Below are 50569 nucleotides of genomic sequence, written 5' to 3'. Positions count from 1 at the left end.
ATATATATATATATATAGTGATATGAGCAAAAAAGCAAATTAATGAATAGAAAATTTGTGCAAACTAATTAGAAAAAGAAAGTTCTGCATCTTCTGCATGTCATGAGCTCAATTTATTTTCTTATCGCTTCACAACACTTACCACCCTAAACTAATACATTTGAAGAAACCATCAGAATAATGCAATATATTGTACATATCATATGTTTATTTATACAATGAAGTAGTTTACTATTTATTAAAAAAAATAAACACCATATAATAGGGGCAGCCAACCTGAGTTGCTCGTTAACCTGCTCGTTTTATTTTAATCAAACCAGTTTCTTTGTTTCGTTAACCCGCTCATTTAAGCACCTGATTAACTAACTCGTTTAAACAAAATGAAACACATTAAACCGCCAGCAGCAAGATGAATCTCACCCACACCCTCCGTCTTCCCACTTTCTTAACGAGCATGGTTCATGAACATAAACGAGCCGAACGACGTATAGTTCAAGCTCGTTCATTAAGGTATTAAGTACTCATCAAAAGTGTTCGAGCTCATTCGTTTAACTTATCAAATGAACATAAACGAGCTCTTATCAAGTTGAGCCCTGAGAGTGCAGCTTGTCGAACGCTCGGTTGATTTGCAGCCCTACCCTAAACTTAAATTTTCAAAATGAAATTTATGGCGGCTAGCATATTTAAAAATTTTGTGTTAAAAAATTGTATATTTGTGTTACAAAATTGTGTTGGATCATTATGTCGATCGGTTGAAACGAAACTATTATATTCTTATATACATTATGAGAAATTAATTGTACGTGTTCATAAGTTAGTTTGGTTCCCATGCATTCCAAAAATGCGAGCTGGCTGTAAACAACTTGTAATTAATAATTAATTGCTTTAGTTAATTTCTTTAGTCAAATTTGGTTTTGTAAAAAGAAAATTCCTTCAATTTCGGTGGTTGATTAGTAATATTATTCTATCAACATTAATTTCAATTTAAACAAATTCAATAATTTATTTAAAAAAGTTATACAACAAGAAATAGAAACCTGAACGGACGGCAAGTAGCAGCAGCAGTCAACGAGGTAATTAATTATGGCTACAAACGTACGTACAGCAAACTATAAAAATAAACAAGTAAATATTAGAGCTTTGGCAGCTTATTAATGCATTAATTATTATGAATAAGCAAGCTTGTGTTGACCATTAATTAATAAAATTAATTAAACAAACACGCTTATATTTACCAAAAGAAATAATGGTGCAATCATAATCATAATCATAATCATAATTAAACAAACCCAGCTAAAGCTAGCTTATAATAACATCATCATATTATATGATATCTCAAAAATGCTTGTAAGATGTAAATAAAGAGCATAACAGTCACATCAATATTTCTTAATTAAATATCAAATCATGAAATTAAATTCATTCAAATGTGAATTAATGCAACATCCTAAAACAAAAATTGGAAATAATTGCATCTTTTTAACATCTGTTAATTAGAGCTTATTAATTTCATTGCAATTATTTATACATTGATTCAAGCCCAAAAAAGTTACACTAGCATCATTGCATGCATAAATAGTCTTAATCTTCAAGCTACTTACTTGAAACTATGTAATGAGTGAATAACCCAACAAATAATTAAAATTTTATAACTGAAATCAATACAAGAACAAGCAAAACAATATGTTGTAAATTATATAAGAAAATATATGCATCAATATGTGTGTCTGATATCTATACTAATTGCTCAGTTTATAATACGTCAAATCACAGTCCTCTATGTCAGTAATGATGATCAGTATCAACAATAGTGATCGGTATTATCAGGAACAACAACAATATCAATAGTAAACAATATCAGCACAATGTAAGCATCAATATCAGCAATATTAGTAATGAGTGATCATTCATTAATCAATATTCTATAATAAATAATCAGTATTCTATCAAATATTCATATGAGGGTTTCTTAAGGTTATCTTGCTCCTACACTTATGACTCCCAATCAATCTTCAACTCCTTATGACTCTCAATCGTTGCTTTGGAATTGTTATAGCAATGTATCATTATAGGTTATCATTCCATATATATGATATCAAATAGTACCTTCTTTTTTATCTATATTAATACAATACATCCTTTCCTTTCTCAGTGAAATCATTTTAACACGCCGCACAATTCAGTACATCTTACCAATCACAATAAATCATTTTTCACTTTAATTTGAGTGCACATTTTCACACAAATTTCACAGAGAAATGCTTATGCACTAATTTAACTGGTGAAAATACAAGAAAATCATATCAAATCATTCATAATTATCAAATTTAAAACATATCAAAAGTTACATGGTGAAAACTTACAAAAAAAACACACATTTTTTATAAATTTAGGAGAGAAAAATTCTTAGAAAATAAAAACATTGAAATAGAAGTAAATTAATAGTTACTTACAATGAATAAAATAATATCCGTAATACGAACGACTGACAAAAAATGACGTGAAGGTCTAAATATCTCCTCTCTCCCTTCTCTTGTCCTTTCCTTTCCGACCAAGCATGCCAAGTGAGGGAGTGAGGCGACGGAGCATGGATATTTACAACAAAATACATTTAAAAAATTATATTAGTGGCCTAACGTCATTGCACTTAGACCCAATGCCTTAGTGCTACATGTTAATTCAGAGTTACTGTAGAACAGAGACTCCAACGCCACAGCGGTCATTTTTAGCGCTACTATGCTCTAGGCGCCAAAGCCTTGGCGCTCAAAGGACAACGCCGCTATGCTGCAATTCAAGAAAAAAATTATATTTTACCAACACATTTTTCTTTTTGGGTTCGCACATGTCATATATCATGTATTCATATTGATACCATATTAATTTGGCTACACATCAATCATATTTCTTTTATCATTCAATCAATTAATCAATATCATTGGTCACCAATCATTAGTAATCTGTCTAATCTGACATCTATTGTATCTGTCATTGCTCTTATCTACCATCTGTCACCAATCATATCTATCATATATCATAAGTCTTATATGTCATCTATTATTGGTAATATCTATCATATGTCATCTATTATTAGTAATATCTATCATATGTCATAAGTAATATATTATTATCTATCCAATCAACCCATTTTCTGTCATCTATTATCATCTATCCAATTAATCAATAAATTAATAAATCAATAAAGAGTCATCACTCTCTGTCTATCAGCATAATTTGCTCAATCATATACAAGTTAAAATCATTTTTTTTTTATTTTAAGAAAAGTACATCGATCCACCCTTCGGTACAAGATAACATTCACATACATTTCATATCATGTATATAATAATAATACATTTCATGTGCACATCATATGCAATTATCAATTCATATAGATCTATTTGGTATTCTTATCCATATGCTTATATTCTTCCCTAAAATGCATATCATGTCAAATGAAGAATAATCATATGCATGTCATGTATCTTATATTCAGATTCAATATATTAGCACATGATCATTTTACACTTAATATTTCTTTACACATTTCAATTAAAATATCATATAAGCTAAACCATCAAGTAAAAATTCAATATAAGCCAGTTAAAACATTCATAATGACATTATCTATCCCCTATCAAAGTTTACACGATGAAAGTTCACTAAAACAAGATATCTTATATTTTTTTATCAATTTTAGTAGAGGTCACTTAAAATTATCAAAATAATTTTCTTAACAGGAGCGATGGACAAAAAATCTCCAAAAACCTTCTCTCTCATTTCTCTCCTCTCCCCTCTCCCCTCTCTTTTTCTTCTCCTTTCTTTCTTCCCCGACAAAGCAAAGGAAATCAAGGGTGGGGGAGGAGGTAATGGTATTAAAATATATTTTTTAGAATCTAACACTACAGTGCTCAAGCCCCAACACTGATACGCTGCATGTTGATCCTAGAATTACTATAGAACAGAGACTTCAACATCGCGACTGTGTTGTCCCGACACCTTTGCACCCGCAAGCACTTCCTGGCTTTGTTGCACTCACAAGTATAGAGCTACATCACTGCATTTCAAATTTTTTATATTTTCCACATAAATTCATTTTCAGGAAATTTGGATTGTTACAATTATTAGGCATACCTTCCTACATATGAAGTACGTAGTCTCTACTTATAATAAAATTTATTGGAGAGGCATTTGGTTTTATACAATGACCCCACCTTGAGCTGTAAACCTACCACTGTTGTCTTCTCTAAGACATCTTCTTCCATGAACTATTGAGAGAGTCTTCTCATCCATCTCTATGTTATATTCTTCACATTTAATTTCAGGCATTTTTCTATGCCTTAGCATTTTTACAAGCACTTATATAACAAGTACACCATACATCTTAGTTTTCCAAATGTTAAAACTATTTAACCCATGAAATTCCTTTGTCTCAAACTTTATAGCCATCATACTTTTTATATCCTCGCTCTGACAACAATTCTTAGAAAAGATAATGCCCTCAATCTAAGGGCTAGTATGATAAATCACAAAGTAACTTAAAAAGTGATATTAAGAACTACTAATGAGAATACCAAAATTTGCATGATTCAACTTAAGTAAGCTTATGTCCATAGCTCCACAAAGATCATAAAATTCACCAAGTTTTAAAAGATATACATGAAGAATTATACTTCACACAAACTTAGAGATTTGAAGGATGATATCATTTAATCTTTCGGAGAGAAAATGTAGTAATCTAGCACAAGTCAAGTTTACATTGATGTTTTGTACTTGTCAAAGTTTTAAATTGTATTGCAAATTGTGCCTAACTTATATTATGAACTCTCATATTATTCATATATTTACATTAAACTAAATGTGAACTTTGAATTCTCTAATAGGACTTGGGACAGCTTACTAAGTAAGAAGTTTGTTCAATGACTAAATTTTATGTACTTTGAGGAAAAGGAAATGTTAGATTGAGTAGTTGATAAGGTCGAAGTTCAACCGAGGATTTGAGTAGATGTGTTTTTTTTTTTTGGTAATTCAGTTATTCTTTATGTATTTTGGTTGTTTTTTAAGTCAAATGGATTGTTTTATATCATTATTGGGATGAAATATAAAATATGACTATTATTAGTATAATTGATATATGCCCACACCATTATATTTTTTTGAGCCAATTGTGAATAATTTTCACATGTGTGTTTTAGAATCTCTACAATACATTATGATTATTTTAATATATTTTTAGTATTATATTGAGTCATTGATTATTCATATTATTTGTTTTATTTTAATTTTAAATTTGAGAAATATATTAAATATAAATATTATGGTCCCAAATCATTGCAGTTTCTCTTGTGTATAGATCACCTCATCTATAGTACTCATCTCTTCATCTAAGAGCCAAGCCATTCAATGAGCTTAAATTCCCCAAAATAAAATTTGGATAGACACACAATTAAAAAAAAAAAATCCTTCAAGATTTTATAAAATAACACCATGAATATTACATGTTTATCAATAAGATCACACCACAATACATGGCAGAGTTCATATATTTTTCAATGAATTACAATGAAGTTTAGAAGATAGTATTTGAGGTTTCAATGCATGCAAATGCCACGAAGTTATATAACTACAATGATGAATCCTTTCTATAAGTGTTTTTATAAGTGCTTCGATAGACTGCTTGAGTAGCTAGAGTTATGTGAAACAAATGACTAATACTCTCCCAATCTCCTTGGACATATAATAGGGCCACCACTTATGAGGTTCTAACACTCTTATAAGCTAAGTCGTTTTGTAAGTTATCAAAAAGTAATCATAAGTGAATATTTTATACATTAAATAATGAGTTTTTTACCTCTTATTCGAGCATATATGAACACTTACAAACTTTATATATAATCATTTCAGTAATCATATCAAATGATAGGGCAAATATAGGCTTAATTAAGATTTTGTTTAGGATGTCTTTTTTAATATTTTGTTAAGCAGCTTTCTAGCACAGAAATTTTTATTCTAGAAATTTGCTTTAAAAAATATTAAGAAAGCCACTTCGAACAAAACCTTAATGTTCAAAGGAGTTTCAACAATCTTATAAAATTTTTAAATAATGTTTTTAATCACCATATTCACACAATTCGACTAGTTTATCAATTTTAAGTATGTATCAATTAGTAATACGAATAAAAAAATAAAATATAAAAAATTAATTATACGAATCAACTTTCAGTATTGCTCAGAAATATAAAAGGAGAATATTTTGATACAAATAAAAAATCGGATCCTATATTTTTTGATCCCTGAACTTTTGGGGAGAGTGACAACCCAACGTCCTCACCGCGGCGTCCCACCAATAAGACCAAATCAGCAAACGATAATATCAATGGCGGATTGCCCCGTGGCAGGACATCACTTTCCCATTCTTGCGTAATGCGCCGGATAAAAAATAATAAAAAAAATTAATTAAAAGAGAAGAAAAGAACCCTTTCATGTCCTCCAGCTTTCTGTCTCTTCCGATTTTTCGGCCTGTAGTCTGCGATTACCCTATAAGATTTCTCCAAGGTTTCCTTTTTTCGCTAGACTAGATTTTCCTCAAATTGATCTCAGATCTTTCACTCCCTCTCTCCCTGTACTAAGCCGGAAGGGTACTGTCGCCGCAGTCGCCGTGCGTTGCCGATATTTCTCAATCGGCACCTTTGCAGACGAGATCGGCCTCCAGTACACCAAATTCGACACCTTTGGTTGGTTTTTCGGCGGATCGAAGGGTATTTGTTTATTTTCCGGCGGTCCTGAAGTGAGTTGGGGTTCTTGGTTTTCTGGTTTTTTCGCAATTTTATACTAGTTCGCCATGACGGGATCGGTGGAGCGCCACGCCAGACCTTTTGGTGAGTTGAATTTGACCTTTTAGTAAAAATATCGGAAATCTTGGGCTGTTTGGCTCCATGAGGATTTAGTCATTCTGTAAATCCAGATTAAGACCTTGATGAACTATTTAGCTGTTAAATCTTCCTAAATTTAGTGCATATTGAGAGGATTACAACAGGAAAAATGTTTGGCTGTTAAATATTGATAACATATTTGGATATTTGGTTTATGATTTAAGATTAACGGTGAGATTTAGTCAATAACGGAGCTGAAACGGGATTTATTAGATTTCCCAAAATTTTGGTAACTGTAATTAAGCTAAATATTGCTTAAATCCTGCCTAAAATAGATACTAAAGAGCTGTTTGTGTTATCTGCCCCCTTTTTAGTTTTCATTAAGAAAGTTTTTTTTTTCTATCAGAAAAAATTAAAATAAAAATTGATTAATTCAATTTTGTAGAAAATGGAACAGTTGATTGTTCTTGAAAAAAAAAGGCTTGCTGCCTGACACATTGCCCAAAAATAGGTTAGATATGTACTTGTCATGTTTCATCCATGGAAAGGGCTAGCTACCCACCGCTGCTTGTCCGGGTGGTGAAGAGCCAACTGGGCAAAGCCCAGGTCCCTGGTTCGAATCCCTTGGCAAGTAGTGAAAGCCTTAAGTGTTGGCACGTGTAAATTTGTGTGGGTTGCATGCTAGGTCGACCGAGGTTTTCACTAACCTAAGGACAGTACTTCCTCGTCACAAAAAAAAAGGGCTAGCTGTTTTTTAAGCACCATAGCGTTTCCTTAAAAAATGTCAGCAAAAAGCGATTGCAGAGAAAATTTTAGTCATTCTTGTGTTTGAGCTGATTTGTAATCTTGAAGATGCACCCCTATTTTTGTTCTAAAACTTTAAGGGTTAGGCTAAATTTGTGCAAAGTTTGTACTCCCAGTATGACTATGAACGGTTTGAATGATTTTGTTAAGAAGGACAGTATACATTTTCCTTAATAATTGGAAAAAGAAATTTTTTTCTTATTTAGATCTCTTTGTTCAATGCATTATGCATTTAGTTTTATGACACCATTGCATGACTTAAGTGCTTTATTGCTTTATGTTGTTATGTTCATATCAGTAACTTACTCGAGTTATATGAGTGCCTTTATCATGCTGCTATTGACTTTTTTTAATTGTAACAGTTTTTGATGCCATTTCTGGTCATGATGAACGAAAAGAAAGAAAATCTGATATTGAGAACTCGGAAGATGAAAGGTGGACAAGGATTGGGTCATTGAGGAAAAAAGCAATAAATGCATCAACTATATTCAAGCACACTTTGAGGAAAAGCAGGAGAAAGAGCAGTAGAGTTATTTCTGTTTCCATTGAGGATATAAGGGATATAGAGGAGCTTCAAGCTGTTGATGCTTTTCGCCAATCTTTGATATTTGATGAGTTGCTTCCTTCAAAGCATGATAATTACCATATGATGTTGAGGTTTTCCTCTTTTTTTCTTGTTGATTCATTTATGTTTACATACTTGCGCAGTTATGTGTTTATTAAGCTTTAACCTATTTCTCTTGTTCTCACTCTATCACCCATCATCATGTTCTTTATTTGTCAGTGTATGGTGTGCTTGTTCTCACAAAAAAGTTAAATCCACACCGTTGCCTTTAGGATCAGAGATACTTCTATTTAGATTTAATAATGTTTCCAATATTTTCTGCATTTCTTTATATGGGAATTTTAATTATTTGTCAAATTTGGATTTTCCATCAAATTACTATGTTTAATACACCGAAAATTATTTGATACTTTAGGTTTTTGAAGGCTCGTAAATTTGATATTGAGAAAACAAAGCAGATGTGGGCTGAAATGCTTCAGTGGAGGAAGGAATATGGTGCCGACACAATTATTGAGGTATTTCTGTCTCTAACCATGACTTTTATGTTGAAAGCCTTGAGCCTTTAATCAGGCATTGCTTAGAGTAGAAATTTAGTGTAAATGTGAGCGGAAATATAACTTCAATTCTCATAAGCTTCTACTTTTAGAAGCAAAATTTATGTAGTGACTTGCTATTAATGAAAGTTGACTCAAATATTGTTATAGATACATAACAATCCCGTGACAAAATATTGAAGTTACTGTGCGGATCTATGTTGTCAAAAGTGCTTGATTGCTTTTGTACTATAATCTTGCTTTTGTATTTTGATTGCCTGCTTCATGTTATCCTAAGAGGTTCTCGTATGAGAGTGTTAATATGAGGAGCCTTTCCGATTTACATAATGATTTCTTGCATTATATACTGTCCATTTGACTTTGTCCGATGCTATAAATGATATATTGATGTTATTATTATGCTTCCTTTTTATATTATTTGTGCTTAACTGTAACTTGGACTTTTCATTAGGATTTTGATTATGAAGAGTTACCTGAAGTTCTGAAGTACTATCCTCATGGGTATCATGGTGTAGACAAGGAGGGTAGGCCAGTTTATATTGAAAGATTGGGGAAAGTTGAGCCAAACAAACTTATGCATGTTACAACCATGGAAAGATATGTCAAATATCATGTTAAAGAGTTTGAAAGGAGCTTCCAACTTAAGTTTCCAGCGTGTTCTATTGCTGCAAAAAGGCATATTGATTCTAGCACAACTATTCTAGATGTCCAAGGCGTGGTATGTATTTTTTTACAAATAGTATGGTTTTGCTGTTGAAAACAGTATCTATTTTTCTTATTTTTTGACATTATTTTCTTGTAAAATAGGGGTTAAAAAATTTCAGCAAGACAGCAAGGGAGCTAATTCAGAGGTTGCAGAAAATTGACAGTGACAATTACCCTGAGGTATTCATTTTACTTATTCCTATTTATACATTGCTTAATTTGATATTGATTTCATATTTATGCTATAACATTAGAACTTCGCATTTAATGTAATTTATTCTTGCCTTGCAGACTTTATGTCGCATGTTTATCATCAATGCTGGCCCAGGTTTTAGGTTGCTATGGAACAGTGTAAAATCATTCCTCGATCCCAAAACTACTTCAAAGATACATGTAAGTTATGGACTTATGGCGTTTCCCTGGCTATTACTTCATGCCTTTTTAGTTGTTTTTGAAAAGCACTGCAGCTTGTTTGACCAAATTGTTTTTTAGGTTATTGGTGCCAAGTACCAGGGTAAGCTTTATGAAATAATTGATGCCAGGTATTCTTTCAAAACTGGATTTACTTCTTTGTGAAAAGGCTCTTCACTAGTAGATTTTTACATTTTTTTGTATATTGAATTTTCTCTAGTGAGTTGCCAGAATTTTTTGGTGGTACATGCACCTGTCCTGATGTAGGAGGGTGCTTGAAAGCAGAAAGGGGGCCTTGGAAGGATCCAACTATTGTGAAGGTAAATACTAGTGTGTGCGCGCGGGCGCTATTATATCTTATAGCTCATGATAATAATTTTGGTTTTGTATATGCAGATGGTTCTCAGTGGAGAAGCCCAATACACAAGGCAGATTGTAACTGTTTCAAAAGGAGAGGGAAATATCATTGCTTATGCTAAACCAAAATATCCATTGGTATGGCACTATGGCTTGTCGACTTAAATCTATTTGACAGTACACCTGATTAATCTGTTAAACTAAAGCTTGGTCACTTGCTGCTTGGTCAGGTGAAGGGTAGTGATACCTCCACTGCCGAATCTGGTTCAGAAGCAGAAGATATTACCTCTCCAAAAGCAGTTAAGAGCTATGTATCGTACCAGTGCTTAACCCCTGTGCGAGAAGAGGTAAGCTTGACTGTCCAGCACTTGCCATTTTCAACAACTCCCTATAACTATGAAAATTTGATGGCCGGGGTTTTGAATTGCTTTAATGCTCTTGGTTTCCTTGGATAACTAGTTTTGAAACATATACAAATTTAATACTTTAGGAAAAAAAATTGTAAGCCCTCTTTTTCAAACTCTGTTTGTTGATTCACCATGTTCCAAGAAATGCTCTTTTTTAATTGTTTGCTAGCCTTTTCTTAAAATAGTTGGGAGAAGGTTAATGATGATGATTCCGCAGTTTTTATACTTATCAAAATTTACATAAATCCAAGGCGTTATTATCTTAAAGCTTTCTTTTAAAAGAATTACAATGTTCAACTTCTTTTTTTTGTAATAAGTAATCTCATCCATTATCCAACTTTTATTTGAGAGTTGGAGGGCTCCATAATTTTCTGATGAGATACTCAAGTATTTGATAGGACTTGAGCACCAAAATCAACGAACAAATAGTAAAATTCAGCAAACCCACAGATTTTTTTGATAAGAAAAGAAACATAAACAAGCAAGTTACAATGGTATTCTTTCGAGAGCAGGAACTTCTCTCCCAAATCCTAAACATCGCTAGAATCCCTCACAAAAATGAAAAATTATTCTGTGCGGTCACCGAATGGCATTCGGAGGCAAATCAGAGCGTGCCCACATCACTTTTTTGTTGTATACTGGGTGACGTGACTCGCTCTGATTTATCTCCTAATGGCTTAGTGACCGCACAAAATAATTTATCCACAAAAACAGTGGACTGCAAAGCCTCACAAAATTCTGCATACAAAAAACATAAACTTGACCCTTGGGTAAATCGACTACTTAAAGCAAACAATAAACATCAAATACCAAAAGAGCTCTCAAATCAGCCCCCAAATCTACCCCCTTCAATTAGAAAACATTTTCTAATTAATCCCCTCCCAAATCAACCCCCAAATATGCTCTCTTCAATTATGAAACATTTTCTAATTAATCCCCTCTCAAATCAGCCCCAAAATCTACCCTCTTCGATTAAGAAACATCTTCAAATTAATCCCCCTCCTAACCACCCTCTCCTCCTTGCATAAACCCTGGGCCCCACCCTAATGGGGGCAGAATCCAGCTTCGCTGACCCCTATTTCCGCCTGGAGTAAACCAAGGCCGATCCCTTCTGGACCGGTTGGATTGGTTCCTCCTGTATCGGTCTAATAGTATTTCAACATTTTCACGAGCTACATAAATATTAATGTCTGTTCTCTTTTTCCTATTCAATGGTGTCTTGAAAATTGTATTAGGAAGTAAATGTTCCTTTGAGATTGGGTTCCAACTTGAATAGTGGTAAAAAAATTCACCTAAAATAGTACATTAGTTTATTTTCAAAGATTTGGTGAAATTTTAGAAAGATAATCATTTTTTTTTTTGTCAATTAAAATTTTATCCAACATTGTAGAGTAGATAAGGCATGTTTCTATTCTTAAATTATTTTGTAAAGAATTTGTTGAATAGTAACATATTAGTATGAAGTAAATATTCAGTTGTGATGGCTTTTCAAATATTCTAATTGTGCTACACAATCATGTTACCTTATGTTATCACTTCAGAAAGATAATCAATTTTTTTTTTTGCAACTATCTTCCACCAAAAACACAACACCTCCAGCACAATACATTCAAATACATTATTCCTTCACACTTCAAATCACCTATTCAACCATCTCACAAACAAGCACTCCACAACTCTTATGCAACCTATCCAGTCTCAATATTTTGCCATAGTCAACCGAAATTCTACAACCATTATCATTTCTCCCTTGTTTCTGTATAGCTGCAACCACTTTGCTAAGAAGCCACACATCCCGATTCTCTCTCCCAATATTAATTTTACCAACTCAAGCTGTCATCACTCTTACTCTATCCATCACTATGAACTATGAAGATCCACATAAGCAAACATAATCCACCCATCAATCTACCTCAAACTCATTGTCAGTCTACCTTAGGTATGTCATTGCCAAACCTTCTCTACAAAATATTGTTGTCTCTTTTAAGGGGGAAAAAAATCCTTACTTCCATTGAACTAAGTGGAAAGCATGACCCCAACCTCCTTTGCTCGAGTTAGCATCAAGTACAAAACACTTTGCCAACTTTAATTTTTCACCTGCTTTTGTTGTAGCCAGTCCTGCATCTCGTGTTTTCTCCCCAAGGAGATTTAACTGCGTCTCCTTCCTTGGAGGTTTTTGTTTGTTTGATTAGCATTATTGCCAGATCAATCACACTATCTGCCCACAATCTCTTCCTTATAGTCTTGGACACATCCATCACTAAAATCTACCTCAACAATCTCCTCTACTCTTTAATGATAATTGTGCTACTAACTTTTGCCTTCAACCCGAATACACTCTATCATTAGAGAAATTATTAAGTGCGGAGTGAATGGGAGAACCGTCCGCACAAGCACTGGGTACCCAGCAATACCAAGTGCGGGTACCGAGCTGGGTACCCACCAATGAGGTGACGTGTCGCATTTTTATTTGTCTCCGGACGCACTCCACACTCCGCACCTAATAATTTCTCCTATCATTAACCTCTGTTGACTCTCTCAAGTGATACTTTATTCAATGAGGGTACTCATGACTTCTCTTACATGAATCTCGTTGTCGACTATTTGCTTGTGATTGGCACTTTTATCTATGATGGATCAATCATACTTATCTTGAGATGCTAACAATCTTTGGGCAACAAGAGTAACAACAATAAAAACAAAACCTCTTACTAATTCATATATGGTCACTATTATTTTCAAACTCAAGTTATTATTTTCAAACTCAAGTTAGCATCTTCTATGCTACTTTGAGTTTTCTATTTCGTTATCAAATTGCTGAATATTTATTATAATAATTTGCAGTTTATTATTACAATATTTCCTTATTATTGAGGATGTTATCTTTTAATAATTTTTTATAATGTTCTCTTCTCTTGCATATATAAGATTACCTATATGCTTGTCCTAATATAACAATCGAGTAAAAACGTAGTTCATTATGCCTTCTAACATTTAATTTGAATTTTGTGATTTTTTTATGTAATTCCTTCATGTTAGGAAAAATATGCCCTACTTCCCCATTGCATTATCACGTTTGTTCCATAGAGTTGTTTATGTACAGAAAAGGCACCAAATAACTTTTTGAGCAGAAGTTGTCATATTATGCTGGTAAAAAAAAATCCTTTTCTAAGAGCTTCTTAAGCCTTGTAAACATATTCAATCAAACTTTAGTCATTCAAAACTAGTGTAATAAGTTTGAAAGTTTTTTTCATTATTATTTTTTAAATTTTTTATTTATATCATGTTATGGATTCCTGATCATGATGAAAAATGTCTTTTTTCAGTCAAAAGTTGTTGGGAAGTGCATACTTCCCGTGGAATCCTCGGAGCCTGAACGTATCTTGACAGTTGACAAGGCTGTCGATGCAGAATGGAAGAAAGAGAACACGAGCAGGAGGAAATCTGAGTCAAAAGGTTTGTAAAGTGAAATTGAAGCATTTTCAAGGCGTAGAAGTAAGCTTTGTATTGAACTATAAACATAAAAAAAGTGCCCCTAGTCCATGCTCCATGTTCTTTATTTGCTAATATAGTATGCTTCATAATTATACTTTTGAAGTAGCCGGGCAATTTTGCAGCAGGTAGTTTGCTATGGTGTTAATTTTAACCGAACCACCTTTCCAAATTGAAGCAAAGTTAGAATCCTTGCTAGAAACTTGTATGCGTAATATTTCAGCAAAATGGTGTCTTGTACAGCTACTTTCTTGCTATTGGTAATTTTTTAGGCTCTGATGTCCTTCTTGTCTTCAGTTGTGCTATGCGATATACCGTTTTGTGGCATTGCCCTGTTGAATAAAGCAGTTATTTGGTAAAATCATCTAAAATGCTTTTAAGAGCTGTGATTGTTTAGGGTTTAGGAAACTGTTGTGAAACTAATATAAGCTGATAGAATGATCGAAATGTGTGTAGTTTGAATTTTATAGAACTATAATATAATGTCCCAATCATAACTATTCCATTACTTAATTATCGATAAAGAAAAGCTAAAACTCAAGAGAGGAGAAACAGAAAACAAAATTCTATACAGAAAAGAACCTTAGTTGAAGAACTTTTGACCTCTTTTGATTTAGCTTCTTGATTGGAGCAACAATCGTAGCAATTTCAATTTCTTTGTCACGTTTAAGAGCCTGGACAATCCTTTGAATCTTTCTTACTTTTCAATAATCTACTGCACGTGATCTTTCTTTTTTCTTAATTAAACTTCTCTGTTCGAGGAGCTTAGTGAAATCTCTTTTCTTTTCTTTTATTTTTGTCCTGCTCTCGATGGGCTGGGGTTCATCCTGGGATTTGTTAGATGTCGTATTAATGCCTTTGATCAAGGCAATGTGACTACACAAAGGCAGTTACACTTTTTTTTTTGTCTATACACGCATGACTGCTAAAGCTGCACATATTGTATCGATATGGTAATATTTAATTAATTAGTGATGTGAAGATGATTGAAAAATCTGAGGCAACAAGTTGAAGCTGAAAGAATACCATAGAGTAATTAGGCTATTTAAGTATAATAGAGGCAAGAGGAACTATTGGCTTAATGAGTTGAATGAGTCTAGTGTTCCATGCTTCCCAGACTAATGTAACCATCCTCTTTTGTCTGAGGTCTGAGCTGAGATTTCCTTATTCTATCTAATAGTTTTCATCTATAGGCAAAGATTATTGTACAGTTTTCAATCCATATCTCCATATTCGTTAAGAAAATAATGAAAAACTTTTCCTTGGTGCAGGCTCATCAGCTATTTTGGTTGATGTGAAGAAGTATTCGGAAGGATTTAAAATGCAGATACTTGCATATGTAATGACCCTATATACATTGCTCTTTATGGTTATCAGCCGTGTGACAAAGCAGCCTCAGGAAGAAACTCCTGAATCAGATTGGCATGATGCAGCATTATTTCGGGATTCTACCTCCAAAGAGTTCCAGCCTCCATCGCCTGCTCCTGGACTCAAAGATGCTGACCTCCTGTCATCTGTTTTGAAGAGGCTTGGTGAACTGGAAGAGAAGATTGATATTCTTCAATCAAAACCATCAGAAATGCCTCATGAGAAGGAAGAACTACTCAATGCTGCCGTCCGCCGTGTTGATGCATTAGAAGCTGAACTTATTGCCACAAAACAGGTATAATGCAAGGTCTTAATATTTGATTATGGTGAATTAGTAGAGTAATTAGGCTTACAAAAGAGTTGAAACAAAGAGTTATCTAAATATGCCTCAATTTTCAATACTTGAAATTTAATGGAGCTCAAAGGATAGAATTTTTGTGGACCTTCAAGATTTTGAGTTATAATAATAAACTTTCATACAATAGCTATCAATTTTGAGTAGGAGTCTGAGTTTTGCCCGAAACTTTGTTGAAATTAGCAAAATCGAAAATATTAATTGGCTTCAGATTGGTTACAACTGAAGCCATCTAAACTGTAGAATCAAGTTTTTTCAATGGCAGTATAATTAGATTCATTGACGTGTCTGAATCTCAAAACGATGGAGATTTTTGAGTCTCCTTAAGCCGTATCTTACATTTTTTTTTGAACTTGAATAGGCTTTGCATCAAGCTCTTATGAGGCAAGATGAACTGTTGGCATACATTGATTTTCAGGAAGAGGCTAAATTCCGGGTTAGTAGAAGCTCCATTTATAATTTTGGCTTTGTTCTCTTCATTTGATTGTTGCCATGTCTCTTACTGTATACTTATTCATATGTTTTTTGCAGAAGAGGAAGTTTTGCTTTTGATCACTAATGATTTGTTAAGAGAAAATGGTTTCTGACAGGTGATAGAAGGGGCTTTTCTTTCTATCGCCAACTCAAAGAGAGAGGAGATTTAAGAGATGGAGTGAAGAACAAAATGATTCCTGTCTTTATCATATTTCACTCTCTTTTATTATACACAAAGATTTCTGTTTGTTCCTTATTAAACATTTATTTGTTTGAGACTGAGATATGTTTTTTTTTTTAATTATTATTATAATTTCCCATACTGTGATTTGTTTCCATCAGTGTAATGAGAGAATTTGATTGGAAGATTCTGATTGTTTTGAGTACTTAAGTGTCTAATTCATGATAAATTTCTTGCTGAAACTTTATTGTTAAATTTTTCCTTTCAATTTTTAGATATGAAAAAGCTGATTCAACCCATTTGATTGGGCTATGAGAACATATTTTTAATTGGGAGGTTTGATTTTATGTGCCTCATAATAGTAAAAATTGGAGATTTATGCATGAAAGTTTATTTCAGACCAAAACACTTTTGCTTTTAATACCCAAAGTACTTATTTACCATCTGTTACTATCAAATTTGGTCCGAATAAGCTCCTAACATGATTCGAACGAGGGTAGAACCATATAGCAGTAAAGTTTGGGTTCATGTTTGAACATGAATGGAGTCTTATTTGAATAAGGTTTGAAGCTTATTTGAACATGATTGAACAAAGTTAAGAGCAAGATTTGAATATTATGCCATTATTTTTCAATCATTGTATAAATATGGTTCTAACAAGATTTCAATAATGATTGAATAAGCTTCAAATATTATTCGTGTAAGGTTTCAATGAAATTTGAATGTGGAGAAAACAAAGTTCATGTATGGTACGAACATTGATCAAACAAGGTTCGAAGAATGATTGAATAAGCTTCAAATATTATTTAAGGTTTGAATGAAATTCCAACATGGATTATAACATATTATAACAATACTAACAACATAATAAATTATAAGAGATTTAACATAATAGTATAATAAATATAGCACATCTAAATCCCAATAATTATAAAATAGTAGATTATGATTATGAGAGATTGAACACAACATCACAACATTTATAATATAATACAATTACTATAAGATGAATACAATAACAATAGTTATAATGCAAGAGAAATTGTTTGGTATGTCAAATGTTAAATCCTGTTAAATTCTGAAAAACTGTTTGGTACATATTTCAAGATTTATGATAGTTAGGGATTTAAATGTGAAGAAAGTAATTTAAAAATAAATGTATAATTTAAAATAAAATTTAATGTGTTATGAATTTAATAACATATTATGTACAAAGTACTTATTAATTATTAATTAAGTTAATCAATAATAACATAAGGCGTCTAGGTTTGCCTTTCATCTTCTCTTTTCGTCCTTGCTGCTCGGCTTCGTTGCTTTGCAGGAGGTGTATAGATTGCACGCGTCGCTTCGTAGGCTCCTTCCTCCTGGCTATTCGACTTCGCTGCTTCTACGTCTGTCCCCCCTGTCCGATCGGAAATTACGACATTTTGATCGGAAGCAAGAACAGGAGCTCGCTAGCTGTGAAGGTAACTTTCTCCCTTTCGCGCGCTTATTAGGCTAAATCCCGTTAAATCCACAGAACCGAGGGATTTAGTAAATCCGGGATTTAAGCCTTAAATCCCTAAATTCGGGATTTATGAAATACCGGGATTTAACGCGCTCACAAAAACCGTTTGGCTGGATTTAGCGTAAATCCGACTTAAATCCCAACATAAATCCGATACCAAACAGCCCCTTAAGGGAAAACGGAGAAGGAATGGGATTTAATTTTCTGCAGGGTTTATATTTTTCATTTTGCTATTTGGCAGGATTTGAACTAAATAATGCCAAAATCCGACAATTATCCTTATTCAAAGGTTCTTCTTTTTTCTTCTGCTTAGAATTCTAAACACACAAAACTGACAAAATGTTGAAACATTTTTATTATTATTGAAACATCATTAAAAAAGTTTCTTACAATCACATTTCCTAAAGCAAATTTTTAGAGTGGAATTCGCTAATTTTTGTTTCCATTGCTATCCGCTGTTAAGCGATGATTTTGATTTATATGTTATTGTGGCATTTACAATCCTTTCAGGGTTTTTTTTTCGGGAAACTTCATCATTCTATATCCTGTTGGCCCTTTCTATTTCAACTTGTTTTGGTTCTATCCATCTAATTGAGCTTTTGGTGAATTTGTTACGGCGGCACTGTTCTTTTTATCATGCTTGTTTGATTGTATTTAGTATTTGGTTCAGATGTTGACGTTCAGGATATTCAGCTCAGTGATCATTCCTTTCAAGGTGGTTCAAAACACATATGTTCCCTTTAACATGCTTCTTTTTCCTAGCATGTGGCATCAGCTGCACTTTTACGATTTTTTCCTTCTCAGGATTTACTTAATTCACTGTCAAATAATTTAGTCTTCTGATTTTCAGTTCTCATGGTTAATTTATCTCTTTTTTTTTAATCTTTCAAGTTCAGGTTTTATCATTTTCATAAATAGTTGAGGCCCTTGGTTTTGTACAGGAGAGGCATTCTGTTGTAATTGGAACATTCAGAAGCATTTCAAGCTGTCAATATTGCCACAGTGCTGCTGTGATGGCTGATAAGATACTTGGAAACATACCTAATGGCATTGCAAAAAATGATCCTCCAAGGACTTTTGAAGTTGTTGTTGCTGCTACTAGGGAAATGGGCATAGGCAAAGATGGTAAGTTGCCATGGAAGCTTCCATCTGATCTCAAATTTTTCAAGGAGCTCACGATGAGTACATCAGATCCCACCAAAAAGAATGCAGTGATTATGGGTCGGAGGACATGGGAAAGTATTCCTATCGAGAAAAGACCTTTGCCAGGTCGTTTGAATGTTGTATTGACCCGTTCTGGAAGCCTTGATATTGCCACAGTGGAAAATGTTGTTATATGCAGCAACATGAGCTCTGCCTTAGATCTGTTAGCTTCCTCCCCTTATTGTTTCTCCACTGAGAAAGTGTTTGTGATTGGTGGTGGCCACATACTGAGGTGAGCTCTTTGTTGTTTCAAGATTTTAGTTGTAAGGGAATCAATATTCTTGACTTTGTTGCAGGGATGTGTTGAATGCACCCGGATGTGATGCCATCCATCTCACAGACATAGAAGCAAGTATTGAATGTGACACATTCATCCCAGCAGTTGATGTTTCAGTGTTTCAGCCTTGGTTCTCATCTTTTCCATTGGTAGAGAATAACATTAGATATTCTTTTGTGACATATGTACGTGTTAGGAGTCAGTCAAGTCAATCCCAGATTCAGTATGATGGTCAAGCAACTGATGGAGATTCATGCAAGGATAAATTTGAAATCCAACAATTCTCGTTTCTTCCTAAGATGATATTTGAGCAGCATGAGGAGTACACTTATCTTAGGCTTGTGGAAGATATCATATCACATGGTGCTACAAAGAGTGGTAGAATGGGGATAGAGACACTATCAAAGTTCAGTTGTCAGGTAGTTATATAACATCTTATGCTTGTTATTTAATCACTTTGATTTCTCATCACAAGATTTTGACCAAAAAAAAAAAAGGGTTCTGTTTTTTTCTCTCAAGATGCAATTCAATTCCTTTTTTTTCCCTCCAGATGCGATTCAATTTGAGAAGATCTTTTCCACTTCTTACTACCAAGGTACTACTTCGCTAACTTAAGAAATTTGCCATTACATTGTATAAGCAACTGAGAGATAAATAGGATTAGTTTCCTTGTTGCAACCAAGACAACCCCGTTGGATCTTGAATTTATTTGGGGTCTGGCATGTGAGGCCCTTTCATTGTGTTTTTCAAAATCATATTGGATTTAACCACAATGTAGTTAAAGTAGGTATCTGTGCAGATTTATGAGATGCAACATAAAGAAGTGATTATAACCATTGAAATTAGCAAAATCAATTAATAATTTAGTTTTATTGTATCATGAAAAATGAATTATCATTTTAGTTGACTGTCTTCATTTCAATGTTGTTGATGATTAGAATTTCCTAGTGAAAGAATAGTTTTTGTTTAACTAATTCATTCAAAGTCTTATGTTTTAAAAATTAAGATTATAGGTTTGATTTTAAGAATTATGATTTATGAGACATAACATGAAGAAGTGGTTATAATTATTGAAATTAACAAAATTAGTTAATGAATTAAGTTTTATACTTTTAGTGTATCAAGAAAAATGAAATATTATTTTAGTTGACCATCTTCCTTTCAAAGTTGTTGATGATTATAATTTTCAAGTGAAAAAAATACTTTTTGTATAACTAGTTCATTTAAAGTGTTCTTTTAAAAAATATGATTCTGGGTTTCATTTTATATTTAGTCTATTGAAAAGTAGATCTCTTTACCTAACCACCTCCCTGTTAGGTCCAACGATGGTAAAGTGTGTTGTGTCAACTCCTATGCCATGAAAAGGAAAAGGAAAAAGAATCATCTACTCAGTGGCTATATATAGCTTCATCTAATTGGCTACCTTTATTTTGTTTTAATCTGCATTCTTTCCATTTTGTGTTATATATTTTGCTTCATGATGCTTTACTGTGTGACGTAGCAATTGCGCATGATAAGATTTTGTTATTGTGAGCAATGTTGATTTGTTAGAAGTGGTTTCACAGAGAGTACTTTGGTCCGTTGTTGTTGAAGAATTACTGTGGTTCGTAAGTGGTTCAACAAATGCCAAGGTATCATTTTTCACTAATAGTTTTTTCTTCTTTCCATCATATTTAATAGTCATCTCAATTAAATCAGTTTTCCCATTACCATGCCTATGCATCATATGATTATGCATGCACACCTGTAAATGATGACTAGTGACACTCTTCCCTAATACTATGGTCCTTTTTCTTTAAACATGGAATGCAGACACTGATGTTTTCTTCTGATTGTTATATGTTAATAGTATCCAACTTTCATTTATAATCCTTGTGTAAGTCCATGCTGGTGCAGAAACCTCTAGCATTAGCTCTCTAAAATTGCTTATTGGTGTGGTTGAACTTATTTGTTATTTGTACTGAAACTTGACTACGATATCCATACAACTAGAAGTTTGAGGTAGGGTTCTTCAAAGAAGCTGGTCTTAGACTTTGCATCAATTTCTTTATAGCCCCTATTTTTTGCTAAAAATGGAAGATTTCAACAAATTGTTCCTTTTTAAAATCTACAAATGCTAGCTTTATAGTTGAATTTTTAATGTGCGTCTTTTTTATGGAAATATTCCAGATGATGCTGTTATGGGAATACGCCCCAATTGTTCTTTTGACCGCATAAATGTTGTTATGATTCTACTTCTGTGCATAGGTATATAAGTATATTTGTGGGTTTATCTCATGTATGCCTATTAACATCTGTGGTTATGCATGCATAGACTGAGATGTAATTGTAGATATATTTCTTCAAGCATATTTGTGCTTCAGAGCATTTTAATTCATGCAAGGATAGTTAAGTGGATGGATGTATCGATAGAATGTTTGCGTAGAAAGATGCCTGTGAGTATACACAAATTTTTTTCCCATGAGTTCTATTAAATATAAATATACATTCACCATTATAAAAGGTGTAAGTTAAAAGAAGTTGATGAACAGGCTCAAGTTAAAAAAAGTTGGAACTTCTTTCCAATGCAGTAAACTAAACATTTATTTAATTGATCAATAATTAAAGATTATTTACGTGCACTTTGTATGTGAACAGGTTCTTCAGTCAAGAGAACTATGCCTATGGGATGGGAATGCTTCAAGAGATTTTCTTGACAGGTGTTTTTTAATCTTATATCATGTCTGCTTTACTAATAGTGTCTTCTTTGAAAATTTGTTGTTTTTGCAATTTTTTTTTCAATTTTGTTTCTTTTCTAGTGTTGGTCTAGCTCGTAGAGAAAAAGGTGACTCAGGACCTATCTATGGCTTTCAGTGGAGACACTTAGGCGCTGAGTAAGCTGAAATATTTTAGATTTTCTACTTCTTTCTTCTTCAACTTGGAAGTTGTTGATGATGATAGTGTTTTAACAGATATATTGACATGCATACGGATTATACTGGGAAAGGGTTTGACCAACTGTTAGATGTCATTGATAAAATAAAGAAAAAGCCAAATGATCGACGGATTATTCTATCAGCCTGGAATCCTTTTGATCTCAAAGAAATGTCTCGTCGACCTTGTCAGATGTTTTCACAAGTTAGTTTTCTTCAGAAATTGATTTTTTATTGTTTTATATGTGTTCTCTGCTTCGTTTATCCACTTTTCTTTTTTCAGAAAGTGATCAAACAAAGGGTAGTTTAAGTGAACTTTGCTACTATTTTTACTTCAAACATTTGTTGTGTTTTAACATAATTATCTTTCGTTTGATAAATATAGTAGCTTTGCTGTGTGGTGCAAAAGTGTGGCGTGCACTGCAAGGTCCATTATTCTCAACTGCCATGTATGTTTTTGATGTAGAATTAAGCAATCTAAATCATCCCAAATACATTTCCTTTTATTGCCTCAAGTATGAGTCACCAAGTTAATAATAATTTATAGTTGTATATTTTTTCTTTGTGCTTGCATCATGCCATTCTATCATGAAAAATAACAAATTCCATACGTAAATTCCATTTTTTTTTTTAAATTTTAAAGTGAGGACAACAGAACCTTTTGATAATGAAATAATGGATGAGTTCATGGATCATGAATATGGAAGGAAGATGCAATTTAAGTGAAAAGTCTATAGTCTTAAATCCCAAGCCAAAATGATTAGAAGTTAGACAAAAGATTGATCCTACCTTGAACTCCTCAAATACATTCGTTACAAGAAAAAAATGAACGAAAAAGAATTCATATAACTGAATCGAATAAGACTGTTGTTGCTAATGAAGCTGATTTATTTTTCTTTGGAATTTTATTTTATTTTTTTCCAGTTCTATGTGGAGAATGGAGAACTTTCATGTCAAATCTACGAGAGCTCTGCTGATATGGGCCTTGCTGTGCCATTCAACATTGCTTCCTATTCTCTTCTGATATATATTATTGCGCAAGTTTGTGGTATATATATCCTAACCAACTCCTTAGATATAAGCATTTTTTTTTAGTTAACCATATGAAGAACGTGTTTAGTGTGGAAGTAATTAATGAGGGTTCGTTTCATTTTTTTTTATTGAATTTAATTTCTCTACCACTTTTTGCTGTTTTATTTGAATGGGCAGATCTCGTACCTGGGGATTTTACTTACACCATTGGAGATGCCCGTGTCTATAAGACCCATGTAAGGCCATTACGAGAGCAGCTTCAAAGGCAACCTAAACCATTTCCTGTAAGCATCTATATATTTATAGCAGCATGGAATTTTATTTGAAGTTTCATTATTAATATCTTCAATGGCTTTTCAAATGCAACGCAGATTCTAAAGATTAATCCTGAGAAGAAGGATATTGATTCTTTCATTGCAGCCGATTTCACTCTTGTTGGTTATGATCCTCATCCCGAGATGGAGATGAAAATGGCTGTGTAGAACCAACCCCTCTCAGTACCAAAAAAAAAAAGGTAATAGAAAAATCAATTACTCTCCATTGCTTTTCGTTAATGTTATTGGATTCTATTTATTATTTTTATGGTTATAATTTTAAAATATTCGATGCAGAATACAGATGGATGTTCAGTGAGTTATCCTATAGGGGAAGCAGCCATATTAATTAATAATTATGCTTCGCTGGGTGCTTCATCGGCATTTTCTATACTAGACTAGTAGACTAGATTATCATATAAACGCACTTTTTTTTTTGTATTTTAGGTCTTTCTTAGGATAGTTTTTTATTTTTTTTTATGTTATTTATTGAAGGGATGGGCGAGCCTTGGGTTTTTATTTGGCTGATTGCTATATAAACCTTGTTGAGGGATTTTGAAATTTTAAGAGAATTTTGCTTTACCAGTTGGATATTTTGTTGTGAAATGGAGTATACGAATTTTTTTTTTCTTTTTTAAATTGATCTTAGGACGTACATTTTTATAATGAAAACATGAATGCATTTTTTTTTTTTCTTATAAAGAGGGAAAATTATTAGGTGTGGATATCGGAGATACGTCCAGTCATCCACTTAAAAGTGGACACGTTGTATTTATTTTTTAATTTATATATTTAATGTGTCGATGAAATTTTAAGTCAAGTGCACCAAAAACATAGTCAAAGTACAGTAAAATTGCAATAAAAAAATGTAACAAAAGAGCAGGTAAAACTCAATAAAAGAACAATCAAAGTATAATTAAAGTGCAACTAAAGTGTAGGTAAAACACACAAAAAGGTGCAATTAAAATGCATTCAACATTGTCAAATTTTAAGTGGATATCTGGATATAGATGCATCTTTGCGTCCAATCTTCACACCTAATAATTTTCCTATAAAGAGAGCTTACATTTGTTCAAGATAATCCTTAAAATTATGAGTTTTTCTTTAGATGAGAGATTGTCATCAACTAATTAATAACTATTTTAATTACATGCAAGTCAGAATACCCTCAGTATATTTTCTTGTGATCATAGTTTCATGTGCTTCAACGATAGTTTAATGCATGCATTATTAACTCAGCAGGAATGTGAGCAAAGCCAGATCCACTTATAAGAACAATAAGTGATCCTCACAATAATATACTTTCGCGAAAAAAAACAAAAGACAATTCGATCAGAGCACGAATTGGAGCTAATTATTTGTATAAATTCAGCTCGCTCGAGTGATAAATTGTAAAATTTAACGGGCAACGAAGAGATGCATACTGCTGGATTATGTATTAGTCTCTCTTTATGGATATGGATTTGTACTCCTTCACTGTGTCTGTAATAGCATGTTCTACGGGCAACCTCTCCATGCTAGATGCACCATAAAATCCATGGACTCCCTTTGTGCTCTTCAGTATATATTCAGCTTCCCGAGGACCTGAAATAGGGCCTGTAACAAAACAAAATGTAATTAACCATTATAAAATTCACTATTTGTTCATCAGCTAAGAAATTTAGCTCCATGCATTAAATTACCAAACAAATTTTATATGAGTATAGACGAGTATTATAGAATTTTTAATTAGATTATTTTGCTATATCTATGGCAACAAATAATCACCAATGATCAATGAATGTTTTTTTTTTTCTTGTACCAAAGAAAGTGATTTTTATCTCCTTTATAAATAAAAACTATTAGAGAATCAAGTGTAGTTCAAATAAAAGATAAAAGATCTACTAAAAAAATAGAGAATAATTTATAACAAATAGTATTATATGGTGAAAAATAGAAAGAGTATTAGGTGACAAAGAGTCAAATCTCATATAGCACAATAAAACCGCAAATTATATATTTTTTATTTTAATAAATTCTTATTGGAACCTATGTATGCAAGAGCCTTTACTTGTGTTAAAACACAAGGTGGTTTGACCAAATATTTTTTTATTTCAGTAGGATTACATCAAATTACATCAAGGATCAGGCTTAAGCCCATATCATTTTGCTTTATTCATGGATGTTCTCACTAAACATAAGCAAGAGGTTGTACCATGGTGTATGTTTTTTACTGATGATATTCTTCTTGTTGATGAGATTAGAGATGAAGGTAAACTTGAATTATGGAGGTTAACCTTAAAGTTTAAAGGCTTTCATTTGAGTAGATCTAAAACTGAATACATGGAGTATAATTTTAATAATAATAGATCTAGTGAGAGGATTGTGAGTTTGGCCGATCAAGTCATTAATAAGAGTACACGTTTTAGATATCTTGGGTCTATTGTTGAGAGTGATGTTGAAATAGATGTGGACATTATTAGTATAATTTAAGTTGGATGGTTGAAGTAGGGAATGCATCGGGCTTGTTGTGTGATGGAAAAGTCCATCTCAAACTTAAGGAAAATTTCTATAAGATGGTGGTGAGACTTGCAATACTTTATGGTGCAGAATGTTGGCCATTAAAAGAGAAGCATAATATTAAGTTAAGTGTTGTAGAGATGAGGATGCTCAAATGGATGAGTGACTTTACTCTTAGAGACATTATATGAAATGAGCATATACGTGAAAGGGTTGAAGTAGCTCTAGTGGAAGATAGGATTAGAGAGAGAGAGAGAGAGAGAGAGAGAGATAAAGAGAGAGAGTCGCCTTAGATGGTTTTGTCATATAAAACGGCAACCTTCCGATGATCCGGCTAGGAAAGTAAATGCATTAGATTTGACTTATGTTAGAAAAAGTAGATGTAAAATTAAAAAAACTTGGTTAGAAAATATTAGAAATGACATTTCTTTATTAAATTTAGATTAAAATTTGACTTAACAGAACACAATGGATAAAAGGATTCATGTAGTCAATCCCACAGTGAGATAAAGGCTTTTTGTTGTTCTATTAAATTCTTAATGACTTTATTTTCGGACGCTCAAATACACTAGGGTTCTAATTTTAAAGATCTAGGTATCAGTTTCATAAATAAGGAAGCTTTTAAACGATATGATATGTGCATAAATCTCTGAATAGATTACATGACATTGTCTTATCATGGTCTAAATTTATTCATCAGCTATTAAAGATTCTTGCGTTCACCAAACACACTCCTATTACCTCTGTGATAAAAATTTCGCCTGCTAATTCTCTCTTATTTTATTACAATCCTATTAGATTGTGCAGAAATACATTATATATATATATAAGTATTTTGCACGCAATATTAAACAATGCAAAGAACGGCTAGGTGAATTTATAAGCGCATGGTTAGAAGTTTACCTCCATGGCAGAGAATAATAACATGAGGATTTATGGCAACAGCAGCATCTGCAATGGCTTGAACACGGTTGACACTTTCCTCCAATGTAAGAGCAGTTTTTGCACCAATTGATCCAGCAGTAGTAAGACCCATGTGCGCAACAATAATATTAGCACCAGCCTTAGCCATCCAAGTAGCTTCATCTTCGTTGAATGCATAAGGGGTTGTTAAGAGACCAATTCTATGAGCTTTGTTGATCATTTCGGTCTCCAATCTAGATAAGTTTTTTTTTTTTGATAGTCCAATAATTGAAATAATAATATATAACTTTGAAGGAAAAGATAATTCTGAAACCACTTACCCATAGCCCATTCCTGTCTCTTCCAGATTTTGGCGGAAGTTACCATCAAACAGTCCAACCGTTGGAAAATTCTGAACCCCAGAAAATCCAGTTGCTTCTAGCTGCTTCAGAAAATAGTCCATTCGACGAAATGGATCAGTGGCACACACTCCAGCAAGAACTGGTACTCTCTTGACCACCTGTTGAGGGGGTCGGGGATTTGGGGAGGAAGCGAAGTTAATTAGTTTCCTTTTTTAAAGGAAATATTTTGGATTATGATATTCTAACTAAATTTTGATTAGTATGAGTCTCAAAATTATTGAATATGCAAAAATAAATTTTGATATATATCATATTGATCTTAAAGTATATTCAATTATTTTGATTTATCCTGACCAAAAATTGTTGGTCAGGATATCCTGAGCCGGTGCTTTTCCTCTTTTAAAATAGAATTACACTGATCTGGAACAGTTTGGCAATGCTGAAAGTTTCTTCTTTTTCATCTTTCCTTTTTTATATAATTTTGCAAAATTAATATATTTCATACTTCCAAATTCTAAAACGGTCTATGAACTTACAGGCAACACTTCATTAGCCATGTCAAGTACAACTGCATTTGCATCAGCAAAAGGTAATAGCCCTGCCAAAGAACCTCTTCCGGCCATGCGGAATCGCCCAGAATTATATACAACTATCAGATCCACACCTCCAGCTTCTTCAAATTTTGCAGATATGCCAGTTCCAGCTCCTGCACCAATGATGGGTACACCTTGATTTATCTGCTGCTTCAGTTGTTCTAATATAGTTTGGGTCCTCCTTAAAGTTTCTGCATAATGATTAACAAACAAGGCAGAGAACTTCATAATTAGAATTGTATATGACCTCACCACCATAGAATGGAGAGAGGGAGGGTACATACTACAGAGTATAAGGCAGTACATTTTAACATCATGCTAGCTTATTCTCACCTACCAAGAACTTCAATAGACTGCCGTAAGAATGCCATCAACCAAATAATAAGAGGGTTAGGAAAGATGAGAATAGAGTCCATGAGTAACCGAACTTGTTTATTTATCAGTTCCTTTCAGTATTATTGACCTTCATTACAATTTGGATGAAGTGAAACTCAATATGATAGAGATTATGACCAATGAGAGTTTAAAGAGTACAACGAGAACTTTGCAGCCTGCCTAGAAGTACGGCAATAAAATTAAATCGGACAAAGTTTTAAGGGAAATGGACAGATATTAAGAGAAATATAAGGTCATAGGAGAGAAAAAAGACCCATGGAGAAAAAAGAAAGATACACACCAAATACTAGTTGTACATGTCAAAACCCTGAGATATTAATTATAAGGGAATTGAACTTAATCAGAATTTCAATAAAGTAAAATAGAATTAACTTTTAAGAAGATAAATAAGGGTAAATTAAAGAAACTATTGCCTTAGTTAAAGACAAAGACAAGAGATGAACATGATAATTTTAGCATTATTAAATGAGTCTTTCGAATGAAGTATTTGTTGGCAGAATTGACAAAATAATAAGGTACACAATGGATTAATTTCAAGAAACGTAAATTGGAGTTAACTTTCAAGAAGATGCATAAAAATAAAACTTTAGATAGATAAGATACACATTGATATTTGGATGATTATAGGTGATGCTTGAGAAGAAAATTGGAGTTTTCAAGACTAAAAAGGATACAAAATGATTTGAGAAGAAGCATTCAGAGCAAATGTTAATGAATAAAGGAATATTCATTATTGTCATATTATAAGAGTATTAAGCTAATGAGTCGTCTATAAAGTTATAGGCAAGTTATAGTACGATAGAATCGAAAAAATTCCATTAATATTGAAGAATCAATTTGGTTTTATGCTTGAAAGGGCCTTTTGAGCCAATGTTTAAAATTGCGTAATCGTGTATTGAGGCATTTTTCGTTTGTGAGGCGAGGCATAAGCCTCAAGGCGTTTTGAGGCGTAAGCCTCAAAATCAAAAGATTGCATAAACATAAAATTATAAATTTTTTATATACTAATGGAGAGTCATTCAGGGGATCCCGTCATTCACCTACCTTGACCAAAGGAGTTCATTTCGATCGCAGTCCGCGGAATACCTATGTGTATACAAACTACAGTGCACGTGCGGGGGTATATTGTCATCTCAATCTACATGCAATGGTGCTACTGTTGGAGTTTTCAATGTCCTTGAGATATTAATCAATAAAATATGATCGATAGGGCACAAAACCCTCATTACTTGCCACCAATTTTTCTATGTAGGATGATTGGCCTTCTCTGCACCAGGATCGGGCATTTGATGAACTCAAGTGACTCAGATTAAAGTTTCCTCAAGTGGTTAAGGAAGTATTGGTGCATCTTTGATCATTCCAAGAAGGGGAATTATTGGCTTGGTGCAGAGAAAGCCAATCATCCCACATAAAAAAATTGGTGACTGTGATGAGGGCTTTGTGCCCTATCGATCATATCCTATGCTTGGTTGACGGGCTGAGTCGGTGCAGGACTCACATATCACTACTAAATGTACGTAGGCTCCAAAATTTCAACCACAAAGGATGATGTGTTAGTTCATCCCAAAAAGGAATCCACTCGGGTAGTCACGTCCTCTTCCATACTACTGCCTGGCGACTCCGCTGGGGACTGATTTCTCTTTCCATCTCTGGCTAGTCACTTATCCTGGTGCAGAGAAGTCCAATAATCCCACATAGAAAAATTGGTGGCAAGTAATGAGGGCTTTGTGCCCTATCGATCATATCCTATTGATACATATCTCAAGGATTTGATGCCACTAATGCATTATTGAAACCTCCAACATATACTCCTTAGTGTCATCAAATCCTTGAGATATAAATCAATAGAATATGATCGATAGGGCACAAAGCCCTCTGTCAGATCAATAGTGAATACAACAGGCCCCTGTGATTTGCAGCATCTCAATCACCCATGTTGTATACAAATCAGCAAATAATTCAATTCAGAAACTGCAATGACTGGATGGTGGCTCCAGTGTTTCCAGCCTCTATAACAGCATTTGCCAGTTGAATATGGCGATGAAGATACTATGGAGATCTCAACCCCCGAAAAGAAAAGCAACAGTCTGGCGGAGGCCAGGGCCGAATTTTTTGAGCCCACAACTAATGAGTAAATAATTTATAAAATATAAAAAGGTACAATATATGAAAACCATTCAATTAAATGACATTGAAAATAGTATGTATAAAACAAAGCAAGATTGCATAAATTTAAAAGAATTTTTTTTGCCAAAAATAAATAAAAACCAAAGGAAGATGTCGATAAATGCGATGGTATAAACAAAAAAATCACATTTGAGTGCAAAGAAAAAGAGGAAGTAAAGCTATTTCACCTTTGTCAATAAGCCCTAAACTCCAACCACGAAGAAGAAGAGATTTTAGCAGTTAGTAAAAATAAATAAATTAAGCGGTCGGTCGAAGACTCCAAGCCAACTCACGGTAGAAGAGAACTCCAATCAAGAGGCGAAGAGCAACTCTCGGTGGAAGGAAGCCGACGCCAGTCGAATGGAACGAAGAGGGGAAAATGTCGCTCGAAGAAGGAGAAGAAACCCTCGGTTTGGAAATGATGGAAGACGCGAGTGAGGGTGGGTCGAACCAAATAGATAAATATTAGGCTAGATTTTGATTTTTTTTTTTTAATTTTAAGAGGCGAACGCCTCTAAAAATTGAGGTGAGGCGCGCCTTGAGGCGCCCTCAGTAAACTTGAGGCGTACGCCTCATTCCGTGTTCTCTTTGCGTAGGCTTTGAGGCTTAAAAGAATGAAATTGATCTTGAGGCGTGCCTCGTATTGCGCAATTTTAAACCATGTTTTAGGCTAAGGAAATTAATGAAAATATATAGAGTAAGAAAAGGATCTTCATGTATTATTTTTATTAATATGGAGAAAGCAACTGATTGAGTATCACAAAAACTTATTTGGTGATTGATTGTTGAAGAAAAATTGTGCTCCAATTGTTATGTCTAACATATGAAAGATACATATGATTGAATATGGTACGACACTTGCAGCGAGGCGGGTAGGCTCTATACTTGCCTTTCTCTAGCGTGGCAGTGAACACCCTAATTACCCGTGTACAAACCTCAGTGCTTGCTGGAAAAAAACTATAAATATTTCAAGCAGGTACCCCTAAAGATCCATACATGCCTTTCTCTGACATGGTGGGATTGAAGACCAAGGCTGCACCAGCATACGACGGCTGACGACTCTTGAACGTCTATTACTGAATTATAACTAATTCAACAAATCTTGCATAACACGATACACTGCCTGCAGGCAAAAGCAACAATCTTATGATAAATACAATCAACAACAACAACAACATCAAGCCTTTATCCCACTATGTGGGGTCGGCTACATGAATCCTTTTTCTCCATTGTGTCTTATTAAAGGTTAAATTCTCGTTTAAATCTAATAAAGAAAAGTCACTCCTAATATTTTCTAATCAAGCCTTTTTAGGTCTGCCTCTAACTCTCCTAACATAAGTCAAATCTAATACCTCTACTCTCCTAACCGGGTCATTGGAAGGCCGCCGTTTTATGTGACCAAACCATCTAAGGCGACTCTCTCTAATCTTATATTCTACTGGAGCTACTCCAACCTTTTCACGTATATGCTCATTTTGTATCCTATCTTTAAGGGTAAAGCCACTCATCCAGCTGAGCATCCTCATCTCTGCCACACTTAACTTAGTATTATGCTTCTCTTTTAATGGCCAACATTCAGCACCATAAAGCATTGCAGGCCTCATTACCATCTTATAGAATTTACCCTTAAGTTTGAGGGGTACTTTTCTATCACACAACAAGCCCGATGCATTCCTCCACTTCAACCATCCAACTTGAATTCTGCTGATAATATTCCCATATATTTCACCATCACTCTGAACAATAGATCCAAGATATCTAAAATGTGTACTCTATTATGATAAACACAACCATTTATGAAAAATTGCAGGAGATTTGTTAGTGCATGATAGTCTACCTGCATAAAGTAGCAAATAAACTGCAGCACAACGCCACATCACCGGATCCACAACATTCATGCAAGCGAACATAAGGCATTTATAAGCCCTTAAAAACAAAACTTGAGTATTTCCCAAATGATCACCACATGCTAAACTAGTTATAGTTGCAAAACTAGTTGTAATTGAACATTATAGAAACCTCCCATGCAATGAAATACGCATCGATGTAGTCACATCATGCACACATTACAAAATATAAGACATGTCATCATGAAAAATGCATTAAAATATGAATACCCGCACGTACACACGTGACGTTTGAGGATGCTGCGCAGTCTAAACATGATTCCAAGTTCGAATCCAATCCTTCTACACGAATGGATAATAGTCGACATAGTTCAAACCATCATACAAATATAAGGTTGCAGCATCGACCGAGATATTTATTTTATACATCTATATTAGGCCTTCAAGGTTTATAACAAAAGAAATTCACCAATAAAGGTATAAAGCCGACAACGAACTCGATCCTCTGTCGGCAAGCAGACAAAGTTGACAAGGTTCAACAAAAAAAATTAGAAAGCCCACAAATACCCCGATGCTGGCCGTGTTGATAGAAAATCTCAACCGAAGGGTATCACAAATATTTAAAAAAAGCATATCAAAATTTTCAAATGCCCATAAAAAGCCAAAATTCCAAAAAAATCACCCAAAAACTAAATATTTAAAATTGAAATAAAAACACCTAAATGCTTAAGGCAAAAATACCCATTCACTCTCCACAGCAGTTTTCCGAAGTAGACATTTTGAAATTATCTTCAGCTCACAAAGAGAAAATGTCTAATCGAGAATATCACTAAGATTCATTTGCAATCTATCTCTTCCTAGTAAGAATGTAGCACATGTCCTCTAATCGGTGGATTCGCTACCAAATGACACCATAGGTGAACGGTTATGACCGGGACCCTCTAACTATGTGGTTTTGCTGCCAAATGGCAGTATGGCACCATTATATTATAGTCATTGTCAGAGCCCATATGCTCCCCAACAATTGCTAAATCATTGAGTAACAAATTAATATGATATAATCGATAGGGCATAAAACTCTTTGTTAGCTAAAGTTGATTCAAATTTGTCCCCTTAGATAAATATTCATCCCAAGTCTACAATGTACAATTGGATGAAGCAATCCATGACTGCCGACAAGGATCATTCAATTAGTTTGGGTTGACTACCTCCTCTGACTAAGTAGATCAGAGACCATGATGACCTGGGATGAAGGAACCATGAGATCTTTATCGGGTCTACCATCACTCCCCCACCACTCGCTTAAAGTGTAAAATGGTGAATTTCTAATTTTAAATATTAAACTTTTAAATACCTAAATAAGCTGCTACTATACGTCGGATACTACGTATCTATTTGACGACTAGTCTTAATCGAAAGTTCTCTTTCTCTAGTGGGAGGGGTAATTAACTATAGGGGCTTGTGCCTATAGGAAACTTGAACTCAGATCATAAAGTCCTTGCAAAATGAGGGTGGAATCACTGAGTAATGTCTTATCCAAAACCCAATATGCCTTCTAAAAATTTGCCTCGGAATATACTCATTAAAACTCTCCTCAATGACCCGAAAGAAAAATAAATGGGCCACAGAGAGCCGGGACGCAAATTTTCGGAGCCCACACTCATACAATACTCAAAATGAATGAATACAAAATAAAAATTCATTAAGTTAAATTATTAGGTTAAGGCGGCTTATGATGATGATGATAATAAAGGTACATAATTTGATCATGCAAAATAATAAAGAAGATAGTTAAGGCTTTTAGATAATAAATTTGAATGGAGCTATAGCAAACAATGAAAGCCTTATGTGTAAAAGAAGATCAAAACCTGGTCTTGCATCAGGAAACTCTACTGGGCTTCGCAAAAGAGCTATGTTATCTATGTCAACCTCTGATTGACTGCATGCATCCTTATTTACAATAATATGTGTCAGTTCTGGAATTTTTTGTTGCTGAGGAACTGTACTGTGGGAAAACTTGACATCCATCTCCAAGAATGAGTCGACCAAGGCATCTGCAAATTTGGGGTCATTGATATGGTATGGAAGTATTTTCACCTACAAGTTAAAACCTAATATTGAGTGATAGTCTGATCAAATGTAGAAGTTGCTTTAAAAAAAAAAAAATGTAGAAGTTGCTTTGTAAAGATTAGATGGATGGGTTCAGAAGAAAGTTTAAATAAAACCTATTACCTGTCGGCTTTTGTTTTTGTCTATAAGTCTATCTAAATCATTTAAAAGAGCATATGTTGCTTCAGGGTCATAAAATGGTTTCCCTGGTGCATCTAGAGCAGAGACACCTTTCTCTGGAAGGCAAACACAAACTTTGGAGTGGCAGTTATTCAATTTCTCAGCTATAAACTTGGCAAATTTCCTGTTTTCATCTACCGTAGTTCGCATGAGTGAAACCTGCAGAAGCATGAACACAGTTAGATTCACCTGTTTATATATGATTCTCATTCCAAAGTTATGGAACTTCAGTCACAAGGTTTTAGCGAGTAAGAAGAGACAACAGAGCAGTCTAAACTCGTTGTTAAATCTGAAAAACCATTTTAAAGATTTATAGCAGCTTACCTAGTGCATCAATATTTTTACCAAGAAAAAGTTTTACACCGTAAACCCCTCAAAAATGACAAATTACTGATTCTATTAATACCTCGACCATTAAAATTCCCTAGACCTGTCCAATCAAAATTAATCGCCTTTTTGAATTCTATATATGGGAAGTAATTGTTTGGTACTTGTTCAAACATATGCATATTAATTTGGGATGACGCCCTCATTTTTACATGTCGGAGTTTAAGCATTGCATATTTTTTTCCTTGTCTTGTAAAAAAGAGTTTCTACTATTTTTTGCAATGTACTTCTGACAAGTTAAGATGTGAAACACGGTGGAACAGAAGAAATGAGAAATATAGAGAGGTTGAATGTTCTGAATTTATGGTTAAAAGAGGCAACGATTGCAGTATATATTATAATTAAGATGAGGCTCAAGTGTACTAATAAGTTGTGTTGCGACAACTCTAAATTGTTGTGGGCTCCGAAAATTCGCACCCTGATCTCTCCGGGGACCCCTTTCTTTTTTCTTTTGGTCGTCAATGAGAGTTTTAACAAGTTCCAATGCGAATTTTAAGAAGACAAATTGGATTGTGAATAAGACACCACCCATATATTTCGCCCTCATTTGGGAGGACTTTATGATCTAAGTTCAGGTTTCCTATAGGCACAAGTCCCTATAGTTAATTACCCCTCTCGATAATAAGAGAGAACTTTCTATTAAGGCTAGTCATCAAACAAATATGTAGTATCCGACATATAGTAGCAGCGTGAGCTTTGATATTTGAAATTTGATATTTAAAATTAGAGATTTCACCACCTTGTACTTAAAGTAGATGATGGGGGCAGTGATGATGAACCCGATCAAGATCTCATAGTTCCGTCATCTCGGGTCATCATGGTCCCTAGTTTACTTAGTCAGAGGAGGTTGTCGACCCAACCTAACAGAAGGATCCTTGTCTCATCTATGAATTGCTTCGTCTAAGGGTACATTGTAGACCCGAGATAAAGATTTGTCTAAGGGGACAAATATAAATCCACATTAACTAACAGAGGACTTTGTGCCCAATCGATATACATATGGTGATCTTCAATCATCTTTTGGTTTTAATTGTAATCCTCGGTTCTTAGTCATTGATTCGATCCACTTATTTTCATAATCACTTCAGGGATTGAAGTACTTCGTGATATTTTCTTCTTCCTAACAAACTTCATCAAGTTTAATTTCACTCATATAATTGGGACTAATTTCCCACATGTAGGAGATCTAGGTAGCATTATGCCATAGTTCTTTTAGCTATAAATAAACACATATAGTCGAAGCTGATGTCTTTTTTCAAGTAATTCACCAAGCATGTCATGACCGTAGAATTTTCAGCATCTTAGGTTGCATATGTTGCATATGTCTAATCTTCCCATATTGGATGTGATGCAGTGGATCGGTGGAAGAACTGAATATGCTAGAAGAGATATAAAATAAGGAACAAACTCAAACTTAAAAGCTTCAAAATGTCATAATATTCATCTCCTTCCCTCCTCACAATATCTTGCTTATATAAACTACTAAGAAGATTCTAGAAATATTATAACAAACTATAATAAGCTAGTCCTAAGAATAACTTAAGCTATGTTGTTCCACATCAAGATCTTTCATCTGCCATGAATATACATTCAACAAGTCTAAGACCAGCTTAGAAAATTACCAATGAGAGTTAATCAGTGTTGGAAAGTGATTCAATCACGTTTGGTTGAGTCGTCTTTGTGGATTGTGATGTTGCCTCTGAAATAAATAAATAAATAAAATTGGCACAGCCAGGTTAGCATTGGATTAACACTTTTGCTCTATACCATGCAGAAACAGGAGGGGAGGGAATGACAGGTTGTTTTCTTATTTCATCATGTGTATACAAAACCTATCTTTACAGGCAACAAAGGATCAAATACAAAAAAGGAACTAAAAATACAACTCTGATTCTAAATGTACTTTCCGCACTCCTAATATTCACTCTATTTCGAATTTAGCAACTGTACAAAACAGCGAGGATAAACAACTTTCCAATGATTTAGAAGAAAGAATAACAGCAGGATTTGAATGGGCTGGACGATTGAATTGTAGAGTAAACATCTTCTAATCAAAGTACATGTTTCAGTCACACCAGCTGGAATGGAAAAAGTACATGTTTCAGTCACACCAGCTGGAATGGAATTAATGAAAGAATTTTTTCATGCAGGGATTCCGGACTTGGTACAGGTAAGCTAGAAGCTTTTCTTACACAAACATATAAGTAGATAGACATAATTATATTTCTTAAGAAAATGCATGAACATGAATACTTTCCTACTTCAAATTAATTTCTAAACTTGAATTAGTTTCCAAACAAATATAATTACCTAATAAAAGATTTTTACTAAGCAAGACAATACCTGTTCATTATGGATATGAATCTTCCTTTGATCAAAGTAATTAGGCACTGTGGATCTAGCTCCAAAGTTCACCATGTCCAAGGCTCCAACACTCAGAACCAGAGGAACCTGTTTCTCTATTATCGAGTCAAAGCGTGAACTGTCGCAAGCCATAACACCACCAACTATGTAATCAGCAACTTCTGTCGTTGTGATATCCAGGACACCCTATTAGTCAAAATAACAAACCAGGATAAACCAAAAAATTCAAAAGAAAATAATGACTAATTGTAATGATCCAGACAAATAAATTTTTTCATGAGTTATTATAAGTAAAATTTAAAATCCGTCTTCATCATAAGATAGATATTAATATATTTTAATTAAACGAATTTTTCATAATTTTTGGACATTGGTAAAAATCCTTAAAAAATTGGTAGCCGTTTGTACAAATGAGAATTTTAGAACCGTCAAGTATCCATTTTGCAAACAAATTTCACCAGTGTCTTTTAAATAAAATGTATTATTTTATGAAAAATTTTCTATAATTTTTGAAGTCTCAAATAAATTTATATGAAATTTCTATTGAAAATTGAATAAACTAAGTAATTATATTAAATATTATTTTATTATTTTATTATAAAAATCTAAATCCATTATAAGCCATGTCATAAACTAAGCCTTTTCAATCAATTTTCCCTATTGATTTCGGCTAACAGAGAAGGGTAGTAGGTAAATTAGAGAAAATGTGAGGAGAGATAAAGGAAATTCTTGGATTTGGATATTGCAGAGCAATTTTTGGCAATCAGATTTGTTGAGAAATTTGCTTGTCTAGCTGTAAGAAAACTTTATCCTATTTCTGATTTCAATATAATGTTGTGTTTTTTGTATTTTCTGATTAAATTTGTATTTCCATTATCAAAAAACGAGGATAATTTGGTATTAGTAAAATTTTCAATGCGTAAATTTTTATATGCTATAAAGATTGAGATCATAAATATTTTGAGTATTTATTAAAAATTTTCATCAAGTGATTTATCAAATGTGGTGATTTTTGTCTACTCAGAAATTTATTTTAGCATCTAAAAATAGTATTTTAGTTCAATTGAGCTTCAAAATATTAATTTATACAATATATGATAATTTGGTTAAATTCTAAAAATGTAAAATTTTGCTCAATATGATTTTTGTTGTCTATTGTTAGAACATTTTGACACTTTCTGAATCAAGCTAAATTATGCTTTATTTCTTGCAATGTATTGAAAATAAATATGGATATGTGATTGGACTATTGTTATAGCACTATGATAATAATATATGCGTAAAAGATAAGTAAAGACTGATTGACCTGTTGGTTGGAGACTGATTGGCCTGTACAAGATGGTGTGCCGACATGCTTTTCTTTAAATACCATGGTTTGATGTTATCATCTACTAATTCACATGATACATTAATTGAGAGTTATTAGGAGATATTTACTATGTCGATGGGCAAAGAGTGACGACACTGTTTACTGAGCCAACGTTTGCTGAGACTAATACGATACTGAAAAACACCGTGATAGCCATGACTTATTATTTGTTTAGTGTGACTAATGAAATACATATTATTGAGACATTATTCCTATCTCTGCACAAATTTATTATTATTGCATTATTTTACTACTGCTACTAGATTGTTATTGTTACTGCTATAAATATAGATACTGATATTATTTGATACTACTGATTCACTATATAATAAGCATGCAACATACTAAATACATAATATACTAATTTGATACTGATATAGAATAACTGGATAATATGCATATATTTCTATATGATTTTACTACATTGATATGATTTTGACAGTCTTTAGTGATGATTTGATTTTACTATTTTATATAATCTCTCTACAGATTGATAATAGTGATACGAAGATTTCTTTATATATTTGACACCCGTACTGATTTATTGGCTTTCTTACTGTACTATTTTATCGTTTATAAATTTTACTAGTACTGCATATTAGTTTTATTGTTTTTGCACTAATTCAACGATCATATGAATACTTCTGTTATGATTTGATATCTGACATGCATATTAGTCATTTACTGTGCTTTGAATTTAGTTATAGGTTTTGACAACCTATTGGGCTTTTTAGCTCTTTATATATGATTAAATGATTTCAGGTCAGAACATATGATTAGAAACATGAGGATGGTCAAGATTTTTCAAATTCTATTCTTTTTTGTTTTAATTTTTCTTTTGTACTTATGATAGAATAGTTATGACATAATTATATAGATCCTGAGTAGTGTATATAATTTTTTAGAATTGAATATAGATGTATATATTGATGTTTTGAATCTAGAATTATTTATATTATTTATTTCTGATAAATGAAGTTAGATAGCTCTGGTGTTATTCATTAAAAATAAAAAAATAATGGACAATAGAGAGAGAAATTCCAAAGGAAGATCAATGTTGAGATCACTTAGGATGAATTTATTGATGGTTCAGGATGTCGTTTATACCTTCGTCAACCCAACGACAAATGTAATGAGCTTTCATTAAGTGGAGCAAGAATGTAAGACAATGATGCAGTATGAGCCTGAAATTATTGCTCTTGCTAGGAATGATCCTCACTTGATCCCTATTGTTGAGAAAAAGTGTTATAGATTTCTACAAGGGTTGAACAGGGAGCTATGGGCTCCGAAAATTCCATTTTAAGATGTGTTATCCCTGCCTCTCTACGCCATTGATCTATTTTTTTTCTTTTAAGTGTTTGTGTGACGATAACGTCATGTTTGTGTGACCAATATTCTCAGATGAATGTGATAGGGATTGCCACATCTTCTTATATGGCATATACGAAGAATATCATCAACCTTGACATTATTTCTTTTGGAGCTAAATGTGTCACTTCTGTTTTCAAGCCAATTAAAGAGCACCATTACACTTGCTATACATATACATCGGCCTTGTGTCTTAGAAGATTGGTGTATTATCTACATTTTGACAAGTGTAGATTGTATGCTCTTACCATACTACACTTCTCTTGCTTTGCTTGCAAGACATTTAACATTAGCATTTTGACCAATATAACCACAATGTACGGATTGTAGTATTCATTAGAGATTTTAAACTATGACTCATAGGTAAGCGATGTTCAAGGTTCTTTGCTAAGTACGAGTCTTCCAATCATTCATTAGTGCTTATCTGAATGATTTTAAATCACAACTTAAGATTTGTATCTTTTTTTTTAGTTGTAATTATTCAATTGTTTGAAGAGTTGCACTGTTAGAGAACTATTGTGTGAGCTGTCGCTTGTCAGAAAGGTTTTAAAAAAAACTTTGAGGTTGTTTATTGGAGGGAATTTCATTGTTTGGAGAACTTTGGAGAGCCATCATTTGATTAATTATTTATACATAGGATGGATATTGGAGAAACATTTCATTCTTGCATTTATTTTATTTTAATTCATTAATTAATTAAGTTGATTATAATTTTTAATGGAATTTAACTTAATCATTTAATTATCTTTATTCATTGGTTAAATCATGAACAATTTAATTAATTTTCAATGAAATTTATGCTTTCCAAAATCCACTAAGTCCAAAAATTTTCAATTAAATTTCGGCAGCCTCCCGGCATCCCCTTCCCGATGCCGGGAGGTAAGGGAGTGCTTGACTCAGCCGGATCAAATCGACGGCGAGGAGATTTGTGAGAGCGAATCGATCCCATAAAAGAATCTTCAAGTCTTCTAATGTGCACAACCTGCTAATTTAAGCAATTAATTTAATTTTAAAAATATTTTTGGTCCCCTCAAAAATCCGGCAACCTTCCAGCATCCCCTCCCCTAAGCCGGGAGGTAAAGAGGGCATTTGCCCTTTGGCTCGACTTGGCCAGAGCTAATCAACGGCGAGGAGATTGGAAGAGTAGAGTCTGCGCTCCCTCGGTAGGATAATCTCAACGACTGAGGGCTTCAGGGGACCGGATCAACTCCAGGACTTCCTTCAAATTGCTCCCACCTGCTTACAAATTATTTTTCTCTCTCTCGCTCTTTTTATTTTATTTTATTTTATTATATACACATTATAATATTATATATATACAAATATCATATGATATATATATTATAGTATAATATGATTGAATTAGAGACGAATGAGAGCGCCAATATGGGCTTCCGTTTCTTCTTTCTGTATTCCTTTGTGCGTGTTTCTCAGAGCGTTTCTGTGTGCGTGAGAGAGAACTGAATGAGAGAGCATTTTTATGTTGTGAGAGGCGACAATTGTGCGATCATGGGCAGTTTTGGTGTAGTTTCTATCATAGGGTTTGCCGGCTTGGTCCGGTTTGGTCCGAACGAAGGTGTCGGGTTCTCCGACAATTATTTTTTTAGAGGTCAACAGGAGCTTAGACATTTACTAGTACTTTTGCGGATTCGGGAGTTTTCTGAGTTGGTGGAGCGAGCCAGATTGATAGAGACTGATTTGGCTGAGTATGAGGTGAGCTCCAGGTATGATGTTAGCAAGAGGGGTAGAGATGAACAAAACAAAGAAAGAGATAATGACAAAAAAACATATATAATGATTCAAGGAGATCTGGATCGATAGTATCTACTGCCAGTTATGGTGAGTATATTTATAGTGGTCGACGATATTCGAGTCAGTGCTACCTACTAACTGGATAATGTTTTTGCTGTGGATGGCAAGGACATAAGGTAGCAGATTGTCCTCAAAGGAAGAATTGATTCCAACGTAGGACAATCCAGACAGATGGAAGGATTGAGGACTATAGGGTCAAGAGCATATTGTGAAAGATCAACCAACAGGGCGGATGACAGAGCTGTCAGTGATAGTTAGAGGGAGGCTATTAAACCACGACCAGCTGCACCTACTCTAGTGACGTCATATGTGTATAATTTGCAGTATTTAGAAGACAAATAACTAACTGAAAGTTTTAATGGTAAGAAATTTATTTAAACAATAGAATGGCATAGCATATAATGCACAATTGAATGACATGTGAAAGAATGAACTACTTGATTGTATGATTTTTGACGAGTTTTGAATTGACTTTAATTTGATTTGAGTTTGATCATACATATTTGATTTATATAGATTTTATGTCTGAATCCTTAAGGGAAATTTCAGAGATGATATTTTTTTTAAGGTGGATAGATTGTAATAACTCAAACAAATAAATTTTTCAGGAGTTATTGCAAGTAAAAATTAAAAATCATCTTCGTCATAAGATAAATATTATTCTATTTTAATTCCACGAATTTTTCATAATTTTTGAGCACCGGTGGAAATCTTTAAGAAATTGACATCTGTCAATACAAATGAGGATTTTGGGACCATTAGGTGTCTGTTTTACAAATTGATTTCACCAGTCTTTTAAATAAAATGTGTTATTTTATGAATATTTTTCTATTATTTTTAAAGTCCCAAATAGATTTATATGATTTTTTTATTAAAAATTGAATAAATTAAGTAATTATATTAAATATTATATTATTATTTTATTAAAAAAATATAAATCCATTATAAGCCAAGTCATGAAATAAGTATTTTCAATCAATTTTCCCTATTGATTTCGACTAAAAGAAAAGGGTAATAGAAAAATTAGAGAAAATGTGCGGAGAGAGAAGAAATTCTTGGATTTGGAGATCGCAAAGCGGCTTTTGGCAGTTGAACCTATTGAAAAATTTGCTCGTCTCACTGTAAGGAACCTTTACCCTATTTCTGATTTCAATAATTTTATGTTTATAGTATTTTTTTGATCAAATTTGTATTTTCGTTACTGAAAATAAGAAAAATTTTGTATTGATAAAACTTTCACCGCGTAACTTTTATATGTTATAAAGATAAAGATTATGAATGTTTTGAGTATTTATTTAGGATTTTTCGCTGGGTAATTTTGAAAATAAAGCAATTTTTGCCTACTCAAAAATTTATTTTGACGCCTATATAATATTATTTATGTAATATCTGATAATTTGATTAAATTATGAAAATGTGAATTTTCGCTCAGTATGACTTTTGTTGTATACTGTTAGGATATTTTGGCACTTTCTTAATTAAGTTCAATTATGCGTTAGGGTAAAACTTTCACCTGCTAGGTTTTTTAGCTTATTATATATAATTAAATGATTTCAAGTCAGGGCAGAGGATCAATAATGTGAGGATGGACAGAATTCTTCAGGTTATGTTTATTTTTGTTTTAATTTTTTTTGTACTCATGACAGAATAGTTATGACATAATTATATAGATACTGAGTAGTGTATATGATTTTGAAAATTGAATACAGATGTATATATTAATGTTTTGAATTATAGAATTATTTATGTTATTTATTTCTGATAAATGAAGTTAGATAATTTTGATGTTATTTATTAAAAGATAAAAAAAATAATTATTTCAAATTAGATTCTAGGACATGACACTAATCTCTTGCTAATCCTACCACTATTAAACAGTTCATCAATGTTGTGTCCTGTTCACAAGGGGAAAAAAAAGGTCCAATCATTTCCTCTCAATGGAAATTAAGATTATGTTTACCATTAGTTTGAGGCTGCTTTCTCTACTGCACGATGGCAATAAAATAAATGATTCACACGCAAATTCACTTTACATTTCTTTTGTTACAGTATAAAATGGTATGCCTACTTTATACTCCATGCAGATACTTCCTCTGTATAGTTTATAATGGCATTTTCAATATTCACCTCATACTCCAAAGGTATTTCAAGTATTCAGTCTTCAAGACACCAAAGTTAGCTACTAAATTATTTGCATGCTGATTCCAGAATCAATAGGGAAACTTAGTGTGGTAGTTTACTATGAAAGTTCATATTGTTTCTGATCAAATTTTAAAGTAAAAGTTTAAATTGTTTTACAAAGTTATACAATATACCTGAATAAATCCATCTCTGACAAGCTCTTCCATAGCTTTACCACCGATGCCAGTGGCATGAAATATAAGTGTCTCGTATCCTTCCTCAATTAATCTTTTTTTAACAGCAGTAACACAAGGAGTGGTCACACCAAACATGGTTATGCCCACGGTTGGTTTCCGAGTAATTTCACTAGAAATATCAAACTGCAGTAACCTTCCAATGGCCATTCCTGCAGCAGCTGCTGCAGCATTTGATAATATAACTTTACTGACATTGTTGACACCACAAATGTCAACAACAGATGGAAACAAAGTTAAATCCGATGTTCCAACATATGGCTCCGTTTGACCACTAGCAACAGTGGAAACGATGAGCTTAGGAACTCCAAGAGGAAGAGATTTTAGTGCTGGTGCGATCAAAGAAGTTCCACCACTGCCACCAATTCCTATAGCTCCAACAAGTATGCCATTTTCATGGGCTGTTTTCAGGTAACTTTTAAGAGCCTTGCTTATGATTTGAACTGCTTCACCCCTATCATCTGGTACCCTGAAGGATAATCTCTCTTCAGCATCCAAAAAGTCGTAAAGCAGACTATCTCGAGTTACAAAATCTATATTCTCTGGAGGCCTTATTTTGAATTGGCGAGTGGAACTGGAAACATCTATTAGAGTAACCTCTACCTGTCATTTTCATGAATCAAGAACAGGTGAATAATATCTTTTGAAAAGAAACTCACATGAATTGTGGACTATTTATATCATCAAGACAGATCGCATCATACTAAGGGTGACAGCATTAGATAAGAAAGCAGGGAACAACAGTAACGCCACTTATAGAAGGCTTTCAAATAGATCAAATCCAACCAAAATGCATAAAGAAACATTGAAAAAAATCCATTTCAATAGAATTATGCAGTCAAGTGAAAAATGCAACAGATAGAAAGATGCATTGGAAGAGTAATTATGCAAAATGTGAGAGTTAGCGGAGCCAGTCTCCATCCCATTCTTGTATTACAATGGCTATTTCAATAATTGTTCCAAGCTTACCATCAAACTAGAATTTTCGAAGCAGTGAAAGCAAAAAGTTTCCAGCTGAAAGTAATTTTTAAAGAAAATAATAATACCATCATGTCAAACTGCTGGGTATGATCGTAACTGGGAAAAGATCAGCATTCGCTAAACTTTAAAAGGATGGCAAATAGCCAAGATACCACAATTTCCAATTTGAGCCAACTCTAAATCGAACAAATTCAATCTGAGTTAGCTTGAAATTAAATAGATTTAAGCCAAGAACTAATTTTAAACAAGCTTGTATACGCAATCAGATTTCAAGTCACTGTTGGATTAGCTGAAAATTGAATCATTCACCCCTAGTATGAGATGATAAAAAGACCATTTTTTTACTTTGGTTAGGGGGGAAAGTTACAAATTTGCAATGATTTTGGACCAGATGCACAATAATAGAAATGATCACAAGCCAGGATCCTCAAGGTTGGCTCATTGCAAAGAAGTTTCCTTGGGACATATTATAGAGTAAGCAAAGCTCCATTTAGCTGCTCCACCATCTGTCCAAACCACTGATAACACAATGTTATCATTTATGTTTTTTCTAGTTATTCTTTTGTGCTTCACTCCAGCAAAATCATCGGTCAGAGAAATGATTTAGGCATCCAACAAGTACAGATTGAATAATGCATCATGGCAGATGCATATTAGCATCTTTAACCAATACAAGGGAAGAAATAACTCAAGTATTCTTAGTAAATCATCTTTACTAATTGAATAACTAAGAAATACAGAATTAAGGAATGTTCCATATGATATCTCCTCCTATCATCCGTCCACAAAATACCTCCTCTTCTCCAAAAGCATTAACCATATCCACAATCATAAACCTTATCCCACAGTTTTGTACCAACCATATAAATCCATTTCCATTTATTCCTCTTCAAAAACTTTCTCAGTACCAATACACCAATTCACCATAGCAATAAGCATACTCATAACATCAATATCACCCATCGATCCATACATCAACAAAATTAAACAGAGATCACACTCACAAATAAGACATCTCCCCTTTAGAATCATGCGATCATTTATCACGAATCTCCTGAGTTAACAAAATCTAAATGGTGGCGGCTAGGCCCATAATTAGACTCAATCCGTTTACCGTCCTTGACTTTCTTAGAAAAAAAACTGCTTCCCGAACGAATGCATCTCCTTCAATGTCGCCCTAACATTTAAAAATAAACAAAAACAGAAAAAAAAAAGAATCGCTCCGAATACCGATCAAACAAAAACCCTACAATTGATCGACACCAATCTGCGAAACTCAATATCGCCATCCTATGGTACGGGCTGAAGAATTGCAAGATGCAGAGGATTGAGTACCTTAAAGGGACATCCTTTCGTAAAGGCGGCGAAATTCGATTGGATGCGATCGGAGAGGAAGAGTAACTCTTGGTACTTGGTGTCAACGGTCCCAATGCAAAAGAACTGGAGTGCCTTTCGTTCTCCCTCCATTGTTTTATGGCTAGGGTTTGGGTTTGGAGGAAATTGATAAGTGATACGAAGAATTGGGAAAGGAAAACTGTGTCCTGTTTGAGCTCAGCCGGCGGTGTTGCAAGAAAAAACAGAACAGTGAAGACGGTTCAAATGGCGGTTGGGATATCCATTCCACATGCGGTGCGCCGGCGGAGGAATTTAGGTTCATATTTTTGGCTTTACGTAGAAATGCTTGAGAAAGGGGCCATTTGGATAGATACTATTTCATAAACTATTCAATATATATATAATTCCAGAATTATTTGATTTGTTTCAAAATAAATGTGATATAAATTTTAATTAATTCATATGTATTGCACTCAACTTATATAAATTAATACGAAATAAAAAAAAATTATACAACAACAACAACAACATCAAGCCTTTATCCCACTACGTGGGGTCGGCTACATGAATCCTTTTTCTCCATTGTGTCCTATTAAAAGCCAAATTCTCGTTTAAATCTAATAAAGAAAGGTCATTCCTAATATTTTCTAACCAAGTCTTTTTAGGTCTACCCCTACCTTTCTTAACACAAGTCAAATCTAATACCTCTACTCTCCTAACCGGGTCGTCAGAAGGCCGCCTTTTTATGTGACCAAATCATCTAAGGCGACTCTCTCTAATCTTATCTTCTAATGGAGCTACTCCAACCTTTTCACGTACATGCTCATTTCATATCCTATCTCTAAGGGTAAAGATTAAAAAACTTTGTACTCAACCAACCCAAATTAATGGTTCAATAAAGCTCAAACTCACATTCAAACTCATATATCATAATGCAATTTTTTTAGCCCAACATCATGGAGGAGTTTGAGATGATTGCCTTTTAACACTTTATATAATATAAAGTTCACACTTTTTTTAACAAAGCATATTTTATGAGATAACATCTATATATTATGGTGTAATTAATCTTAATATTTAATAAAAAATTTTAATTTAATAAAATATAATAAAATAAAATATATTGTTTATACTTTATTTTTAAAAAAAATTGTAGAACTGGTCAGTTATTTCGAATATGGACTGGTTCACCGGTTGAACTGCCCTCATTTTCAAGGACTTTACTAGAGATTTTGCCCTCATTTTTCAAGGACTTTATGATTTGAGTTCAGATTTCCTACAGGTGCATGCCCCTATAGTTAATTACCCATCTCTATGGCGAGAGAGAAGTTTCGATTAAGGCTAGTTTTTAAACAAATACATAGTATTTAGCCTATAGTAACAACATGATTATGTATTTGGAACTTAACATTTAAAATTAAAAAATTATCAATTTGCACTTAAAGCGGATGGTGGGGGCCCGATCAAGATCCCAACCTGACAAAAGGATTTTTGTCGGTAATCATGGGTTGCTTCATCTAAGAGCACCTTGTATACTAATGATGTATATTTGTCTAAAGGGACAAATTTGAATCTACCTTAGCTAACAAAGGGCTTTATGTCATATCAATTGTATCATATTGATTCATTACTCAAGGATTTGATATCATTATGGAACATACAATCACTGACCATGACCGTAATTTAATGATGTCATTTGGCAGTAAATCTCCCGTTCATAGGGTCTCGGCCATAACTATTTACCAATGGTGCCATTTGCCAGTGAAACCACTGGTTAGAGGACACGTTCCACGTTTTTACTGATAAAAGACATATTGGTAATCATGGGTTGCTTCATCTAAGACCACCTTTGTGAGTTGTAGTGATTTTCATATTTGTCCACCTTAGTAAACTGTTGTGCATGATGGATAGATATTTTAGATTTAAGTATTTTGGTGTTTTATTTTAATTTTAAATATTTGTATTATTGAATGTATTCCATGGGAATATAGGGGCATTTTGAATGTTTGGGTCTCCTTTGGTTGAGATTTTCTATCAACACGACAATCATCGGGGTACTTATAAGCAATTTCACTTTATTAGGTTGGACCTTTTGGACTCTGTCTATTTGTAGATAGAGGATTAGGTTCGTTGTTAGCTTTATGTCTTTATTAATAAAATTTTCTTATTATAGACCTTAAAAGCTTGAACGTATAAAACAAATATCCTGATTGATGTCGCGATCGTATATTTGTTCTACAGTTTGAGCTGTGTCGACTCCTATCTATTCACATAGAAGAATCAGGTCAAACGTAAGTTCATTTCTTGACCCGAGTAGCATCCTAAAATGTCACGTAGGTACAAAATGCTTGTCAGGACCCATATGGGTATATACTTTTGCATATACTTTATGTAATGTGTTTGTGTGGTGGTTACATTTATGCATATGTGTTGGCATGTGTATTCCTTGATTATAAGTGAAACCTACCATTAATCACATAGCAAAAATTACATATATATATGAGCCTTCTATTTATTTTCATGAAACCAAATTAAGTCCTTGTCATGAATTGAACTTCAATAAATAAATGTACTTCACACAAATATACAAACAAAGGGAGTATTTATATGAGTGTATGCATAATTATGTGCTTGGTGAGATATCTATGCTAGCATTAATCATATGGATGCTTTGCCTATCCATCTTTTGGGTTGCAAACCATTATCATATAGCTATTTTTGAATGCATTCAACTTTTAAATATTATATAACTATGCTTACATATAAAATAAAGTTAAGATAATCTTTTTCTTTTTTCTTATTGTAAATATTAATTTTGCTACTGAACATATCCAAGGGAACCTTGTAGACCGGGGTTGAATGTTTGTCTAAGGGGACAAATTTAAATCCACCTTAGCTAACAGAGGGCTTTGTATCCTATCGATCATATCCTATTGATTCATATCTCAAGGATTTAACGCCATTAAGGAGCGTATTGGCTCTGGCCATAACCGCTATCTGTGGTGCCATTTGGCGGCAAAACTACTCGGTTCAGAGGGCCCCGGGTCATAATAGTTTACCTGCAGTGCCATTTGGTGGTGAAACTGACGGTTAGAGGACACGTACCACGTCCTTACTGGTAAGAGATTGTTTGAGAATGGATCCTAGTGATATTTTCGACTAGGCATTTGGCTCTTTGTGAGCTGAAGTAAACTTTAATTTATCTGCCCCGGCAAACTGTTGCGGATGGTGGATGGGTTTTACTTTAAGTGATTAATAGGTTGAATTTCAAATTTAAATATTTTTAGGATTTTGTGGAGTTTTTGATATTTTGTGGATTTTTCTGGGATTTTGGGTGGAGCTTGGAAGATATTTGGAATGGACTTTTGGGAGACAATTGAAAGTATTTGAGAACCCCTCCGGTTGAGATATGCAATCAACACGGCCATCATCGGGGTGTTATGGGTCATTTCTCTTTATGGATTGAACCTTGTCAACTCTATCGGGCTGTCGATAGAGGATCGGGTTTCGTAGGCTTCGTGCCCTTGTTAGTGAATTCTTTTGATCGTAGGCCTTAAAAGCCTAATGTGAATGTATTAAGATAAATATATCGGTCGTAGCAATCGTATATTTGTTTGAGAGTTCGAACCTTGTCGACTCCTATTGACCCGTATAGGAGGATCGGGTTCGAACTAGAATTCACTTGTCAACCCGCGCAGCATCCCTAGACGTCACGTGTGTACCAATAACACGCTCG

The 50569-nt window shown here is 33.6% G+C and overlaps 3 protein-coding genes across 6 annotated transcripts; 2 read left to right on the top strand and 1 right to left on the bottom strand.

The window, feature by feature from the left end:
• The first annotated feature begins 6473 nt into the window (after positions 1 to 6473).
• Positions 6474 to 16760, top strand: LOC110095916 (phosphatidylinositol/phosphatidylcholine transfer protein SFH6). The gene is made up of 14 exons (XM_020821631.2): positions 6474 to 6875; positions 8036 to 8330; positions 8654 to 8753; positions 9244 to 9510; positions 9600 to 9677; positions 9789 to 9890; positions 9990 to 10039; positions 10129 to 10228; positions 10305 to 10403; positions 10496 to 10612; positions 13999 to 14128; positions 15436 to 15827; positions 16249 to 16323; positions 16419 to 16760. Exons 1-14 carry the CDS (start codon positions 6839 to 6841, stop codon positions 16437 to 16439), a joined length of 1863 nt encoding a protein of 620 aa, XP_020677290.2. The 5' UTR covers positions 6474 to 6838; the 3' UTR covers positions 16440 to 16760.
• Positions 16761 to 17848: 1088 nt separating this feature from the next.
• On the top strand, positions 17849 to 24393 carry LOC110095917 (bifunctional dihydrofolate reductase-thymidylate synthase). 4 transcript variants are annotated; one of them, XM_028696642.1, is made up of 13 exons: positions 17855 to 18008; positions 18291 to 18338; positions 18991 to 19484; positions 19549 to 19948; positions 20080 to 20124; positions 21095 to 21160; positions 22167 to 22228; positions 22328 to 22402; positions 22481 to 22646; positions 23366 to 23489; positions 23651 to 23757; positions 23845 to 23986; positions 24082 to 24393. In XM_028696642.1, exons 2-12 carry the CDS (start codon positions 18306 to 18308, stop codon positions 23953 to 23955), a joined length of 1683 nt encoding a protein of 560 aa, XP_028552475.1. In that variant the 5' UTR covers positions 17855 to 18008; positions 18291 to 18305; the 3' UTR covers positions 23956 to 23986; positions 24082 to 24393. The 4 variants fall into 4 exon arrangements, with proteins under 4 accessions (XP_020677295.1, XP_028552475.1, XP_020677294.1 ...); XM_020821635.2 differs by having other exon boundaries at positions 23845 to 23987; positions 24085 to 24393; XM_020821636.2 differs by lacking the exon at positions 18291 to 18338 and having other exon boundaries at positions 17849 to 18008; positions 23845 to 23987; positions 24085 to 24393.
• A 594-nt stretch (positions 24394 to 24987) lies between these two features.
• LOC110095911 (UPF0261 protein y4oU) lies at positions 24988 to 47200 on the bottom strand. The gene is made up of 9 exons (XM_020821625.2): positions 46834 to 47200; positions 44458 to 45120; positions 37573 to 37779; positions 34786 to 35001; positions 34422 to 34650; positions 28088 to 28335; positions 27531 to 27709; positions 27190 to 27443; positions 24988 to 25383 (listed from the first exon to the last, which is right to left on the bottom strand). The coding sequence occupies exons 1-9, from the start codon at positions 46963 to 46965 to the stop codon at positions 25226 to 25228; spliced, it is 2286 nt and encodes a 761-aa protein (XP_020677284.1). The 5' UTR covers positions 46966 to 47200; the 3' UTR covers positions 24988 to 25225.
• Positions 47201 to 50569: the final 3369 nt, after the last annotated feature.

This window comes from Dendrobium catenatum, unplaced genomic scaffold (genome assembly GCF_001605985.2).
Source record: "Dendrobium catenatum unplaced genomic scaffold, ASM160598v2 fragScaff_scaffold_81, whole genome shotgun sequence".
Classification (NCBI taxonomy): Eukaryota; Viridiplantae; Streptophyta; class Magnoliopsida; order Asparagales; family Orchidaceae; genus Dendrobium; species Dendrobium catenatum.
The sequence above is the reverse complement of the archived record's forward strand: the minus strand, read 5'-3'. Positions and strand labels throughout refer to the sequence as shown.

Excerpts from the sequence above, each read along its gene's own strand:
- LOC110095911 (XM_020821625.2), bottom strand. The coding sequence starts at position 46,965 with ATGGAGGGAGAACGAAAGGCACTCCAGTTCTTTTGCATTGGGACCGTT. Across the intron at positions 35,002-37,572 it reads TTCATATCCATAATGAACAG|GTTTCACTCATGCGAACTAC; the intron begins GTATTGTCTTGC and ends ATGCTTCTGCAG. Across the intron at positions 27,710-28,087 it reads TGGCTAATGAAGTGTTGCCT|GTGGTCAAGAGAGTACCAGT; the intron begins GTAAGTTCATAG and ends CCCCCTCAACAG.
- LOC110095917 (XM_028696642.1), top strand. The coding sequence starts at position 18,306 with ATGCCAAAATCCGACAATTATCCTTATTCAAAG. Across the intron at positions 18,339-18,990 it reads ACAATTATCCTTATTCAAAG|GAGAGGCATTCTGTTGTAAT; the intron begins GTTCTTCTTTTT and ends GGTTTTGTACAG. Across the intron at positions 21,161-22,166 it reads GTGGTTCAACAAATGCCAAG|GTTCTTCAGTCAAGAGAACT; the intron begins GTATCATTTTTC and ends GTATGTGAACAG.
- LOC110095916 (XM_020821631.2), top strand. The coding sequence starts at position 6,839 with ATGACGGGATCGGTGGAGCGCCACGCCAGACCTTTTG. Across the intron at positions 8,331-8,653 it reads AATTACCATATGATGTTGAG|GTTTTTGAAGGCTCGTAAAT; the intron begins GTTTTCCTCTTT and ends TTGATACTTTAG. Across the intron at positions 8,754-9,243 it reads GTGCCGACACAATTATTGAG|GATTTTGATTATGAAGAGTT; the intron begins GTATTTCTGTCT and ends ACTTTTCATTAG.